Source organism: Pinus tabuliformis, chromosome 3_2, assembly GCF_031772625.1.
Source record: "Pinus tabuliformis cultivar Carrire ecotype Pingquan chromosome 3_2, CPIR1, whole genome shotgun sequence".
Lineage (NCBI taxonomy): Eukaryota > Viridiplantae > Streptophyta > Pinopsida > Pinales > Pinaceae > Pinus > Pinus tabuliformis.
Genome location: NC_142302.1, coordinates 59106498 through 59178586, shown reverse-complemented (window position 1 = coordinate 59178586; position 72089 = coordinate 59106498). Strand labels below are relative to the sequence as shown.

Genomic DNA, 72089 nt, shown 5'->3' with positions numbered 1-72089 from the left:
GTAGCCCCAAAAACATTTTATGGTGCTTTATTTTAGATAAAGGATCACCATTGAGGGATTCTTATTTGTGAGCCTGAACATACAACCAACATAAACTATGTAGTCTTCCATGATTAAGGCCTTCAACTGAATAACAAAGAATCCAAATGGAGCAATTTCATTATTGTCAAACTGTAAAATAAAATCTTACCCTCTTAAGGTATTTCTCAAAGTTCCACCAATGCCCTATGTTGAAGACTAGAATATCTGTATCCTTTGAATACTGAGATGTCTAGTCAACCAAATCCAATTTTAGTGTAATTCTAACTTCAGGGGGAAAGATTTAGGAGGACAAACTTGCAGAACCCAAAATTATGCCCTATAATATTCCATAGTGCAATTGAACTCCTTGAATTTAAAGGAAAAAATTCCCTTGTGCTTTGAAATGGGGCTTCCATTGACCTCATGTATTTGGAGTTCGTTTGGAACTGCCTCTACTAGAATGCAAATGAGTGATTCCCATTGTTTCTTTTGATTGAATCACCAACAAAGATTGCTTGATAGTTTCGTATCCTTTTTAGCATGTTGTTTGCATTGAATTGGATATCACATAAAAGGAAATTAGCTCAAACACAAAATATAAATTTGCCCACAAAGGTTACCAAACTATGCTCAATTCTCTTTAAAATTATAATGGTGCTCAATCTGAAACTTTGTTAAAATTCTGACATCAAAGGGAAAAACATTAGTAAAAGAATACCAATCAAATTAAACAAACAATGTGAGTATAAGAATGCCATTGGTCTCGGTCTTAACTTTCTTGAATCACATAACATCAACATAAAATAAGACTACCATTGGTCTCTTTTTTTCCTTCTTGAATAGAACAACACAAGGAATAGAATATTGTCATGCAACTCTTTCATATTATTCATGATATGAATATTAATTTTGATTTTAATTGGGAAAACTGAGGGCACTACATTATTATTAGGCAACCATGTTCCTACTATAGCTTGAAATGCAACTCCAAACTAATTGAAATTCTAGATCAATCTCAAGTCATCTATTTCTCCAAACTAATATTAACATTAGGGAAGAGATCTATTGATGAGGGAATATTGCAGCCCAAAGGTTTCCACTGCCATTTCATGTAAAATGTATCTAGCCTCGTGTTCTCTTGGCATCGAAACCAAGGACCAATAAAAGGGAATCGGGGCCCGGTAAAGGGGATATGATTCATCCCAAACTCAGAATCCCCGAGGCCTATTCCATAGCAGAAGAATTTTCTGCAAAAAGATTGTGTTTCCTTTCCTCTTTGTGAATCCTAAAGCCTACAGATATTTCCTTGATGTCGATGTACATGAAGCAGAAGAAAAAGACAATGGGGAAAGACAAGCCAAATACATTCACATTGAAAAATTGTGGGTATATTTAGAGTTGCAATATAACCATTTGAATCTCTACAGAGAGCTAAAATATGGTTCCATGGATCAACAATGCAATCCCTTACAGGGTTCCCTCTACACTATATTTATACTACTACTTTTCCTCAATGCCAGGACTATTTTCCACAAAATATGCATTAGGAAGGAATCCATTATGTAGGGCTAAACACTTGATTATTTCTTAAGCCATGGTCCAGAAACAAACACTAACAAAAGGGACAATGTCGTTTTCTTCTCAATTCAATTCCAAGACATGCTAAAATTACATTTATTTACATTTGTCTACATTATAGAATACATGAGGTTGTTGAATAATAAACATGTTTACATTTATTTTGATCCTTGTTGGCCAAACTAAAATAATGTACTATAAGAGTAAAAGATGAGTAGTAGAACAAATTAGTGGCAGGTGCTTCACACAGAAAAAATAAGAGTCTCCATAAAAATTGAGGAAAGAATCGAAATTGAAGCAAATACTTCGATGCTAGTGCACTGTATTGATTGAATTTTAAGTCTCATATGAGAGAATTGTTTGGGAGATCCTGAAGGCTCCTAGCCGTGAAGAATTCTGAGAAGAGATCTAGCTTTCGCTTTTTTTCTAGGAGTACCAAATGTAAGAAGATTATACAGAGAATGCATCAAAGATGGCAATCTCGAAAAGTTTATTACAATTTTGTCTCTTCCATTGCAACGCAAGGATAGAAAAATAGTAACACAATTCTCCTTGCATTTAGGTGAAGTAGAAATCAATCTTCGAAGGCTGGGAATTAGAGGGATTACAGAGGTTTCACAAATTGCAGGAAATCCCTCTAGTTGATTCGCAATCACAATAAGAACATAAATTGCATTGTCTATAAAACCCGATATGTCATCTTCCAATGCGTTAATTAATAGAGGAACTGCCCCAAATTCTATTACCTGTGAAACATTTCCAAGAAAAACTAAAATATTAAACAAGGTAGTAGTTGCATCCCTCTTGCCTCTGACCGTTCCATCCTGGAGAAGATTTATCAAGGTTGAAATGGCTTTTGGCCTCTCTCCAATTAATTTATTATATTTGTCAAAAGAGGAAAGGCTAAAGACCATTGTAGCATAATTCTCCCTCACTTCCTTACTTCATCCATTACTGAGAATGTTGATGATCAATAGTAAAGCACCAAATTGCATTATTTTAGCTATGTTCCTCTCATTAATAGATAAATTTAGGTGTGAAATTACCACATTTTCTTGAGCTTTGGGATCTTGGGAAGATAGCAGAAATACAAGCAAAGGTATGGCTCTTCTTGCCTCTTGCAATGAAATTCTTATAACCCATGTTGCATTTAGCAAGAAATCTTATTTCATAAGCAACCTGCCTCTTCGATTCAAAAGATCCTATAGAAATATTTTATACAATGAACACTCTAATCATCTTTGCAACTTCTATAGGTGCAATATCGAATTGAGGAAGAATTGTGTTGCAATGCTCTTAAGACTTTATACAAGGAATGTTGCAGTCATCTTTGCAGCTTCTATAGATGGCTTAGCACTCATAGTGCTTTCCATTAACGAACTTTTCTTATTGTTTCCTTGTTTTTAAAAAGGGATGTTATGTGCATCACAATACTGAATAATAAGGCTGCGGAGATCATGATTTGGAATACGATTTGTGTCAAAAAGTTTATTTCCATTCTTCAGACAAGTAAAGTGTCCTTCCTCTATCCATTTGGTAATGGAAGCTAGTTCATACATTTTCCCAGTAGAAACAATGACTGGTTCTCTCATCAAATCATGTGAGATTAAACATCTGAAATCATTTGGAATAACAGGGACATCCTTGGAGTCTCCTTTGGAAACTCTATGTTCACTTGATGGTTGTCATTTTGCATCAAATTCCATCTATGTAACCCAAAATAGAACACACTTGCAATAGTGCATGAAACCAATCAAGCTTTGAATCATTGAAAATTTTTGGTCCGCACCTACCTTATTTTGATTTCTCATCTCTTCCTTCAACAATTATGTCTCTCTTAAATAATCCCTTGCACTCTTAAAATGGAGACGGTTAAGAATTTTTCTGAGTTTAGATTTCTTCGAGGTCACCACCTTCTCGAACTGATCAAGAACAACAAGCATATGTCTGCAGAGTTGTTCTTCAGCCATATCAATGAAAATATTAGCTCTTCTAGCCTCACTGTGAACCCGTACCTAGTTCTTGGCTTGGACTCTTCAAGATCATATGATTTTGGAAGAAAGTGAGTCTTCAGGGCTCAACTCGACATAGGTCTTCCTTCCATCTAGAGAAGTTGTCCTTTCGGCGACAGAATAGGTTCCTTACGGAGAACTTCAGTGGAGAAAAACTCACCTAAAATCTTCCCTTCACTAATCTCAATGGATGGACCATAATTGTTGGAATTTCCAAAATCATCCTCTCATCTGCCCCAATAACTGTAGATCTAGACAATACTATGACATTGTTGGAAATCTCCTTGATATTACTAGATTTAACTGAGTCCAGTGTTGATTCATATGATGGTTCATATATATCCTATCAAGATACAAAACCATGTGCTAAATCATCCTTTTTACCTTCAGTGGTTTCAAAATCACTTCTAGTTCCTTCATCTTCATGTCCTTCTTCAAGCAAACTTTCCTTTGGAAATAACAAAGAAGCATTTTGTTGCTCTCATTGATGTCTCCTACAAAATCCTAGCCAAAGCATCGGTCAAGATCCTAGGTTGTTGGTTTCCATGATAATTAGAAAGGAGTAAATTGCAATGCTTAAATGAAGATTAATTCCATATGATCTTATAATTGAATTAGCTTAGGTGACTAGCCAAATTTCTCCTTTACTGGAAATTGATTTTGAAAAGGCTTTTGATAGGATTGAGTGGAACTTCATACAAACATGTGCTATGGCTTGTTCTATCGAAGATTAGTGGATTTTTTTTCTTTTTTTTGTGAACCTCAAGAAGAATAAGCCTGAATATCATACTTTCAAACCCTATTTTTCTAAAACAACACTTATAAAACTTAAGGATATCATATAATATTTGGGCATTCCCTTTGATATGAAGTTCTCTATTACTAGTCAATCCAAGAGGATAGTGGTCAAATTCGAAAGAAAATCTCAAGCATGGAGTAATCTTGATCTTTCTGTTACTAGGAAGGTTATAGTTCTTGATTGAATTCTCATAGAAATAAACATTTATTACTCTTGCCTCTTCTCCTCTCAACTATGGTTGTTGGTAAAATATTGGACAAAAAAGAACTTTTATATTGGAGTTCTTTGTAGAGCCATGAACACAAACAATGGCATACTTGGCATGATGTTAACCAAGCTCAAGAGTAAAAAGTCATTCCTAAGTTGTCTTTCTTATGATGGAACTCCATGGGTTATGTCCTACCGAGAGGAATTGTACGTGGAGTAGTGGGAAGGAGATTTATGGCCTTCAAAGTTTCTCTATGCTTGAACAAAATAGCGGGGTGAAGGATATTGAAGAACAAAGCACAAGGAGGTGCCAATATATTTGGAAATCTCAATATTTTCTGAAGAAAAATGTGTTGGTGTGAGTCTAACAAGGCTTGGTTTTTGAGACTAGGCTCAAAGATTTGATAAACAAATGGTGCACACACACTTTCTGGTAGGAATAAAATGGTCGAGCATTTCTTTTTGAGTTGCCAATCTATTTAGAAATCTTAATTTTTTTCAAGAACAAGATGGGGGTGACTCCAACAAGGCTTGGTTGTCAAGACTAGACTTCACAGAGTTGGTGTTACAAATGATGCATGCATGTTTTCTGGTACGAATGAAAAAGTTGAGCGTGTATTCTGCAAGTGGATGTCTACCATGATTTCCATTACTACCATCAGACTACCTTTTTTTGCACGATCAAGAGAGAAGGACTGACAACCTTTCGTTGCACCCTCCAGGTGGTCACGGTTATAGAAATTAAAATTTTGAGGGCGTGTTTTTAAATCCAAACTCAGAATTCAAATTCAAATAGGTATTCCAATTAAATGATTACATTTCATATCTTGTATCATATATGCCATCATTTCTATGGTTTGGTGGTGGAAGTGGTGATCAAGGTGGAAGATGCACAAAATTCCTAGAGTTGTTGCATTGTAGGAATCTTACGTCTGTCCATGTATGTATGCAATTCTGTATTGGCAAGAGGGTATCGAACATCTAAGAGAACAACCACGGTTATCCATTCAAGCTCTTAGAGTGCATTAAATATCGTATAGCGTTGGAAATATTTTTTTTCCATTTAAATATGCAAGTCTTGTGAGTTGGTCACATTGAATTATTATCATTATTGATATGTTCTTATAATATGATAACTTGAGGAACATATTGCATGATAGTTCTATCTATTCAGCAAATGTTTTGATCAACCTCTTTTCATATAACATTAGCTTCATCCCAAAAAGCATGAAGAATTTATGTTTTTCTTCGTTCTTCTAGAGTCTCACAAGTTTTCCTAACTCCACTTTTCACAAATGACAACAACACTGATTATAATCATTATTGATCTAATTTTTTTGTTGGTGCTCCCATCTCTGGGGTGTTGAACCTTTTGATCCTACCATATCTACTACTATTGCTATTCTTGCTACCATCGTTATTGAGGAATAAGTAGTGGAAATATAAAAGTATGAGTGTGGATGTTAGGATAGAAATTATTATTTCTCTATTTCAGCTCCCTATTTACTAGCAACAATGGTATAAACGGTTGCAATGCAAATGATGGGATTAGAATGTTTAATGGACCTAATGAAGGGAGTAGTAAAAAAAGATTAAGATCAACAATAAGTGTAATAAGAATTGTTATCATTATTGATAATGGGATAAGAAAAGTAAGGAAAATTACAATGGAGTTATCATGTGTTAAAATGGACTTGATTACATACAAATATCATGGAAAAATATATGGGTCACGGAAACCTCAAGCCTCTAAACTGTCAAAGGGTGATGACCATACCAAATTGAATCCATGACCAAGGATAACAATATTTTTATGACCGCCGATAATTATATTCTAAAATGTGACATGTTGAGTTCATAATGGGTATTTCTTGTAATGGCCCCAAGCCTAATTGTGTGAACAATACCTAGAAACATATATATTCCTTGTATGGGATATGCAAAGAGAGACAGATAATTGATATAAAAATTATTTTAATTAAGGCGGATTTTTGTTATATGTGATATTTTTATGATGTCTTTTTTATATGTAAGGTTTTTAAATCATAGTCAATCTTTACTAATAATGAATAGTAAATATGCTAATAGTTTTTAATACAGTCTTGTTAAAATATACTTTTACAATTTAGTTTTTTTTATTATTGAAAATATATATTTTATGAATTTGTTAATCATAATTTTATGTGTTGAGAAGATATATTGATTGAAGATAAAAATATTACATTTAAAGTTAAAAATATTATGCTTATATTTAAATTTCATTTAAATTGCTAAAACTTTAATCATCTAACTCATTAAAATTATGTTGATTTTGTTATAAAATATAAAAATAAAATTTTAAATAATCTTTTGTATTTATCAAATTTAAATTAAATCAATTTTTTTGAAAAAATCATTGTTTTGAAAATTATAAATATTTATCTAATTTTTTTTACCATAAATTAAAGTTGAATCTTACATCATACCCAAAGATTAAAGTTAAAACTTAAAACATAAATTTAAAAACAAAAAATGGAAGGAAAAACACTCAAGCATAAACTTGCTCACACATGTTGGAAGTGTTTGGACTAAATAGATCCGAATTGTAGCTCGTAAATTCCTGAACATGGCAGAATGTTTCACTGCACAAAATCAACATTCAGAAATGGAAGCAGTAGAGATATGATGATTGAATATGCAGACCATACCATACCCTGTTAATTTGTTTTGTATACAAAGTTTTTTTCATGTTACAGTTCAAAGTTATATGAAATATTTTTCCCAAATGGAATCTTTTTTAAAACAATCTCCCAAGAAAAAACACATTGAAATCGCGGCACTGAATTGCAAATTGGAAAAACAATTGCGTTAAAATAATATTTTATTTAGTTATACTAATGATTTTGGAAGAAGGATTTGTTCAATAGTGGGATGTTATGACCCAAATTGTGCAAAATTTTGGCGGTTTAATAGTGAAATGGTATGACTGAGACTGTGACAAAGTCAGTTGAACTTGTTATTTTAATCTCAAGTTAATTCGTAATATATCTGAATAACTTGAGCCGCGCTCATGGTCCAATTTAGCTACTATCACCATAAGAATATATCCAACCACCTTTAAATTAATATTTAAACTAAACGGATTTATTTTACATCTAAACTGAATTTAGATTTGTGGATTTGGACTTTGGTTTCTGGCAGAGCATTATCTCTGGAGTCAACATTATTTTTGCAAAATGATTTGCCAATTAAGTATTTCATTACGGTAGAAGATAGTTGTTCCACCTTTCCATCGTTAAAAACAGGAAAACGATTGGAAACTGGATTTTTATAAACAATAAATATATTGTACTACAATTGCGAATATATACACAAATTGTCTGGTAGTGGCCACATATTTTGTAAAAATCTGCCTTGCTTCGAGTTATTTACAAAGATAAAACCATATAAACACAAATTGTCTGGTAGTGGTAGTGGCCACATATTCTGTACAAATCTGCCTTTGCTTCGAGTTATTTACAAAACTAAAACCATAAGATCAGGATTCAATAAAAATGTAAAACTCTCTTAGTGCATTCTTTCCATTTTTTACCATCCATGACCTCCAGGTTACTTATATTATCAAAAAAACCCAGACTGAAGGTCAACAAGGAACTCCTCGTTGGTGAGAGTGCATATCTCCGCAATTGTGTCCAGCCGCTTTCCGCTCAGAGAGTTCTGCGGAGTCTGTGAAGATAATAGTATTCCCTCCGGAGAAACATAATATTATCCTCTCCGGAGAAATTTCCATCCACCGCATGCTCACAGCTGCCTTCTCCGCCATTGATTTATCCAATAAAATTGCTCTTTGAATTACAACAAATTCTTTTAAACTCTGTAAATAAATAAATGATAGACCCGCAACACAAAATAACAAATTGTCTGTAACTCTAACCTGTAAACACGGGCACTTCACAACACACTGCTAGCCTCCCACACTTCACAACACAATGCTAGCATCCCACACTGTAGCCGTGAGCGCAATGCCTGAGAAGTCCTTTGCATCTCAAAAGTAATGCTGCCACCGCGCTGAGGATTTGAGATCTTGGCATTGCCTTCGCCTCTGCCATGATCGCCACCCCACCAGACTAGACGGCCTTTCGCTGCAAGACCGGGACTGACAGCCTTTCGCTGCACCCTTTAAATTAAATTAAACTTTTGAGAGGGGATTTTCAAATTCAAAGTCAAACGAGGATGCCATTAAGTACATACGTTGTATATCTTGTATCGTATATGCCAGCACTCTGACGATCTGGTGGTGGCGGAAAGGCGACAATTAATTCCTAGAGCTAAAATGGATACGACTACAGTTTTAATGGGAAAGAATGGGAAAAGAAAGAATGGAAAAATAGAAAATGGCTAGAGTTTTGAAAAGGAAAAAATTGGAGACATGGGTCCATCATACAAATTAAATTTAATCTCAAAGTATTATAATTTGACAAAAAATTCTGCCCCTCAATATGAAAGACTACATTTAATTATGAATACTATTTCAACACTGAGATATTCCAAAATAGATATACCTATAAGTCCTTATAATTATTATTTCTATTATAAATATTTCATAAAAATAGATATGTGTGTAAGGTTCTTTGAGTATTATTTATATTATAATTATTTCATATTTATATTTTTAATTACATGTCTATTAATTAAGCTACTCTTAAGAATGTGAATCAATTTTATTTGAATTTATTTTAATGTAGTATATATATTATGATCCTTACCAATTATTTATTAATTATTATTAATCAAATTAAAATTATAGAAGTTTTATTTCAAAATAGATATATTGATATATGTTCTAAAATATTATAGTTAAGAATGTGAATCATTCTTATTTAAAGTTACTTTAATGTGATATGTATATTGTGATTTTCTCCTTAATTTTTTAATTTTTAATGTGATATGTAGAATGTGAATCATTTTTATTTATATATCGTGATTTTCTCCTCAAATTTTATTAATAAAATATAATAAAATTTGTTTTTCACATTCAAAAAATCTTTGTCGACGCCTTTCGAACCAGCTAGTGTGGTTCATCGCATTCTATTTATTTTTTCCTGATAAATATTAATAAATAAAAACTTAACTAATATTCTTTAATGGTTTATTATTAAATCAATTTTATTAAATAACCCGCCCCTCGCGCCGCCCCTTCTTCCCTCCCCCTTTCTCACTCATCCCTAATGATATAAATACTTATTTAAATAAGTTAATTTAGCAACCATAGAATAATAAATAAATAAATAAAATTATATATATATATATATATATATATATATATATATATATATATATATATATATATATATATATAAATAAAAAATAAAAAATAAAAATAAATAAATAAATAGAAATTTAACCAATATTCATCAATAGTTTAGTATTTCCCTAAATCTATCCTATCAAAAAAACCCCTTTACTTTTCCCTAGTGATTAATTAAGTTATTTTAACAACCATAAAATAATATGTAATATAAAGAAAATAGAAAAGCATTCTTGAATTAAATAAATTAATTTAATAGCCAAAGACAAACTTTCTAAAATACCCCTTTACTTATCCATAGTATATAAATCAATAAGGAATTAAATACATTATTAACCAAAGAAATTTATAGGAATGAAATGGAATCACTTTGGGATATATGTTAAAAGATAAAATAAAATAAATAAATAATTTTCACTATAATTATAATATTAATTTTTTATTACATTTTGACTAAAATAAAATAGTATTACATTCGATATATAATATATTATAATTTAATTACTATATTTATAATATTATTTTTTCACCTTTTAGCTTTTTAAATTATAATATTATCTAGCCGTTTTTCTTTATAGCCGTTGTTGGTCAACCTTGTCAACCTAACCGTTTGGAGGATCTGCTCTCCCTATTTAATATGACCAACCTTGTCAACCTAACCGTTTGGAGGATCTACTCTCCCTATTTAATATTCAGTGTCCTGACGATAAACCACACTAGCTGGTTCCAAACTTGTCCTAACGATAAACCACACTAGCTGGTTCCAAACTTGTCCTGACGATAAACCACACTACATGGTTCCACCACACTAGCTGGTTCCAAACTTGTCCTAACAATAAACCACACTAGCTGGTTCCAAACTTGTCCTGACGATAAACCACACTACATGGTTCCAAACGCGTCGACAAAGATTTTCTGAATGTGATTTATGCCGAAATTTATTCTTATAATTGTTATGGATCACAGAAACCTCAATTCAACCATGGATATTACATGTTTAGTCATTATTACTATTATTAATACCAGCATAGATTCATCTTAATCATGGATCTAACATGGGCCTAGAGGGATCAAATTTCTTTATGTGCAAGCTTATTTTAGAGTGAAAAAAATGTGTATTTTTTTATTATTTAAATTGTATTTCTTAATCATGGATCTAACATGGGCCTAGAGGGATCAAATTTCTTTATGTGCAAGCTTATTTTAGAGTGAAAAAAATGTGTATTTTTTTATTATTTAAATTGTATTTTTGAATGTTATAGAGATTACATAATATGTGTATTGAGTCATTCTAGTTTTTTTTATTAGTAATATATTTTTAAATATATGTCAATATTAATTCATATTAAAATACTTTACTCATAACTTACATTAGATACTTTATACTATATAACAATAAATGTTTTTTTTAACATTTTTTCTATATAGATATAGTGTGTTGAAATATTTTTGACAATTATATGTTTTAAACGTCTTACTCACATAATTTTTTTTACTTCTAATAATTTTTTTTACTTCTAACTACTTTAGATGAAATTATATTAGGTTATATGAAAAGCTAATTAAATTTACATGACATATATTTCTTTTCTTTTTTAGTATATCCAACATTGCTTTTCTATTTAGAGAATATTTTATTTGTATTTTAAGAGAGATAAACATCCATACACATGGCCTTCACACTGGTTTGTAAAATAAGCCACATTTTATTGATATTACAATATTAAGCTAACATTTAAATATTTAAAATCATTTAAAGGCACTCAAACTTCTTCTCCATACCTAAATGTAATTAAAACTAAGAATATGTATCTTTATTTTCCTTATTATTATTATGTATGTTTACATTTTTATTTAATATATATATATATATATATATATATATATATATTTATAGAATAGCATTTTTATCCAATAATATTGTACACACATAATTTATATATCTAAATTAAAAATCATATATTCGCTAATTATTATTATTATTATTAGTTGAAAAACATATTGTCTATAATAAATTAATATATATTAGTTAATTTTAAAATATTTAATTTATAATTATTTTATAATAAAAAATATCAATATTAAAAAAAAATTATAATTTTTTTAATATAATGGTAAATATGTTATTTAGTATATAATTCCAATATACAATAGAAAAATGCCTTTATATTTTTTATATAAAAAAGTTATAATATTTTACCTAAAAACTATTAATATATACGTTATTTATAAACGTAAATTTTACTTTTATCATCGTTCTTTCATTTTTTTGGAATGTGATTTTTTTAATATTATATAAATAAAAAAAATACAAGTGGAATGAATATATGCTATTTTTTTAATGAATATATGTTATAATTTGATGTTTAAAGTTGTTTATAGAGTTTTGGATAAATGGTGATTGAGTGAGTTGTTAAGGCACTTCTAAATGTTAAGTCATCTGTTTCTTTAATTAGATTTGTCTAATACAAATATTCTATGGACTTAATAGTCACCAATCTTATAACCCTTTCAGCAATTAATTAGATTTAGAATAGACTCTGAAAGTCACAAGTTCAAAACTGAGTGGGCAAAGATCCACATCCAATCATGTTACAAGTCAAATTTAATGTAATTTTTGATACCACTTGACAAACAAAAAATAATATTCACCAATATAATAAAAAAAATATTAAACATTTTTTTTTTCACTATTAACTCTTTCTTAAAACATAACCTTTTTCACTATTAACTCTTTCTTAAAACATAACCTTTTCATAATGTGATGAAACAATATAAAAATGTTATTTCATAATGTCTAGGAAAATATATTAACCTTATCATAAATATATATAAAAAAATTGTCATTCAAAAGAGTTTGACATTTCTTATATTTCTGTATTCAAGCTTCTGTGATCCATAATGAATTAAAAAAAATATTTGGGTAGAAATTACATAAGATAAATTTCTCTTATGTAATTTCTACACAAAAACTTTTCTTAATTTCTTATATTCTTTTTAAATAGATCTTCTTCTTCATTATAATGTTATAAACACTTTGATAAAATTAAAAATATTAAAAGTAAATATAAAAATATTTTATATCCATAAATACAAAATCAAAACAAAATACTACTTCCTAACTTCGATATATAACAAGGCCGCATAGCTAGCATTCCCTGCCACCTAGTTTAATTATTGTACTAATTAGCATATTTGAACAAGAGTTAAATTCATTAATTTGTTTAAGTATGGTTAAATTGGAGTCAAAAACACTGAAAGAAGTGAGCCAATGATTCTTATTTAACTCAAATTTAAATTTTTTTACAAAAAATATGACTATGCATTTTACAGTTTGCATATTAGAGACTAATATAATTTGCTAGGGTTCTTAAATTTTAAGATAAATTTAAATCCTTAAAATTGTTGTTAAACCATATACATATATATTAAAGAAAATGAAAAATAATGTTTCACACTAATATTAATGTTGATTTTCTTATGTTTAATTGAATATTTTATTTAGAATTATAAAAAACATGGAAAATGGAATTATAAAAATTGAAATTATTATTATTTATAGAAAAATTAAATACATTACAATTTCACATTTCTTAAACACTTATAAAAGTTTAAAATATATAGATTTTTTGATTTAGAAACAAAATGTGAAATACTTATTTTTATTAGACATATATAAACCTATTTTTTTTAGTTAAACATAATTTTTTTGTTAGTTAAACAATGTATTGTTAATTTATATTAATTTTTTAATTAATATAATTTATTTTAATTGTAGTTTATTGATAACGTTTCAGTTACACAGGTTATTATATTTTGTGATATTTTCTAATAAAAAAACATAATAATAAAAAAAACAAATAATGAAGCAGATTGTGGGGAGAGACTAAATTTCATTTATCTGATGAAGTAAGAAAAGTAATGCATGCATGGAGTAAATTGAGATATTTGATTAAACAAAAACGTGGGCAGTATGGTAATTCTACCAACAATTCTGGATAATAGAAGAACATGGGCCGCATGCAAATCATACCAACAAATTGAACATCCCTTCCTACTTAGCAAGGAGATAATTTATCTAGACTAACTATTATTGGATAACTATTATTTAGGCTAACTATTATTGGCATTGTATGAAACCCATGTAAAAAAGTATAGCCAACAGGTGGTTCCATTGGAAAGCCTGAAAACTTTAACATGTAGAACATATGAAGTGGGATCCAAGAAAGGCAGATATTAAATAATGTTTCGAAGAAAAAATTAGAGAGTTTTCTAAAACAGTAAAGAATTTAAATTCTAAAAAATTGAAAGAGCAATACTTGTACTTCAGATCTCCATGAAATTTTATTTTATGCTAACATGGCAGTGAACGATAAGACTAACCTTAGAAATTCATATGACCTAGAAATAACAAAGGCAGTCTCTGAGTCTACACTCGCGATCCTGGTGCTTGTTCCCACAATCAAAGCAGAGTATCTAATGAAATAATTATGCCATCATATTGCCAATCAGATAACTATTTTTGACAAGGAAGTTACAACATCACAACGACAGATAGATTTTGAACCAAGGGTTATGAATATTTGGAATGCATTAAACTCAACCATCGATCACTGTAAGGGTCAATGGCGATCCAACGATAAAACTAGTTAACTGTTGTATGAGTGTCATGAGTGTTTAAACAGAGTGTGGCAGAGTTAATCTGGGTAGAAATGTGAAGTCCATCATAAGAAAACAAGTGCAGAGGGATCCGTCGGATCGTTTAGATCGACGGATATAAGTGGCGGAAGAAGAATGGCAGAGGAATAAACCGCGGGGGATAGGAGTGTACAGATGCCTTGATCATGGTCGAAGGCCCGCAATCGATCTTAGTCATCAATCACAAATTCAAACTTTTGGGTTACAGTCAACTATGGGGGTTGAGCTGTTTAGTATCCCATGTGCTAGTTGAAGGGCCATAGATCGTAGGATTTGATGGCCTCCATTATCCAACGGATATCGGGCCATAAAGAGGTCAGACTTTAACTTCAAAGGCAGACGCGAATTTTTATAGACTAAGTTTTATGAACCTTATTGGCTTCGTATGACCCAGAAATAACAAAGGCAGTCTCTGAGTCTACACTCACGATACTGGTGGTTGTTCCCACAATCAAAGCAGAGTATCTAATGAAATAATTATGCCATCATATTGCCAATCAGATAACTATGTTTGATAAGGAAGTTACGGCATCACAATGACAGATAGATTTTGAACCAAGGGTTATGAATATTTGAAATGCATTAAACTCAACCATCGATCACTGTAAGGAGCAATGGCAATCCAACGATAAAACTAGTTAACTGTTGTATGAGTGTCATGAGTGTTTAAACAGAGTGTGGCAGAGTTAATCTGGGTAGAAATGTGAATTCCATCATAAGAAAACAAGTGCAGAGGGAGCCATCGGATCGTTTAGATCGACGGATATAAGTGGCGGAAGAAGAATGGTGGAGGAATAAATCGCGGGGGATAGGAGTGTACAAATTTCTTGATCATGGTTGAAGGCCCGCAATCGATCTTAGCTATCGATCACAAATTCAAACTTTTGGGTTACAGTCAACTATGGGGGTTGAGCTGTTTAGGATCCCATGTGCTAGTTGAAGGGCCACAAATCGTAGGATTTGATGGCCTCCATTATCCAACGGATATCGGGCCATAAAGAGGTCAGACTTTAACTTCAAAGGCAGACGCGAACTTTTATAGACTAAGTTTTATGAACCTTATTGGCTTCGTGAGGGCAGTTAAAAATCACGCAAGTGGTCCATGCGATATCGGATCAAGTGTGCCCTCATCAAACTGTGGAGGATTGTTGTTCGGTTTTAGTTCAATTACTGTTCAGTTTTTGTTCAGTTGCTATTCAATTGTTGTTCAATTATTGTTCAATTGTTGTTCAATTGTTGTTCAGTTGTTGTTCAGTTATTGTCTAGTTGTTGTTCAATTGTTGTTCAATTGTTGTTCAGTTGTTGTTCAATTGTTGTTCAGTTATTGTTCAATTGTTGTTAAGTTGCTGTTCAATTGTTGTTAAGTTGCTGTTCAATTGACAAATTGGAAAGGAGCGGACCTGAGAAGCATATGGACGCGAGTTTATTTTATTTGGAGTCCAGTTTTGTGCATCCAGGTGGGTTCGACGTTCACTGGAAGATTATGTGTAGAAACACTGTTTGGTGATTGGTTGGGTTATTTTTGTTTAAAATCCACCAATGTAAACGCTTCCGATTTGTATAGGTGGGTCATAACCCACAGGTTCACGGTAAGGTTCAATTGTTGTTTGACTGTTGTTCAATTGTTGTTCAATTGTTGTTTGGTTGTTGTTCAATTTATGTTCTATTGTTGTTCAGTTGTTGTTCAATTGTTGTTCGGTTGTTGTTCAATTGTTGTTCAGTTGCTATTCAATTGTTGTTTGGTTGTTGTTCAATTAGTGTTCAGTTGCTATTTAATTATTGTTCAGTTGTTGTTCAATTATTGTTCAATTGTTGTTCAATTGACGGATTGGAAAGGAGCGGACCTGAGAAGTGTATGGATGCGAGTTTATTTTATTTGGAGTCCAGTTTTGTGCACCCAGGTGGGACGGGCATTCATTGGTGGATTATGTGTAGAAACGTTGTTTGGTGATTGGTCAGGTTTTTTTTGTTTAAAAACCACCAATGTAAACACCTCTGATTTGTATAGGTGGGCCATAACCTATAGGTTCATGGTAAGGTTCAATTGTTGTTCAGTTTCTATTCAATTATTGTTCAATTGTTGTTCGATTGATGTTCAATTGTTGTTCGGTTGTTGTTTAGTTGTTGTTCAATTGTTGTTCGGTTGTTGTTCAATTGTTGTTCGGTTGTTGTTCAATTGTTGTTCAGTTGTTGTTCAATTTTTGTTCGGCTGTTGTTCAATTGTTGTTCAACTGTTGTTCAGTTGTTGTTCAATTGTTGTTTAGTTGTTGTTCAATTGACGAATTGGAAAGGAGCGGACTCAAGAAGTGTACGGACGTGAGTTTATTTTATTTGGAGTCCAGTTTTGTGCATCCAGGTGGGACTGATGTTCATTGGCGGATTATGTGTAGAAACGTTGTTTGGTGATTGGTCGGATTTTTGTGTTTAAAATCCACCAATGTAAACGCTTCCGATTTGTATAGGTGGGCCATAACCCATAGGTTCACAGTAAGGTGATTATCAAAACCAGGGAAATTGCCTTTAGGCGGGTTTTCTTACGTCAAATTGGTATTAGAGTAGGGAAAGGTTTCTTGCAAGTAGAAAGAAGATTTTGTGTGAAAAAGAAGGAGGTACAGTTATGTGAAGATTGGTGAGTTTGTGATATTTATGTTGTTATGCAGGTACCAGCATAAGAAGGTGAGAAAACTTGCAGCAGCCTAGCGCATGTAGTGCTCATATGGTTCCACAGAAGAGAGAACTAGAGAGATGTCGAAACCCTAAGCCAGGAGGGAAGCTTGGTGAGGTATCGTGTAGCAGAGAACATTGTTACCGCAGAGGTTTTGTTGCAGCTCCCAAAAAGATCATGAGAGGAGTTCCACTGATGAAGTGGGTAGAATTGCTATGAGATGAAGGAGAAGCATATGACCAGGAGGTCATAAAATCTTGTGTCTTGGGAGTCTAATGCAGGAGCATCCAACCACCCATAATCAAAAGTCAAAGTCAAATCTATGGAAGAGGAGACGTGGACAATCATGTAAACCGAGAGCAAATTTCTATTAAAATTGAGCTAATTTGATGGAATTGATAAGTCTTGAGAAGACTTAATTTAATGTAATTATCTACCATGTATGTGTGTTGAGAGATTTAGGCGATTTATGAGAGGAAATCGTGGATCGGTTGCTGTTCAATTGTTCTTCGGTTGTTGTTCAATTGTTTTTCAGTTGTTGTTCAGTTGTTGCTCAATTGTTGTTCTGTAGTTGTTCAATTGCTATTCAATTGCAGTTCAATTTTTGTTCGGTTGTTGTTCAATTGTTGTTTAGTTGTTGTTCAATTGTTGTTCAGTTGATGTTAAATTGAAAAATTGGAAAGGAGCGAACCCTAGAAGTGTATGGACACGAGTTTATTTGATTTGGAGTCTGGTTTGTGCATCCAGGAGGGATCGACGTTCGTTGGCAGATTATGTGTGGAAACGATGTTTGGTGATTGGTCGGGTTTTTTGGTTAAAATCCACCAATGTAAACGCTTCTGATTTGCATAGGTGGGCCATAACTCGCAGCTTCACGATAAGGTGATTATGAAAACCAAGGAAATTGATTTTAAGCGGTTTTTCTTACATCAAATTGGTATCAGAGCAGAGAAAGGTTTCCTGCGAGTAGAAAGAAGATTTTGTGTGCGAAAGAAGGAGGGATAGTTATGTGAAGATTGGTGAATTTGTGATCTTTATGTTGTTATGTAGGTAGCAGCAAAAGAAGGTGAGAAAACTTGTAGTAGCCTAGAGCATGGAGTGCTCATATGGTTCCACAGAAGAGAGAACCAGAGAGATGTTGAAAGACTAAGCCAGGAGGGACGCTTGGTGAGGTATCATGTAGTAGAGAAGACTGTTACTGCAAAGGTTTTGTTGCAGCTCATAGAAATATCATGAAAGTAGTTCCACTGACGAAGTGGGTTGAATTGCTATGGGATGAAGGAGAAGCATATGACCAGGAGGTCATAAAATCTTGTGTGTTGGGAGTCTAATGCAGGAGCACCCGACCACCCTTAATCAAAAGTCAAAGTCAAAGCTATGGAGGAGGAGACGTGGATAATCATGTAACCCGAGAGCAAACTTCTGTTAAAAGCGATCTAATTTGATGGAATTGATAAGTCTCTAGAAGACTTAATTTAATGTAATTATCTGCCATGTATGTGTGTTGAGAGATTTAGGCGATTTGTGAGAGGAAATCGTGGATTGGTTACTGTTAAATTGTTGTTCAGTTGTTGTTCAATTTTTGTTCGGTTGTTGTTCAATTGTTGTTCAGTTGTTCAGTTGATGTTCAATTAACAGATTGGAAAGGAGCAGACCCGAGAAATGTATGGACATGATTTTATTTGATTTGGAGTCTGGTTTTGTGCATCCAGGTGGGACTGACATTCGTTGGAAGATTATGTGTAGAAACGATGTTTGGTGATTGGTTGGGTTTTTTTGTTAAAATCCACAATTGTAAACGCTTCCGATTTGCATAGGTGGGCCATAACCCACAGCTTCATGGTAAGGTGATTATGAAAACCAGGGAAATTGCCTTTAGGCAATTTTTCTTGTGTCAAAGTGGTATCAGAGCAGGGAAAGGTTTCCTGCGAGTAGAAAGAAGATTTTGTGTGCGAAAGAAGGAGGTACAGTTATGTGAAGATTGGTGAATTAGTGATCTTTATGTTGTTATGCAGGTAGCAGCATAAGAAGGTGAGAAAACTTGCAGTAGCCTAGAGCATGGAGTGCTCATATGGTTCCATCGAAGAGAGAACCAGAGAGATGCTGAAAGACTAAGCCAAGAGGGAATCTTGGTGAGGTATCGTGTAGTAGAGAAGATTGTTACTGTAGAGGTCTTGTTGCAACTCATAGTAAGATCATGAAAGCAGTTCCACTGACGAAGTGGGTAGAATTGCTATGGGATGAAGGAGAAGCATATGACCAGGAGGTCATAAAATCTTTTGTCTCGGGAGTCTGATGCAGGAGCACCCGACCACCCTTAATCAAAAGTCAAAGTCAAAGCTATGGAGGAGGAGACGTGGATAATCATTTAAACCTGGAGCAAATTTATGTTAAAAACGATCTAATTTGATGGAATTGATAAGTCTCGAAAAGACTTAATTTAATGTAATTATTTGCCATGTATGTGTGTTGAGAGGTTTAGGCAATTTGTGAGAGGAAATCGTGGATCTGTTTTTGTTCAATTGTTTTTCAGTTGCTGTTCAGTTGTTGTTTGATTGTTGTTCGGTTGTTGTTTAATTGTTTTTCAGTTGTTGTTCGATTGTTGTTCGGTTGCTATTCAATTATTGTTCAGTTATTGTTCAATTACTATTCGGTTGTTGTTCAATTGTTTTTCAGTTGCTGTTCAATTGCTGTTCAATTGATGAATTGAAAAGGAGAGGACATGAGAAGCGTATGGACGCGAGTTTATTTTATTTGGAGTGTGGTTTTGTGCATCCAGGGTGGACTGACGTTCGTTGGTAGATTATGTGTAGAAATGTTGTTTGGTGATTGGCTGGGTTTTTTTGTTTAAAATCCACCAATGTAAACTTTTATGAAAAATATATAAACTTATCACTTAAAACTTTCTCAAATTTTTTTATTTACATTTTATATATATTCTATTATTTTATAATTTTGTTAAAATAATTTTATAATTATTTTCATTTAATTTTTTTTAAATGAATATTAAACTAATATTTATTTGATATTCTATAAATTGAATTATTACGTGATGTTCTATAAATTAAAATTCTATGATTTTTTTTTAAAGCTATGTTTATAAATTTTCTTATAATAATTAATTATATTATTTAAATATTTGTAGTTATAATTTAATTCAATTTCTTAAAATTTAAATAAACAAACAAAGTTTATTATGGCAAACTTGAATAGTTAGGAGTTTTATTTCCTATTTATTTATTAATTATTATTAATATTTAACAAAGTAATATATTTAATGTGAATAATTATTTTCTTTAATTATTTATATATTTAAGGATGCATTATCATTTAAATTCATCACTTAAATTTTAATTTTAAAAATTAAGTGTTTCATTGACAAAATATTATTTTATTAAAATTAATTTATTATAATTAAAATAAATAAAAACAAAGTCCACAGAGGTTTGATCTCATGGCTAGAGGACGATCTGCTAAGTCATCTGTGCTGCTGTGTAGGTCAGCCTCGTCTTAACCAAGGGTCATTCTTGCGGGCTGGGCGGTTCCTCCTAGAGGTTAGAGTGGCAGCTGGTGGGATTTGACCTCGTGTAACGTGAGTACGATACCACCCCCGTTGCGGATTTCGCTTGTCTCCAAAAAAAACAATAATTACTTAAAAACCCCAACGCTGGCTGTAGTTACAGGTAGTTTTATTATTTTTACAAGTAGCAAGCCTGTCTTCAATGCATGTAACACCTGGGCTCCTCAACCTCACTCATCTGCCTTGTATCTCATCAAACTAGTATAAACCGATTTTTCCATGATTTTTCCATGCTGAACGTGGCTTACTGCTCTGCTACCGGTTTCCGCCTCAACCTTAGCTCATATTACTTTTCACCTTCTTGATGCAAAACTACGTTCTCCTTATGTTAATTCATGGTGGCAACATCAATTATTCCTCTTTTAGGGTTTGGACAGATTACCGCAACAACAACAACAAAGCTTCTGGGCACAGACCCCACCATGGTCAAGGTATGGCATGGTTTCTGTCGTTTATTACCCTATGGTTCTATTTTCATGTTATTCACCCTATTAATTGCTCTCCTTGTCACGAGGCTGGCTTGCAACAACCTTTGCATTTTCCGAATGACATCGAAGGTAAGCAATTATTTATTTCCCTGGTAAATTTACATTATATTTTCAGGTCATATATATTAGTGCTAATCGATCATGTCAAAATTACCAGGAACACGAATTGGCAACATTACCAGGGACACGCATTTGGCCTCCACAGGTAGAACCGGTAGTAGTATTTGCATAGGTGAAAAATACCTAAAGCTGTATTTTGAAACAAAATCTTAATAACCCAACTCCAGGAGGAGTTTCGATGTGAATTTTTCCTATAATTTGAGATCTTGGTCGCATAGTGAAGTGCATGACAGCCATTACGGGAGCCACGTTTTGCTACCGCAGAGCTGTTGGGCAAATATACCGCCCAAGCTACGTAGAGATGATATTTCGGGAATCGAGGCAGCCGACGGTGATTGGGCCGCGTGGAAATACGTGGTTGCCTATTTTGTGGTTTGCAGAAGTTGGAGGGAAATTAAGAAGGAGACTGTCCAGACACCCCAATTCTCTGGGAAGCTCACTTTACCTATTTCTCTTATGCAGGTAAAGTTATGGCATAACGAATTCCATTTTCAACAAATCTTCTTCAATAAAACCATAAAAATTCATTGAGTTATGCAAAACGTTTATTTCATTATAGAGTTTTTGAGATTGCGCCTACGTTGGTTAATTTTAAGTTTATTATAAGTCGATTCCCTATCAACAAAGTTATATTCTATTTTGACTAGTAAGTAAAGATGTTATGAATTGAGTAAAAATAGTATGTTCATAAAAGTTTTAAAATAAAAGTAAAATTATATTAAAAAAATTACAAATTCTTTCTTCTTTTAAATTTGAACTCCCAACCTTTTATTAAAAAATATATAAACCTATCACTTAAACTTAGCCAAATATTTTTATTTAAATTTTATATATATTTTATTATTTTACAATTTTGTTGAAATAATTTTATAATTATTTTCTTTTAATTTTGTTTTAAATGAATATTAAACTAATAATTATTTGATATTCTATAAATTGATTATTACTTGATATTCTATAAATTAAAATTCTAAGCTTTTTTTTAAAGCTACGTTTATAAATTTTCTTATCATAATTAATTATATTATTTAAATATTTATTTTTATGATTTAATTAAATTTCTTAAAATTTAAATTAATTAACAAAGTTTATTATTGCAAATAAGTCACTTTAATAATTAGGAGTTTTATTTCTTATTTATTTATTAATTATTATTCCTATTTAACAAAGCAATATATTTAACCTGAACAATTATTTTCCTTAATTATTTAGATATTCAAGGATGCATTATCATTTAAATTCATCACTTAAATTTTATTTTTAAAAATTAAGTTTTTCATTGAAAAATTATTATTTTATTAAAATTAATTTAGTATAATTAAAATAAATAAAAACAATAATTACTTAAAAATCCCCGTTCGTAGTTACAGGTAGTTTTATTATTTTTACAAGTAGCAGGCCTGTTTTCAATGCATGCGACACCTGGGCTCCTCAGCCTCGCTCACCTGCCTTGGATCTCATCGAACAAAGGAAGTGGTTTTAGTAAAAACTGATTTCGCCATTTTGAACGTGACTTACAGCTCTGCTACCGGTTTCTGGGTTGAACCTTAGCTCATATTACCTTTCACCTTCTTAAGGCAAAACTATGTTCGCCTTATGTTAATTCATGGCGGATTATTCCTCTTTCAGGGTTTGGACGGATTACGGCAACAACAACAAAGCTTCTGCACACAGACGGTCGACGTATGGCATGATTTCTGTCATTTATTACCCTATGGTTCTGTTTTCACATTATTCGCCCTGTTAATTGCTCTCCTTGTCATGGAGGCTGGCTTGCAACAACCTCTGCGTTTTCCAAATGACATCGAAGGTAAGTAATTATGTAAAGGCCCTTTGCCGCCTTCCCTTCCACCTCTATTTGCCTCATATCTCTCTCATTGAATGTTTGCGAGTATTTGGAGTTTTGGTATAGAGTTAGCTTGGAGATTTGTCAAGTTAGAAAAGGAAGAAGAAAGGAGTTAGCATTCTCAATTTAGAAGGAACAGGCTCGTGAAGTTTGTTTCCCAAGCAGGTGGGAATTGTTTCCGTCAAATTGTTTAGCGCTAACACAATAAACTGTAAGTTGGGGAGGGCATAGAATTCTGAGGGAATGTTTCCTATCTGTTAAGGTTCATAGTCATGTTAGTTAAACTGTGACAGCCACCGAGAGTGGGCGGAGGGAGGCTGGAACAGGACAACTGGCATATGGCCTTCGTGGTGACGTGGTTGGCCACACCTTAAACCAAAAATTTGGTATAAAAAATGTTAAACATAAAGTTAATATTGTGGAAACTATAAAATTTTAGCCAATATTATTTATATTGCGTAATCTGAAATAATGATTTTCTAAATAAAAATCTCTCTCTTTTACACCAATCAAAAATTAAATAAATATAAATTCATAATTTTAAAAAATAAACTATTTACAAGTTCTGATGTCCACTTTATAATTTATTCACAAATTTATGGTGGAAAGATGAACGTATTTTTTAATACGTTATACCTAGCCTGCGGCGGAAAATAAGACAATTTCATTATTTTTACGTTTCTTTCCACCATACATAGTGGCCTCAACCGGTCAACATCCCTAGTGTAACGATGCACGATTCATATTAATTAAAAACTAAATACAATTATTTCTTCAAAATTCTCGTTAAATAAATAAATAAAGACACATGTGCTCATCCAATATTAATAAAAATATGCCCATATACTATACTATACCAAAACTATCACATTTGGAGACGAGCGTAATCAGATATCAAAGAAAAGTAAAACGTGTGGAAATACCCAGTAATGGTGGTCGCCCTACGGTGTGGACTGTAATATTTCAGAAGATTTCACAACAGCACAAGTCGAAGTTTTATCGCGGGCAATCGCGTGCATGGGTTTATGAGAATGGTAGGTCTGATTCTGCTTATTCATTCAATATGAGCGCACCAATAGTAATTCTGAAGGTGTCCACGAATGCTAACTCTCACCGCGATCATTGACCCTACTTCTCTATTTCATCTCGATTCTATCTCCACAATCTTTCAGAAAGAAAAACCATTAAAAACTGCAAGCAGCAGCTGAATTCTAACTGTACACTCCGACATACGATGGTTCGATTCTCATTTCCCCTTTATACAAACCATTTGTGGGCTTCAGTCCCTCTGCCCCACCAATATGTAAAGGAGATGGCCATCAGCCCGCACAGACAGGGCAACCGCAAGTTGCTTATTTGTGGCGAGATATCGATTAGTTTGCATATTCAATGTTCCCTTTTTCTCTACCTCGCCTCCATTAGGTTTTATGTGCGACAAGATCTACTTTATAACAGGCGCGTTGTGTTAATTTTTGCCAGTCAAGAAAAATTCTCTTGTTAGGTAAAAAATTCAGCCTCTGACGTATCTTAAAAAAAAACGGTTTCCTTTGCTAATAACATCACTGAGTCTGTGTACAGTGATGTGTGGTTTGACGGTAAGACACATGGGCGAAGCCCGGGAGGTCTGAAGTTGTGGTGGCGGCTAGAGGGGCGGACCCCCCTCCCGTGGGTGTGCTCTTGCTAAAATCATAGGATCTTAGTATACCCGACTTGCAGGTGGTTGGATATGCTCTTGGTGTTATAGTGGTAGCAATGAGGTTTGATCCTGGGTCTCCCGTGGATTAAACTTGATAGTTACCGATTCACCATGTGTTAAAAAAAAAAAAAAAAAAAAAAAACATCACTGAGTCTGAGCATTTAAGTAGCACGAAACTTATGGTTGGGACTGCTAAGTTGGCCTATTCGCCCAATAATTTAAAACAATATCAATATTATGCTCAAATAACACTTCTAGTGATTGGAAAATATAATAAGAGCAAAATGTCTTTCTTGAACATTGTGTCAAAGAATATTTTCTTTTATTTATCTAACTGTATGGAAAATGATAACAAATTAATTATTTTGCTTTAGAAAATTTATTTTTATGTATATTGGAGAGAAGTTTTTTTAATTTTTGTACTTTTACATTATTATTTTTTGAAATGACTATCCCATTTATAATGACTACCTCATTTATATTTAGTGGTTTTCTATATCTCATGATTAAATGGCTCTTTTATATCTCAAGATTAAATGGCTCTTTTATATCTCAAGATTAAAGTTACCTTTTAGGACATTTCCTTTCTAACATTTGGTGCATTTATATTTAGTGGTTTTCTATATCTCATGATTAAATGGCTCTTTTATATCTCAAGATTAAAGTTATGCTTTAGGACATTTCCTTTCTAACATTTGGTGCAATTGCCAGTTTAATAATTTTAATAATTAAACCATAGTTACCAAATTTAAATTTAAATTCGAATTTGAATAAAAATTCATCTATATAAAATTCAATATACATCTTAATATGATTAACATATTATTTCTTTTTTCTTTTCAAAATTTTTAAAAATTGAATTGAATAATGCTTATATTACAATTTTCAAAAAAAAATCATTAAATATCTCTCTTACATCCACTTTGCAACATAAGTAAAATCCAATAATATAAATAAGAAAACCCGAAATATGAAGTTCAACATAGAGAATAAGACATTGGAAAGTAAGTTTAAAGTGATCTCCACATACCAAGAAATTTATGCCTCAATTACTATTCCTATAAGATCTAAATTTATTTAACAATAAGTGTGTGCATATTATCTTCTATAAGGACAACAAAAAATGAACCTCTAATTGAATTCCACACTACTTAATTTTTTTACAGTGAACGTAACAACTGTGATAATCCCTATCTTCAAAAAAATTGGAAAAATAAAAAAATGAATTTTAAAATTTTATATTTTAAAAACCTAAAATAAAATAAAATTTTATTTTATTTTTTAAAATATAAATTTTATTTTTTTCTACATTATTTTAATAAAAAATTTATATTTTTCTAATAAATAACTTTCCAATAATTAACTACAATTTTACCTTTTCACAGATTTTGTAAAAAGCTTCAGATTTTCTAATGATCCATGCGTGTAGTAAAGATAATCTAATATTACTATGAAAATATAAGTTTTTGTGTAAACGACTCTGCAGGTAGTGAACTCTGGCTCAAGATGATCCATGTGTGTCATAAATATCATCTAATATTACTGCGGAAATATAATTTTTTGTGTAAACTACTCGGCGGGTAGTGAACTCTCGCTCGAGCTCTGCAGGTCACTCTTTTTCAACCCTCTGTTCAACCAATCTTAGCCGTTATCATTGGTATTTTAGGAAAGCACTCCACTCTATAATTAAGCAAGGTTGCTCTTGGATGTCTACACAAGATGAAACAACCAGGATGTGAGTTAAACATCCTAGAGCACCTTTTAGACTCCATTCATTTTCAATTCAGCTACCTCAGAGCCGCTGCCACCTTCTGTTATTACTCACTGTTATATTATTTGTTCCTTTATACTCACACTGAAGAATTCCAATGCCTTCACTTGGATGTGTTTGCCCATGATAAGGAAAGAAATTTTGTCTTCGACTGAAATGTTTATGTAAGGAAAAGGCGAGGCTTGGGAGGCTATTCTCAATTCCTTTCATCCTTCAAGCCAGGTTTGGGAGGCTATTCTCAATTCTTTTCATCCTTCATGGTTATCACCTACCGATTCATTCACGAAATCTCCTCCCCCACCAAAAAAAAAAAAAGAAAAAAAATTCCTGAGCGAAAAGAGCTCCTCCATCTTTGTGAGAAAATTTCCGTTGGGGACTCGTACCTTTATGACGATTACATAGTGATCCGAGTGTACGGGTGCGAGCTTCCCCCTTATCATTTGCAAGTGTTCCTACCAATGAGAGTGTTTTCTCTCGAGTTCCGAAAGAAAATCCTCCATGTTGATATGCTCCACTTTGTACCGGCTAAGAAAGATTACATCTTTAAAATGGGACAGCTAGTAGGCCGTTTTGCGATAAGCACCATGCAAGCCTTTAAAACAATTGAAACTATGCTCGATGCCATGGAATTCGAGAAAGGTAAAATTTGGCATTATGATCCCCGAGGTCTCCTTGCTCGAAGAAGGGAAAATATTAAAGCCTCAACGTATGTGCATGATCCAAAGCCCAAGGTTGAATGGAAAGCTAACTTTGATTCCTAGCCTCTTAATACAGGCGTGGAGATCAAATCCTCAGTGAGCATGGAGAAGACACAAAAGAGGGTTGTTGACACCTTAGGGACGACTGACATGGAAGAAGGACCAACTCATAAAAGAGCCAAAATTCAAGTGCAAGGATAGGAACAAGAACATGAATAGGAGCAAGAGGAGGAACTACTAAGAATCTAGCTCCAAGGAAAAGTGATTGAGAACCCAAGATTTGAAGTAAATTTGGAGATACCTTTTGAGGTTTCAACAACATCCTTGACTGAGGTAGCCATCCCAGAGTCTAAGGGAAGTCTTTATGCAAGAGGAACAGGCTCGGCACAGGGTAGAAGCATACATGTGAGAAACAGAAGGGAAAAGTATAAGATACATCAAGACATGACTTCACATGTCACCTCTCGACACACTTGTCTATTAGTTGCAACAGATCTAGAGAAAGACGAGATGAAAATCAGGTTGAAGCACCCATCTATCCAAGCCTTACCTTCAGGTTCCAAGTTTCAGGACCTTGATGTGACTCTCGACTTGACTAGCATCCCTCTGGTGGAGAAGGTTAATCTACATAGGCAAGTGGGGGAAATTTTGTATAGTGATATCAATAGGAATCAAATGACTATTGATCAAGCCCAAGATTACATAGATAAGCTTGTCAAGAATGTAAAAGTTGAGAAGGTCAAGTATCGTGCTCTCTTCCAACAAAAGGAGTATTATAAAGAGTTGATCTTGAAAATGGGACTGGATCCAACAGATGAAGCAGCAGTGGCAGCAGTTCAGAAGGAATCCAAGGTGGAGAACTTGATCTTGAGAAGGCAACTAAAGATGACCGGAGGTGAGCATGTCCAAACCCCTGAGCTAATACAAAGCGAGAAGGAAAAGGAGGCGTTAACCAGGGAACTGAATGCAAGAAGAGAAAGAGTCGAGGCCCTACAATAGAGGTTGGATGTTTTACAGAGCCGGGTCGACTCTCATGTCTGTACTGTGCTGGTCCAAGATGATCCCCAAAACCCCACTGATCACCTTACCAAGGCGTTAACATAACTAAAGCTTTCAGGAGATGAGCTGGAGAGATTTAAGAGGGAGTTAGATGCAGCCAAGGCCCAGGTGACTCTGAAATAGAGACAACTCTAATCAACAAAATATAACATCGATAAGCTCACCCAAGAGTCACATAGTGCAACTCAGGAGATCAAGGAGTTGAAGGCCAAGATGAAAGGAAATATGGCACTCACAGAAGCCAGGCAAGGGGTGTGGGACAAGATTATCCAGGGAGTTGATCAATGCTGGGAGAAATTGGTTCTGATACATGACAAAAGGAAGCTCTGCAAGGAATATTCCCCAGCTCTTCAAAGCAATAAGCAGACCAATATTAACAACTCCCAATATGCCAGGAAGTACATTCAGTTTCTGACAAAAAGAATGACACAGGAGCTCAGGTCTCTCGATATACCAGATAGGGTGGAAGTAGTGGTCAGGATTTATAAAGTTATCTCCAAAGAAGAAGCCAGGTCAAAGGCGGAGCAAAGTCTGACTAAGCTACAGAAAGAGATGTCAAGATTTGATGTCACGTTTAATCAGCTCCTTGAGGCTGGGTTACCTAACTGTTGGGGAGAAGATGGAGAACTTCTCTCACAGGAGTTGTACAATAAAAAACTAATAGAGATTAAGTGTAGGATAGGTGCAGCTCCCGAAAGAACGACCATCCTTAAGGGATCAACCATTACCAACTTCTTGGAAAAGGAATTTGATCTTCTCGGGATGGTTAAAAGTCTTTCTCAACGCAAACTAGATTATGTCGGGGTGGTCAATCTATGAATCCTCTACCGACATTTCAGTTCTATTCCACCTCCTCCTCTAGCTATGTGGCAACAATGGAAGCAGTTTGCTAACCCTCCTATGCTTCAAATGGTTCATCCACGGGGTTCTACAACTTCTCACCAAGAATCCACGTCTTCTTGTCGACAATGATTATCTTGTTTATTTTTCCAGTAATGGATTTGGTTTTTTACTTTTTAGTTATGTTTACTCTAAGTTTGTTATGATTTTTGTAAAACTTTCTGTTATGGGAGCGATGCCTTCGCACATGCTCGATTTTGATTCATAATTTTTGTAATGATCTAAGAGATCAAGAAAGATTATCTTATTAAAATCCTAGGCTTTAGAGGTTGTTTCGGGTATATATACTTTCAGAGAAAAGGAAAAGAGGATCAGAATTAACAAGAAGAGCTCTATGTTATTTTAGAGACTGTATGACTTTAAGATATGCATCCTTCAAAATATTAATGAAATGACGGTGATTCATCATTCGAGTGCTATAGTATGTTGCCTCTCTATTTAAATTCCATTATGTTCATGTTTCCTCTCTGATTTCATGTTATTGTAGCTGCCATAATTTTTTTTCCAGTTCTCACAGATTCATTTGTATTAACTTGTTAATACCAATGCCTGTATGAATCTTTGAAATTATATCTTTAAATTGTGCTCCATGAATCATCGCACTCATTCCTCATTCATTCATTAGGTCTATCTTTAACTCAGATATATGTAGAATTCTTGATTTTTTCAAGCTCTATAGGATGAGTTATTCTATCTCTTTATCTCCTTCCATTACTCTGTTAAAACTGATTAAAATGTAGGTCCTTGAACTACTCGGCCTACACGATTTTATATGTATATTTCTGTACATTATATATGTGCAAAGAAGTACTACGCGATACATGGCTTATGTCCTTTGATGAATTAACCAACCCATGTTGTTTATTAGATATTCATGTATACAAGTGTACAAAATTGTATGTGATGTCTTCCTCCAACCGAGAACCATACGACAAAATCTAGATGCTCTAAGCATTGGTCTTGTAAGCAATCTGAGGTTGTCTGTGGAAGCGACAATAGTTGAAATCAATTATGGTGGTGAAAAATTCCACCCCAGCTAGTAAAGAGGAAGAACCACTCTTCTTTAGTGGAGCTCAACGAGAATTTTGCGTAACTAATAAAATGATGAAGTAACTTACATTGCACACGAGGGAGTTCATCCACAAAAGGATTTTGAGGAAGTTCATCCACATAAAGCTTTGAGGAAGATCAGGTATCTCCAACTTATCCATTTTCAAGTTATTTTCAAACGATTTTTATGTAATTCCTTACTAGTAATAATAAATAAATAACTATTGTTTTTGTAGTGAAATTTTCCTATTGGTTTTAATTATTCTAAATTTTCTACAAGAATTTTTATACACATTTTATAAAGAACCTCAATCAATTATTTTTGAGCAATTAAATAAAATAGAGTTATCACACAAACTTATGCTACTCTAGTCAATCTAGTAAGCTTATGCCAATGTGGTAAATCTAGTAAAATTCGGTCAACTTAGTAAACCTCGAACCTAATAAAGTTAGGTCAACCTAGTTAAACTAGTAAACCTAGGTCAACCCATGGGGGCTTCATTGTGGGAGCAATACCATACCACATGCATTCATATTGGGGATATATATTGAGGAAAAGATTAAATAATATATTAGGGGATATGTAGGGGGTAAAGGGTTTTTATACTGGCAGGTATAAAAAATGGAGCTCGAAGTTAATGAAAAATGCATTCATATTGGGGGATATATACTGAGTGAGGAAAAAATGAAATAATATATTTGGGGGATATGTAGGGGGTAAAGGGTTTTTATATTGGCAAGTATAAAAATGGAGCTCGAAGTTAATGAAAATATAGAGGGGTATAAAATTGTTAATGAAAAAAGGGGTACCTACAATATCTAGTGAAAGTAGGGGTTTTTCTAAAATTGGGAAGGTGTGTTGTGTTAGTATTGGTAGGGGGTTAAATAATGTGATTTTTATAAATATCTTTGAATATGTAGTCAAATCAGAGGTATTGTTTAGTATACCATGCAATATTTCAGAGGTTCGAGAATGAAGTCCCTCTCGGTCAACCTAATCTACTATCGTTGACCATGGTTGACCTAGTAATCCCAAGTAAATTACAAGGGAACATAGATGACATGTGTTACTATATAGCAATATGTTATCAATATGTTTATGTGTAGATTTATGAATTATTAATATCTTGGAAGTGTGTTAATTTGTAAATTAATATATTATTAATATAAATGATTATTGACTTTTCCGCATTTTAAGAATATGTTTAATAAAAAAGTCCATCATTATGCATCTAAGGATTTCCTTTTGCTATATTCTGGATTAAAAACTATTTGCTTTCTTTAATATTATCTATTCCATGTCCTTTTAACAATATACCTTTACATAAAAATTAATTCATTATTTAACTTTTGAATATTTAGATAACTTCAATGCTCCTTAAAACTAAATATTATTAATTTATACTTATTATAATCATTATACTCCCTCTAAAAAAACTTATATCTACCCCTTATAACAATGTGCCTCTTAACTCTTCACTGATAGCTACTTACTATAATTATTAGATTATATATTAAAATCATAAGTCATATAATTAAAGTAGCTATTAATGTTATAGTTATTATTTAAATGGTTAATATTATCTAAATAATTTTGTTGTATTATTGGTTTATTTATTTTAATTTATTTGTAATCATTTATTAAATGATAACCCAAATTAGTTATAAATTGAGTATTATTACTTCGTATTTATTATAACTATTAGTCACAGGCTTCCCCTATATTGACCCCACGTGGATGTATCGGGGTTGACTTTATTTTTTTTAATATATCGATAACTGCTAATGACTCTGAAGCGAATATGCTGCTTCATTTAAGTCTCAAGGGACGTAGGAGATTTCACCCTCGCTCATCTTCAGAGAAAAACGAAATGAGTATGTTGTCTAATATATTGCAGTTGCAGAAAAGATATGGCAATGCAATACTTGATAAATATTTTAAAGTTATAAAACACAGTCTATGCTTTTCATCCAAATACCAGCAAAGTGAAGAAATCCAGTTCTGTCAATTATCTTCAGGCGTAAGATCGAAATTGCGGAGAAGCTGCGGAGAAATTGCGGAGCCATTCAACACCAAAAGCTGACGAATCTTTAAATCATAGTCTTTAAATCATTTAAGTTAGGAGAAATCCCGCAAAGTGAAGAAATCCCGGAGAAGCTGCAGTCTCCTTTTCACACGTGAAGAAATCCCGGAGAAGCTGAAGTTATAAAACACAGTCTATGCTTTTCAGGCGTAAGATCGAAATCCCGGAGAAGCTGCAGTCTCCTCTTCAAAACAACGAAAAAAGAGGCAAGCAAACAAAATTCAAAACAACGAAAAAAACTATTTTCAAAATATATAGAATTAAGGAAAAAAAAAAAAGCGCGTCGAGAGGGGTCAATCTGAGCGGAGTGTGTGTCAAGATTTAAGGAAATCACTTTTTACACAGACAAGCATGCCCTCGCTGACTTAAAAACCCTAAAAATTTGTAAATATAAATTGCATACAACACCATTTTGGAATTTCCTTTCACTTTAATCGAACCAAAATTTAAATAGTAACTTTAATATTAATATTAAAGTTAATATTGAATTTAACTTTAATATTAAAGTTTATCATTAAATTTAATATTAATGTTAAAGTTTAATATTAATAAATTTATTAAAGTTAAACGTTAAATATTAAATATTGAAATTAAAATTAATAAATATTAAAGTTAAGCATTAAATATTAAATTTAATATTAATATTAGTATTAATATAAATCTTTAATATTAATATTATTAGTGACATTAATGTTTTTAATATAGATAAGATTAATACTTATATTAATATTGATATTAAATTATGTTGATTGGCCTCATTTGTAAGAGTTGAATGACATATAAATGAGAGAAAATGATGCCTTTAGTGTGTATCAACCATGGTTAATCATGGTGAACCATACAAAGAATTTGTCAATATCAAAAGTGTGTCAATATCAAAGGTATTCATCCTAGGGTGTATTATTTATCTTAGGGTGTAATGTTTATAATATTATCCTAGGGTGTAATATTATCCATAGTGTTTATAATATAAATCCTTGGGTTTAATATGAATCCCTATAATTTATAATTATGGTCGACCATGGTCCAATGTCACATTATGACAAAAAAATTCTCAATATGGCACCACATTCCAACGTCAAAATGTGGCAAAGATTATCTCAATATGAAATTAAATCATGATTAACCATGGTCCAATGTCTCTTTGTGGCAAAGGTTGTCTCAATATCAAAATGAACCATGGTCAACCACGGTTAGCCATGTCTATTTTTGGGTTTATAATATTTATCTTAAGTTTTATATACCTTACATTTGTAATGTTAATCCCTTGGGTTTAATATTATTCCTTTAGGTTTATAATAACTTGGGGTTGTAAAATAATCCCTTGGGTTTATTATTTGCTTCGGTTTATAATATCAATCCCTTGGGTTTATTAATCTAAGGGTCCATATTCCTAGGGTTTAATATAAAAACCTTGGGTTTATAATCATGGTCAACCATGGTCCAATGTCACATTGTGAAAAATATTATATCAATATGAAAATAAATCATGGTCCAATGTTGCATTATGACAAGGATTGTCTTAATATGAAAATAAACCATGGTCAACCACGTTCCAACGTGGAATTTTGACAAAGATTGTCTCAAAATGAAAATCAACCATTGTAAGTCATGGTCAACCATGGTCAATAGCCATGGTCACATTGTGGCAAAGGTTGTCTCTTGGTCCAACATCACATTGTGACAAACATGGTCATCCATGGTCAACCATGGTCTAATGTCACATTGTGACCAATATTGTCTCAACATGAAAATCAACCATGGTCAACCATTGTCCAACGTCACATTGTGAAAAATATTGTCGCAATATAAAAATCAATCATGGTCAACCATAGTCCAACGTCACATTGTAAGAAAGATTGTGTCAATATGAAAATCAACTATGGTTAAGCATGTTTATTTTAGGGTTTATATACCTTGGGTTTATAATAAAAAAATTCCTTGGCTTTAATATTATTCCCTTGGGTTTAATGTTATTCCCTTGGGTTTATAATCCTTTCGGTTTTTAGTATTAATCCCTTGTCTTATTAGTCCCTTGGTTTTATCAATCTAAGAGTTCATATTGCTAGGGTATAATATTATTCATAAAATTTATAATATTAATCCTAGGGTTTAATATAAATCCCTTGGGTTTATAATCATGGGCAAGCATGGTCCAATTGCACATTGTGAAAAAATGTCTCGATATGAAAATCAACCATGGTAAACCATAGTCAAATGTCGCATTGTCACAAATATTGTCTCAATATGAAAATAAAACATGGTCAAACATGGTCAACCATGTTTATTTTAGGGTTTATAGTATTTATCTTACGGTTTATATACCTAGGGTTTGCAATATTAATCGCTTTGGTTTAATATTACTCCCTTGGGTTTTTAGTATTAATTGCTTGGGTTTATTATTCCCTTGGGTTTATAATATTAATATGTTGGGTTTATTAATCTAAGGGTTCATTTTCCTAGGGTGTAATATTATTCATAAGGTTTATAATATAAATCCTTGGGTTTAATATAAATCCCTTGGGATTATAATCATGGTCAATCATGGTCCAATCTCACATTCTCACAAAAAAATTCTCAATATGAAAATAAAACATGGTCCAATGTTGCAATGTGACAAAGATTGTCGCGATATGAAAATCAATTATGCTTAATCATGATAAACCATGGTCCAACATCGCTTTGTGACAAAGATTGTCTCAAAATGAAAATGAACCATGGTCAACCACAATCGACAATGTTTATTTTAGGGTTTACAATATTTATCTTATGGTTTATATAACTTGCATTTATAATATTAATCACTTGGGTTTAATATTATTCCCTTAAGTTTGTAATACCTTGGGGATTTAGAATTAATGCGTGGGGTCCATAATATCAATCTCTTCGGTTTATTAATAGAAGGGTTCATATTCCTAGGGCCTAATATTATTCATAATGTTCATAATATTAATCCTATGATTTAATATAAATCCCTTGGGTTTACAATCATCAGCGGGCATGGTCAACCATGGTTTAATGTCACATTGTGCCAAATATTGTCTCAATATGAAAATCAACCATGGTCAACTATGGTCAACCATGGTCCAATGTCGCATTATGACAAAGATTGTCTCAGTATGAAAATCAACGTTGTTAAACCATGGTCAACGATGCTTATTGTAGGCTTTATAATATTCATCTTAGTGTTTTAATACCTTGGGTTTATAATATTTATCCCTTGAGTTTAATATTATTCCCTTACTCGGATGCGGGTGACAACCGAGGTAATTAATGGGGACTCGACTGTTAGGCAGCGTTCGGGTAGGCCAAATGGTAGCCAGCACACCATCCCATGCCCATCTGGAACAAATTCAGGCGTGCATGCATGCAACATTTAATGGCTGCTTAGGCCAGGACCTGGACATCTTATGACTAGATATGGAGCCTCCTAGCCACTCTGTTCTCTGTCCTTCCCACTGTATCTACCTGCCCCATGCTGGTAATCTCTGCAGTTGAACTGTAATCGGGAGTCGTTGCTGGCTGTTGTGTTGTATCGACCTTGGAAATGGGCATCACTATTCCCATTCCAGACTTTGCCCTCTGAATTCAGCCCAGACGACCTCTGTCAATCCTTTGCTTTTTTTCTCTGCCTTCTCTCCTGCTGACTTCTCGTCCCACCATTTTGACATGGTTCATCACCGCATGAGGAGTCACAAGGGTGGTACTTGTGGTGGAAGCACTCGCCCACCGGTAGCGCAGAGCCCTGAGCATGCCTCCCCTTCTCTTCCCCATGATAATTCTCTCCTTCATAGCTCGATTTACATGCGATATCCTAACACTCGCAGTGGACGAGGTCGTGCGCAGGATTCTGATGCTGAATATAGCGATTTCTGGCTTCATACTGCCCCAGCCCCTTTACTCTCTCTTCTGGCCCCTCACACGACCTAGTTCAAGTTTCGTAGCAACCTAAACAGGCCTATAATCACTGCCAATATAACCATTTTCTTCTCTGAAGAAAGTGAGCTGCAAGACGCTCCTTTGAGAAGCTCTGAAGTGCAACTTTAAGAGGATAGTAGACAAGGAAATGGCCGAGACTCAGGGAAGCTACCGGTGGAAGAGGGAAGGGGAATTTGAAGTAGCAGTCTGCATGCAGAGGGTGGACATTCTGAAGACACTTAGCCACCAGGTGGCATGGCAGTAGACGAAGAAAATTGGTATCAGTATGCTTGTCAAATTGAAGAGGAGACTCCAGCCCCAGAGGAAGAAGGAAGAGGAATTTGGGGTGGCGGTCCGCAGCCAGAGGGTGGACATTCTGAAGACTCTCGGCGACCAGGTGGTAGCTTGGTTGAAGTGTTTGGTTTGATGGATATGGTTGGCAGCACGAGTGGCACTTTTCATGCATGGGGTCCACAAGGTGGCGTTGCAGAGAAGGAAGAAGATTGGTATCAGTATGCATGTCGTATTGAAGAGGAGACTCTAGCCCAAGATGAGCTCAAATGATTTCTCATGTCAACCACTACCACCCTTATGCCAGCTAAGGTCTCAACTTCTGACTGGTTTAGTTAAGTCAACTGTTATGTTAGGCTTTTGTCTGGACGAAGAGCTGTTCTGTCACAGCTTTTTTTTGTGTTATTTTGTGTTGTGTCAAGATCTTATGTATGGTCTCTTTTGCTATGGCAAACTGGTTTCCCCAAATATGGGGCAGTTTAGATACTCTTGATGAACAATGGCTATAACGGTTGAGGCTAGGGCCTCATTGTAATTTTACTTTTGTATCTTTTTTAATAGAATTAGCCTTACTTAGAAACAAAAATATTATTCCCTTGGGTTTTTAGTATTAATCCATTGGGTTTATTATTTCATTGGGTTTATATTATCAATCCCTTGGGTTTATTAATCTAAGGGTTCATATTCCTAGGGGATAATGTTATTCATAAGTTTTATAATATTAATCTTTGGGTTTAATATTAATCCATTAGGTTTATAATCATGGTCAACCATGGGCCAATGTCACATTTGGACAAATATTTTCTCAATATGAAAATCAACTAATGTCGCATTATGACAAGGGTTGTCTCAATATAAAAATATTGGCTCAATATTAAAATCGATCATGGTCAACCATAGTCCAACATTGCATTGTGACAAAGATTGTGTCAATATGAAAATCAACCGTGGTCAACTATGGTTAGCCATGTTTATTTTGGGGTTTATTATATTTAACCATGTTGATTTTAGGGTTTAACAAGAAAATCAATGATTGTCAACCATGGTACAATGTTGCATTATGAGAAAGATTTTCTCAATATGGAAATCAACCATAATCAAACATGGTCTAACGTCGCATTGTAATAAAGATTGTCTCGACATTACAATCAATCATCGTCAACCATAGTCAATCATGGTCAACCATGGTCAATAACCATGGTCACATTGTGACAAAGGATTGTCTCTTTGTCCAATGCTACATTGTGACAAAGATTGTCTCAATATGAAAATCAACCATGGCCAACCAGTGTCCAACGTCGCATTGTGCAAAAAGCTCTCTCAATATGAAAGTCAATCATGGTCAACCATAGTCCAACGTCGCATTGTGACAAAGATTTTGTCAATATGAAATTCATCCATGGCCAAACATGGTCAACTGTGTTTATTTTAGGGTTTTTAATATTTATCTTAGGATTTATATACCTTGGGTTTATAATATTTATCCCTTGGGTTTATAATCACTTGGGTTTTTAATATTAATCCCTTGGGTTTACAATATTTATCTTAGGGTTTATACATCTTGGGCTTACAATATGGATCCCTTGGGTTTAATATTATTCTGTACATCGTGACAACCATGGTCATGTATGGTCAAACGTCGCATTGTGACAAAGTTTGTCTCAATATGAAAATCAATGATGGTAAACCATGACGAACCATTGTGCAACATTGCATTGTGCCAAAGGTTGTCTCAAAATGAAAATCAATCATGGTCAACCATAGTCCAATATCGCATTATGGAAAATATTGTGTCAATATGAAAATCATCGGTGGTCAACCATGTTTATTTTAGGGTTTATAATATTTATCTTAGGGTTTATATACCTTGGGTATATAAGAGACTTTTCTCAATGTCAAAATCAATCATGGTCAACCATGGTCCAATGTCGCATTGTGATAAATATTGTCTCCATATGAAAGTCAACCATGATGACAAAGATTGTCTCGACATTACAATCAATCATGGTCAACTATGGCCACATTGTGACAAAGATTGTCTATTAGTCAAATGTCAGATTGTGACAACCATGGTCAACCATGCTCCAATGCTACATTGTGACGAAGTTTGTCTCAATATGAAAATCACCGATGGTGAACCATGACCAACCATTGTGCAACATCGCATTATGCCAAGGTTGTCTCAAAATGAAAATCAATCATGGTCAACCATAGTCCAATGTCGCATTGTGGCAAAGATTGTGTCAATATGAAAATCATTTGTGGTCAGCCATGGTCAACCATGTTTATTTTAGGGTTTATAATATTTATCTTAGGGTTTACATACCTTGGGTTTATAAGAGACTTTTCTCAATATGAAAATCAATCATGGCCAACCATGGTCCAATGTCGCATTGTGATAAATATTGTCTCCATATGAAAATAAACCATGATCAAGCATGGTCCAACGTCGAATTGTGAGAAATATTGTCTCGACATTACAATCAATCATGGTCAACTATGGTCACATTGTGACAAAGATTGTCTCTTGGTCCAATGTCACATTGTGACAACCATGGTCAACTGTGCTCCAACACCGCATTGTGACAAAGATTGTCTCAATATGAAAATCAACCATGGTTAGCCATTTAAAATATTGTGGCAAAGTTTGTTTCAATATGAAAACCAATCATGGTCAACCATAGTCTAACGTCTCATTCTGACAAAGATTGTGCCAATATCAAAATCACTTGTGGTCAGCCATTGTCAACCATGTATATTTTAGGGTTTATATTTTTTATCCTAGGGTTTAGTCTTTACCCTAGGGTGTAATATTATTCATAGGGTTTATAATATAAATCCTTGGGTTTAGTATAAATCCGTTGCGTTTATAATCATAATCAACCATTATGACAAAGATGTTCTCAATATGGCACCATAGTCCAACATCACAATTTGGTCTATATATGAAAATTAATTATTAATTATTATTATTATTAAATAAATATTGTTTAATAAATATATATTTATAGCTAATATTTATTAATAACAATGATTAATAATTATTATCAACATTATTAATAATTTAATAATCAATTATTTTTAATTATTAAATAATTATAGTGGTTAATCATTAATTAATTAATACCAATAATAATTAATTATTAATTAATTAATAAAAATTATTAAAATAATAATATTTAATATTTATTTATTAATAAAGAATAAATATTTATTATTAATAATAAATAAATAGTTAATTATTATTATTATTATTATTATTTTAACAATATTTTTATTATTATATATTTATCATGGTTTGTGTGTGGTAGATACACATAAGACTTTCACGTCTATCAACCACATTTAATTAACTAAATGTGGTTGTGTTAATTATAACTTTTTTTAAATTAAAAGTATTTTTATTCTTTTATAACATTTAAGTCTTCATTAATAACTATTAAATTATATATTTAAGTTATATTATTAAAGTAGGTTATTCATATTACATAGTTATTATTAAATTGTCATTATTATATAAATACTTTTATTATATTATGATTATTATATAAATTACATAAATAATTTTATTAAATAAAATGTTTAAAATTTAATTATTATTTTTATGTTTATTAGCTTAAAGAATTTGTCAAGTAGAAAACAGTTTATAAAATATTGATAACTATGTCATAATTATATGATATACAACATTATACATATTAATGTTTTTTACAATTTAATCCATCATATTATAGAGTTTGACAATTACATTGAAAATGAGTATTTCAAAGAAGAAACAATTTTGCCCAGAAATAATGGAAATTGCCTTGTAGAAAGTTCTTGAAATATAGTTATGGTTGTGAAGCTTTGGAATATTGGGTAATAATGAGTGGTTAATGATACTAAATCAATTTCCATTATCAGAAAAACTATTCAAGTACTTTATTCTAGTGAGAATTTGATGATGCTAAATCAATTCCCTGTAATATCCCTAAAACTTTATAATAATATTTACCATTTATATAAGTAAAAATATTATTGTTTTCACATGTATACATTCAATTACTCCATTATTAAGTTCTGGTTAGAATCAAGAAGCAATTAAAAATTCTTGGCGAAGAATGTGGTAAGCTCTCTTGTATCAAGAATCAGTGGTAAGATACACTACTACATGTAGGGGGGTTTTAAGACAATACTTGAGTCAATTGTCTTAACTTAAGACAAAAAGAAACTTGTTTATTGTTTTAAATATTGTCTCTAAGCGGGTGCCTAAAAATATAATGTCTCAAAAACTTGTCTCTATAAAGACAATATAGAACACATATTACACATATTATTATTGTCTCTATGAAGACAAGAATTATTGTCTATTAAGAGATAATTTGATTTGTCTTCCTAGAGAAAATTTCATTTGTCTCTCTAGAGATAGCTTCATTTGTGTCTCTTTAGAGACAATTACATTTTTGTCTTTTTAGAGACAATAGCTGAGATTAAAAACATATTGTCTCAATAGAGACAATACGTCCATAATTCAAACTATTGTCTCTCTAGAGACAATATAAAAAATTATTTAAAAAAATAAATGTCCATAATTCAAACTATTGTCTCTCTAGAGACAATATAAAAAATTATTTAAAAATAAATAAATGTCCATAATTCAAACTATTGTCTCTCTAGAGACAATATAAAAAATTATTTAAAAAAAATAAATGTCCATAATTCAAACTATTGTCTTTCTAGAGACAATATAAAAAATTATTTAAAAAAAAAAAAAAATCATTTTGAATGTTCTTTCAAAGTAGTTTCACATTCAAAGTTCACAAATAGTACTCGTGTATGAGAGAAACCACCACAGAAATTCTTGTCTGATAGAAACCAGCGCATATGGGTTATTAATATTACCTTTGTTTAGCAAGAGGGGATTCAATTCATTACTAAATTTATGCCCAAGTTTTACTTTGTGTTCCAACAAAACCTGGCACCCCTGTAAATCTGTAGGTTTACTCTGCCAATTAAATAATAACAAGCTGTGTGTGTGGAGCGCTCAGTCCAGCATTCACATTTCCACACCAGTAATTACTAACATAACAATGCAGCATTCCATGCCTGACGTGGTTTTCTTCCAACAGACATGAAGACAAGTAGCACTTCAGAAAATATTGCTCGAGCATTAAACATGTGAGACCAACAGCAGATAAAATGTGATGCTTAAGCAATAAAACGGAATAGAACTATTTCCTTCAAAGCCAAAGTTACCCAGCATTGGCATGAATATAAGTGATAAATATATCAAAGTGAGCACTGAAAATTGATGTTGGAACACTCCTATAAAATATAAATCATGCTAGCATTAATACAGAGCAGAAAATGCTTTCCTCCAAGACCACGTGAGCTTAACATGGCCACCCATATATAAATGCAATGTCCAGCCAACATATTTAATTACTGTCTACTTTTCAACAGTGTGCCATCTTATAAAGCTTTAATATATACTTCAAATGGGAGTCAGAAGTAGATATTAAAGCTTTATAAAGATATTGTGCACAATAAAGATTTATACTCGTATGCTCTTTTTCTATATAAAGATTTATACTCATCTTCTCTTTTGTGTCCGATTACAGTATATAAAATAATGGAATGAAATAGATTATGAATGTTACAATGCTTCATGAGTACCTTATAGCTTGAAGTATGTAGTGCAGATGTTCTGAACAGTAATTTATACACCATGTATCATTCAGTGCTTCATCAAGTGATGGATCAGAGTTTTCCACAGGGAAATCATTCACTCCTGCAACCAAATTTTAGCGTTATGTCTCCATCTATTGAAATAAAAAATGAAATGAAAATCGGTAATGTGATTTACTTACCATTTTCTGTTATAAATATAGGTGGATTGTTATACCGTTGTTTTATGTAGATTAGCAAATCCCTTAGCCCTGGTGCATACACATAAAGCCAAAAGGATGCATGTGCAAATGTTACAGATATATATCAACATTTGTGGCTTTAGCTTTTAAATTAAAATACATAATTTGAGCTCAATTTTAAGCTTGAATATCAATATTTGTGTGTAAGTTTTGTTCTAAATATTTTAGAATACCTTGACTCCTATTGGCACCCCATTGTGCTTTGCTGTAGAAATCAAGTCAAATGCAAATCAAATGTTAGTAAGTAGCAAGAACTTCCTAGATATACTACTGGCTTTGATCCTTAGTTTGTTACATAGGAACAAAATGATAGTAAATGACGAGGCCTTATAGATGAAATTGGCTCTGTTGTCCTTGTTCCAGCTAGAGTTCACCTTGGTCAGGTCCAAACAATTAATTGCGTATTGACTTGTATAATAATTCATTCCAAGGAAGTCGAAGGATCCTTTTAACTGTTTAGATTCTTACTCAGTGAACTTTAGCAAACAATCACTGAGTCTATCTCTCATTGTAAATGGGTAGTCCCCTGATGTTACTGGATCGATAAACCTGCCATACAAAAAGTCATAGTGGAACAGAGTACTGTAAGAAAATAAGCAAATATGATGATAGAAAATTTATGCACCTAACAAAAGCCATAAAAGCAACTGACCACAAAAGAATCTTATATTAAATTGTAAGGATCCAAAACCAGAGACAAATAATACCAGCCAAGCATGAAATCAATCGCTCGCTACGCTGCATTTTGGTCATCCTAAGATGACGAATAAGGATAAGTCTAGTTACAGACTAATGTAAGCCCTATACAACCCTTTTTCTCGACCTGCAAATATTTTCACAACACAAATCTCTCTTTTTGAGTGCAGCGAAAACATAGCTAAACTGAGAAGCTAGTAACGAAAACTTAATGAACTTTTTAAATGCACATTGCACAGCCATTTCAAGTATAGTTAGAACACTTCTAAGTAAAAAATACTTGCTTAGATTTATACCAACTTTGGAGCTATCCAATGTTGAGAAGGATCAAAAGCCATTTTGTAACTGTTTTAGTTGATAGTGTGAATATCTCAATCTTCCAATAATACAGCTTGTATGGGGATGCCTAAGGGGCAGGGCTACTTAACAGATGCCAGGTTTATTGGTCTCTGTATGCATTTCTCTTTTAGGCCCAGTATAGATGTACAAGTTTAGTGACAGCTAAGACAATGAGAATGCTCAAGTGGCCTAATTATCATCATTCACAACTATCATGAAGGAGTAGGATGATAGGTTTTTATTTCATATATCAGATAAAAATTCAACCATCAAATTGAGAAGATCTTACAGAAGGAGTAGGATAAGGGATTTTTGTGAAAATTGGGTAAACATTCCATTTGCATCATGAAATAACACATATCAAATTCACATGGTAAAGCATAATACCAATATAGTAGCATTTTCAAAATTTCTATATTCATATTATCAGAATCTACCATTGCAATAAATTTCAGCATAGATTAGATAACAGGATTCCAATGAAAACAAATTGGGAAAGAGGCTAATCATTATATTCTTCTAGTTATCTTATTCTATAAGGTTCATGGTGAAATCACAATTTTCTCTTGTTTAAATTGTATTTTTGAATGCAGATATGGATTCAGCACATTGGAAAACCCCAAGGTTTTCCCAAGGTATATGAATTGTGGTACTCAATAACTTTAAATTGAAATTTTCCTAATATTTCAACAGATTTTGAGCAAAATCAACCAGAAAAGCTGTCCAAAACAGGGCCAAAAGTTCGCCCCGTTAGACTACTGCGATGGGCAATTGGAAAATCATCATCAGTAAGCTGAGGTTCTAGTTAATTGGGTATCCTATTGCCTCATAAGTGAGGGCCTAATGGATCCCATATATAGTAGCCTTTTATGCAGTACGCCTAGTAACTGCATCCTCTGTTGCATCTCTTACCATGAATGTATGTCAACCAACTATATATTTGAAGATCAAACCCTAAAACGGAGTACTTCCCATTGCCATAATGTTTATAGCTTAACCACTGCAAATCCATTTGTACATAAATCAACATTTTTATGTGCTCTGGGGTCTTTTGACATAAATCTACATGCTGACCAATTGAAAAACAATCATGAAAGCTGATGTTAGCTTCAATTCTCTTAGGCTTTTGTGTGTAGAATAAATACTCTACCTTGTATTTTCTCCTATATACTTCCACAGCAGCTGCATGTGCGAGAAGCATGTAATGATCCGCTATGTACATTTCATATGCATCAGGTCTCTAAAAACCACAGAGGCCAGGAGCAATAATTCTGACATCATATCCTAGGGTACAATATATAAAAGGTTCGTTGAATGTTATCCACTATTTAACCCGATCACCAAATAATCGGAAACATGCTTCTGCATAGGTAGTGAAATCAATCCTGCATCATGATATCATTAAAACATAAATAGCAATTGTCCCAAAAGGTACAAAGAGAGGCCGATAGGATTATTAAATTGAATTTGTTGAATTTTTCTAGAAGAGTTAATTGGTTTGTGGAAAACCTTGTTTTCTTGGACTGGATCATTGTGCAAATACTTTTCTTTAGATGTTTTGTTTATATCTATATTGCAAGGAACACATTGAAAAATCAAGAGGTTTAGTCAATTTGCCAAAATCAAGAAACCTCTATAGATGGCCATTATAAGTGGATTTATGGTGTCAGTGGCTTTCACAAGCTCAAATTCAAACATCCGCCACATATTCAAATGTCCTAAGCATTGACACATGCCACTTGATTCTCGTAATTTAATTATAAAATCACGTCAAAACGTATGGGGGTATTAAGTCTGCGGAGATACAGCTAAAGAGTTGGCCGCAGGTAGTTTTAATTGGTGTATGGGGTATATAATTTAATACTAATTAGTGCTTGCCAAAGGCCAGGGAAGAAGAACAGTGCTTACCAAAAGCCAAGGAAGAAGAACAACAACAACAATTGGCAGACCAAAGAAACGATCAACTCTGAGGCCAAGAGTGACATAAAATAATGGGAAAAAGCAGTTAAAATATATTTAAGAGTGACATAAAAGAATGGGAAAAAGTAGTAAAAATATCTTGCCATGCCACAGAGCACACAGTAGAACTCAGAGGTGAAAAGAAGGCAACTCAACCGATATTTGGAAACATGATCGTCCAGTGATCTGCAACTTGTACGGAAATGATAGAACAGTCTCAGATAGTTTCATAGGAGAGATTCCTACAATATCTCATAACAAAATATTCCTAAAACTCAAATTGTTCTTGACCTTCATTTATGTGATGTTTCCTCTTGGATTTCTTCCAACATATGGAAATACACACCATTAATGTTAAAGCGATCATCAGAGATCATCAAAGCTCCGGGTATCGTTATTCCAAGAACAATTTTCACTTTGGCATTTTTAGATTTTGATTGAACGGTACATTCCCATTTATGCATGGAGAGGTAGTGATTACCAAAGAATCTGCAACACATTGAAATAAAAGTATTTTCAATGAGCCTAAGATTATATGGCCCTTCAACTATTTAGGTATTAGCATTGTCTTTGGAATACATTGCACTAGTTGGAAACAAAATACAATGAAAATTGCTGATGAATACCGAAATGAAATATCAGATTACATGAGTTTCAACGAAGGCTTGCGAAGAAGTTGTATTGGAATTTTTGTTTTCTATATATCTGCACCATAAAGCTAAACACGATTGTTATACAATTTTGGTAATTGAAATCCATTTTATTTGAATAATTGTCACAAAAAGTGCAAAAAGCGACATACAACTCTTTAAGGTTTTTTTTAGTTCTGATAGCCAATCTGGAACTATGCCATTCACGTTGTTGTTTTGTATATGTCTACACAACCAGCGAACAAATAATCACAAATTTCTTTGTAATATTCGTGCTCTTTTTCCAAATATACATAATTGGCTAAAGATCAAATGACCTAGAAAGTGGAGGTTTATGTTTAAAGAAAATACTTACATTCTCTCCAGTATGGTTAAATTGGAAAGGTCCAATCAGATGGTTATTGTCAGGTGACCTGCTAATTTCAAAACAGTAAAATATTCAAATGGAAGCGGCACAATCAGATTTTATTTTAACAACCAAATAATTTTAACCCAAAATTAAGAATCCTAATCAACACAATTTCTATTTTATTTTAACCCAAAATTAATACCATTGCTATGAATTTTTAGTTTGTACACACAACCCTCCAGCCAAAAGTTGGATGTAGGCTAGTATATATGTATATCATAGGCTGTATGTTGGTAATATTATCTGTAGTTTCACCATGCATCAATATGGAATAATATATGCAAATTTAATAAACTCCACCGCGACACTTTATACTTGCAGTGTTGTTGGTGTTTTTAAAATATGAACTTTTCAGAAAGCATTCTAACAGGTAAACAATAATAAAACATGTTACATGCCTAAGCACTCCCTTCCCTGTGACAAATCTAAAGGTGACATTTAAATAGTTGGTCCATTATTTCATAACAACAAAAGCTTATTTTCCTTTTCCAATGTTTGGCATAAAGTTATTATAAGCCCAAAATAAAACAAACATATCAATGGGTCATCAATCAAAGGAACAATAGGAAAGAAAACTACATGAGCATTGAGAATCATTAAGCAATTGTAGATAAGCATTAAAAAATTATTAGAAAAAACATTCTTAATGTTACCTGCCCATAACTCGCACATCAAGAGATTTTTTCATCGATCTTTCTCTGATGATACAATTGGTTTTATTTGATCCTCATTGCTCTCAGAAATTTACAAGTTATAAACAAAGGAAGATCGCAGAAGATCTGTTACTGCACTATTAGCAGCCACCCCACGCGAGGACACACCTTCTAGAAGTGGATGTAGCTGCCCCTCCCAAAGCTCTCTACTCAGAAAAGACAGTGTGGAATTAGGTGGAAACCCACCTCTGCGAAATCTCCTCCTACGCTGCATGTATCTAGTAATTAAAGGGAACAAATTGACACCCTTCACAACCATTTCATTCAAGAACTATAATTTCAATGGATAGAATACTAAGGTCGACAAGCACTGACAAACATAATCTACATTTTTAACAGACAGAAAACCCAAGGAAGTCAGAACACAGCTCTGCTGATACAATGGAGTAGCATTTGAAATATTGAAAGTAAATATAAATTCTTCTCTGCCCAAGCATTTCAAACATATATTCCACTATATCTTTTCATGTCATAGTCAAAGTAGAGGATATTTTGAACAATTGACCATGTTGAAGAGTTATATACCCAACCATATCCTTCCCAACTTTAGCTGCGCACACAGGGCATAGCTGCAAAGAAATACACAAAATTTTCAGGAAAGCATTACACATGAGACCTCATCTAACAGCCCGACATCATAAAATTAAAGACCCACAAAAGTTTCCTATTACTTGAAACAGTAAGTTTATTATCTTATAGGAAGTCAAACTATACATCTAAAAACTTGAGGAAACAATAATGTTTAGACAGAAATAGCTAATAAGTATTCCATAGCTTATTGCAAATAGTCAGCATGAAAGCAAATGTGTCATAAGAAGAATAAAAAGATCAAACAATCAAATGGCTATTTCATCCAGCAACAGGAATGGTTTTCCTATGTATATTACCGTTTACATATCGAATTAAAAAGTTTAAAACGACTTATCAAAATAGATTTTTTACGTTCTTCAATGCATCTCCTAGGCTTAGACCATCTCAATAAAAGATACTTGCATATTCACTATCATCTCGTCCTAGGAGTGACTCTTAAATATACTAAAAAATACTAAAAGTTGTTTAAACGAACATGGATGTAAATTCTCACACATTGAGACTTGAAAAAAGAAACTTTTGAACAATGTCAACATGGATTGTTCCATGTCCACTAACATAGATGACAAATTCTATCTATCTCAAAAAGGCACACCCCACATACAGGCATTTTCTTGTTGGAAAATTCTCAAACAAGTAATATATCTTTATTAAAATTGGGAAGACTTCCACTAACCCATGTTATATTGGTCAGTGTCAATCAACTGTTTGATTTTAGTACTCAGAAATCTCAAGCAGAGAATTACTTAACCAATTGGCTAGTGGATGTCATTTGCCAAAAAAATACCCTTGGGTTCAATGCGATTGGACTGAGTAACTGATTATATAATATGGGCCCCATTGTCTATGGCACAGATGGTATTCGCTTGCAACTGTTCTATGCAATATTTTCCTAAAATGGCTCTTGTAAAGTCTTGAATCTGTTCCTCAATCTTACAACCATAGTTACAAGATCAAAATAAACTGATATGCCAACCCAGAACTGATGAATACACTCTTAAAATGTGTAATATAAAAGATGCAGGAAAAATGTTGGCAAACAGTAATTGCAGCTGAAAAGCGACCCAAAAAATAATCTAAAAGTAAGGACAGAATTTCCACACACCGCATTTTTTGTGTCGATGCAATGTTCACCCTCAAGATGGCAGCAGAGCAATGAGATATCAAAATCCTCAAAACAAAATGGGCAAGTGAAATCCGCCCGTATGTCATCATCGCCCTCCAATTCATCAAATTTAAACTGCCGATCTGTATGGACAGAAAAACAACCTACTCAGAGCTTCAAATGATCCCAAACAAAAACACAATTTACAAAATTGAAAACCCCCAAAAGGCAATTAGCCCGAAGCAAGTAAAATTAATAGGCTTGTAGTTTGAACCCAGACAAAACAGAGGGGTCTTCTAACAGGGAATACTGATGCATTTATGGAATTGACCCCAGAAGTAGATAGATAAAAAAATGAACTTTACAGCACAACAAGACCAACTTCGAGCCATTGCTATTAATATGTAGTGATAACTCCACAAGGGTCGCCTTCAAAGTACTGCAAATACCACATGAGTTCATTCATATGAAGGTACTTAATTTTCTCAAAATAAGTGCCATAATTCCTAAAAATTAGTCCAACAAAAGCAAATGGTCTGAACATTATAACAAAATGACCCAGCGGATAGGGTAGATTTCAACCATCTACAGCCTTGAGAAACCAACACATAAAACTCAAAATCCCTCCAGATTTTAGGTCCCTATGAACACTTCGAAATTAAAAATAGGGCAAAAGTAAGAAACCTATATGATGATGATAATGATGAACTGCGTGATGGCGCTTTGCTGCCATGATATGAGCCGCCCATAATTCAGCGTCCATGGTGTCTGGAGCTTAAAAATTTATCGCCTGACATAAGACCAAACCCTGGCTTCTCTTAAACCCTTTGCAATTGATATGGGAAAAAGTAGTAAAAATATCTTCAAGAGTGACATAAAAGAATGGGAAAAAGCAAAAAAACATTTTTTTGTCGATGCAATGTTCATCCTCAAGATGGCAGCAGAGAAATGCGATATCAAAATCCTCAAAACAAAATGGGCAAGTGAAATCCGCCTGTATTTTATCATCGCCCTATAATTCATCAAAGTTAAACTACCGATCTGTACAGACAGAAAAACAACCTACTCAGAACTTCAAATGATCCCAAACAAAAACATAGTTTACAAAATTGAAAACCCCCAAAGGCAATTAGCCCGAAGGAGGTCAAATTAATAGGCTCATAGGTTGAACCCAGAAAAAACAAAGGGGGTTCCTAATGGGCAATACCGATGCATTTACGGAATTGACCCCAAAAGTAGATAGATAAAAAAATGAACTTTAAAACACAACAAGACCAACTTTGAGCCACTGCAGTTAATATGTAGTGATAACTGCACAAGGGTCGCCTTCAAAGTACTGCAAATACTACATGAGTTCATTCATATGAAGGTACTTAATTTTCTCAAAATAAGTGCCATAATTCCTAAAAATTAGTCCAACAAAAGCAAATGGTCTGAACATTATAACAAGATGACCCAGCGGATAAGGTAGATCTCAACCATCTACAGCCTTGAGAAACCAACACATAAAACTCGAAAACCCTTAAGATTTTAGGTCCCTGTGAACACTTTGAAATTAAAAACAGGGCGAAAGTAAGAAACATGTATGATAATGATAAGAGATGAACTGCGTGATGGTGCTTTGCTGCTGTGACACAAGCCACCCATAATTCAACGTCCATGGCGTCTAGAGCTTAACAATTTCTCTTTTAACACAAGACCAAACCCTGAATTTTCTCAAACCCTTTGAAATTGATATCCAGGAACATGTATTAAGTATAGTATAGAACTGGCTCACCAAGTTTTAAGGAATGAGAAGGAATTTATATAATGTGGATTTAGTCATTTAATAAATTAAATAATAGAGCTTAAATTTGTTTAATTATTATTAAAGTATTATGTTGAAATGAGTAATAAAAATTGAATTTTTTTATTTAATATTAAAAAATTATGTTGAAATTGGTAAGTTGTTATTTTACTTTATTATTTATTGGAAGTGTGAATATTTATATTATTATTATTTTTAATATATTGTGTGTGTAGTATTTTGAGTTAATAAGAAATATAAGTGTAAATTGATTATCGATAAAGAATTAATTGTCAAACATATTAGGCATACCAAATCATTCATGGATGGTAATGGTGGTAGTGGTTCCAAGCATTTCAAAATATAAACTAAAGATTTAACGAGTGAAAATTAAGGTGGAAGAATCCCTAGTCTAACTTGAAGATGGATGAATCTATGATAAAAGATATCAAGTGGGAACTTGATGAGATAAGACACGATTCACAATGAAAATCATGCAAGTGATGGATAAATCACTAGGGGACAACAAGCACATCATTTCAATTGTGGGGAATTGAACCCAAGCTGCTCTAGTAAGAGCCAAGTATCTTGACCTACTGGGCTGCAATGGAAGCATAAGAATGGATTAAGCCTTCAGGCAGGTGGATTAAGCATAACCTAAGACTTAAATAAGGATGACCTCATGTATGTGTTCCATTTGGATAAGCACAATATGTATAGTGATCATGGAATTTTAACATGATATTGATGATTTAAATGATTGTACAAACGATAATATCTTAACATTGAATTTGACTCAAATGTCCTTGGGGAAGGAAGAATATTCAGCAAGAGGTTAAGGCTCAAGATGATGAGACTCATTTGAAATTTAATGATGTACTTAGATGAGTATACCTATGATGTAATGGTTAACTTCCTAATAGAAAGAACAAGAAATGTATATTGAAAAAGTAATTGGTACCTTGATGAAAACATGACACTAATAGTACTCATGGGATAACATAATCCTATTCAGGGTTGGACCACATCCTCACATTGATCCTAGAGGGATGTTGAACTGTTTATACAAGTAAATGAAATTAATTCATGATAAGAATGCTTATAGTGTACTGTTGTTCTATATTTGATAAGTATTGAGATGATTCTCATATTAACGATGTTTTGTGATATGATGGTATGTGGTAAATGTATATAGTTCTAATGAGAGGTTAGCGATGTATATGTGGTGCTTATTCAATTATTTGTTATGATAATGATTTTGAATTCTCATGATGGATATGATATGCATAGGGATCATGATGTAAATTGACATGTGGTTCATTTATTATGAGATGTCATGATATATCCTTGATGCTGATATGTTGATGTTATAACTTATGAGAGTATTTTATGATATGAAACATGGGGTAATTGCATGCAAATTTTATGAAATTCAAGAGTATGCAGATCTTTACTATTCAAAATGTTTTGATAACAACCACTTTATGTTATCAAGATGAAATGAAAGTGTTGGCATCTGGACTATTTCTCTGATACTATTGAGATGTGGCGATTGACAGGAAATCCACGAATGGGATGAAAGGGCCGATTTATTTGATGATATCGTGGGCGCCCATACCTGCGAGGGAGAATATGTAACACCATATGAACCGAGGACAACCAAAATCAACACTACATATGGTAGTGGTTCTTTTGTATTGTATAGCTCTTGATGGATAGCTCTTGAGGGGCTATGGGGGAATTAGTGGCGGATATCGACACTAATTGTCATTCCTTCTCATATGAAAATTCATGAGCCCAGTCAATCTTGATCTGAGGCCAGTCTTATTTTGATAGGAAGAGCTCTAAGGTAAGGCTATGAGCTATGACCTACAAGCTTTGTCGGTACCCCCAAGGGTAATCAAAGTACCCAGTAACAAGGCTCCTCAAGTCAAGTCCACTAGCCTGGGGTTGATATATTATTATAGAACAGGCCTATAAGGTTTGTTCAAGTCAGCCTAGATCCTCTCCTAGGCATCTTCTTCTATCTGACACAAAATTATATCTATGCACTTGTCCCTTCAATATATCCATAAGACGCCTTGTAAAATACCTTACGGTGGACTGTTATTTCCTTTCTGATGATGATGATACCTTATCTTACAAGCTTAATACTTACTACAATATTTTCTGTAGTAGAAGCTTCCAAGGTGCTAAGTCAAGAATCTTTACTCAAGGTGATAGACTGATCCTCTTCTTGAGTTCAGGTCATAGTTATGTAGTTTCTCAACACTTACATATAATTTCTCCTCTTGCAACCTTTAACAATAGGTCTAGTCCCTTGAAATATTTGTAGAATTCTATTGCAAGTTTGTCCCTTTAGGGCTTTCAATAGTCCCAAAAGGATGCGAAATTGATCTTCCTTCAATGTGTCACAATTTTATGGAGTGAGAGGTTTATATTTGGCAAGACTTGTATAAATATAATAATTTTTGAAGATAATTGTGTTCCTTTAGGGTGTTTGATCTTTGCATCAAACCTTCTAAATAATCCTACTATGCCCCTATATAGTTTGTTCCTAGTATTTTTTAAAATTAGTTTCCTTGCTACCTATTAGGACTATCTATAGTCCAAAAAAGATTAGTTTAACTAGTAACTTGATCACCTTCACAAAATTTCACAAAACCTTATGATTTTCACAAATTTTTAATTTGTTACAAGACCTATGAATTTGAGCACATGTCTTAGATCTTTCTCCTAGAATTCTCAACCTCGCGATGATTCAAACTCTTTAGGTTTGAATTTCTTATAAGTTGTATTGAGTTCCTTTTTGAATTTGAAGATGACAAAAATCTTGTGTGTCTATTAAAACAATCAAGCCATCTAGTCTGCTTAATGAAATATCTATGTCTCATTAGTTCAATCTCATTTCTAAGCTAAGTAGCCTATGATTGCAACTCTGTGGTCTTGATCTCAGACAAACATGTCTTTATTCTCCAATCTTGCATATGTTTTTCCAAAGAAAATAATAAAAAAAGGCCATTATTGTGAAACTATTTTTGATCTGGTATCCTCTTACCAATTAAAGGCATTCAAAAAGTAGTGGTTGGGAGGAGTTCATTGTCAAAAACATCCAAGGGTTTCCAAGCTAGAGAAACAAGGGCATGTGTTTGATTTATGGGCTAACATTTGAAAATTTTCTATGAGAAGAGGAGTTGGTGGGAGTCCTTATGGCAAGGGCTTGCACCTCTTCCTTTATTTCTTAAAGTAGGCTTGAAATAAGTGATTATAGATATATGATACATATAATATGCAAAGCTCTCACAACACAATAATATTGAACATTTTCATGAGACATACCTTAATTTATTTTCAATATATTTTTGCTTTAAAAAAGGCAATATATGCTACCATGATTCAATATAGTGATTCACCAACATTGGGCACCAAACAAATGAATTGGACCATGGATGTTACGTATGATCATAATCATCCACGATAAACTATGATTATTAGCCACTCTGCAATCAAAGGCACAATGCAGGGACAACATGTATCCATCTTGGAGGACAGTGGGGAATCCCAAAATTTTATTGATGCATAGTTGGTGGAGTGTAGAGGAATTCATAGATTGATATATATGCTAAACAACATGGGCGAGAGAGGATGCCCATGCTTCACCTCAGTTGTCTTCTTGATTGTTGGTTAGATATGTTGAGGATATGGTTGATGGGTTGATATTGAAGTCAAAATCCTCCCTTAACCCTTTAGCCAAAAATATGTCTCCTCAAGTATCTCCAATAATAGCATATGAAGAGTCATAATATTTAACTTGGAATTATGGCCCACCATGATCATCTAATAATTAATTGAAATAGCAGTAGACCCCAATTTAGGGATTGGGTGGATCATATGGTGGGACTGTGCTAGTGGGAACCCTAAATAAATGACTTGAAACCCCCTTGATTTTCTACCTTGATGGCATTCATCTCCCAAATTTCTTGTTGGATACACAAGTCCTGAAACATGACAGGGAAGATGAGAGGAAGTTGACAAGGACATTAGGTTGTCGTAGAACATCATAAAGTGCGTCCACATGGACAAACACGTAATGGGAATTAAGGTCATAAAGTCATAAAGGTCACAAAGGTGCATCAAAATTTTTTTGGAGTGTCCCAAAGGTAAATATACAATTCTTGTCTCGTATAAAATAAAATATACATTTATTGTGGTGATAGTATCCACAAGATTCTTAGAACTAGTGGTATAGTGTTTGGCAATTAATGAATAAGAAAGAAAAGGGGGAAAGTATCTAACAAATATGGTTAGAGTATGCATCAAATTCCCCATCCTTGAATGAAATGGTGGTTTACATAGGGCTCATCAGAGAATATGGGATGGAGGGTAGATTGGCATGGTCAAAAAATGAGAGAAAGGTTTTATCTACTAAAGGAATATGGGATGGAGGTTATGTCTAAGTTCAGGGAGGCTTTTAGCTTTTTTGACAAGGATGGAGGTGGATGTATCACAACAAAGGAGCTCAAGACAATAATGCATTCTTTGGGTCAAAACCCCAATGTATATTGGAAGTGGTCCAAATGTTTTATATTCAATAATCCAGTATCGAATACAATCAACCACAAAAGAGTAGTTATAATCTGCGTGTAAATGTATCGACCCTTCACGAGGCCCTCCACAATGTAAAGGGTTTGTATACATGTACACATAACTTTGATATATTATGCTAGTTTACACATCTATTTGCATTTCTTATTATTAAAGGCATGTTTTCCACCATGAAACTGTTAATTACATTATGTGAGTTGTGTGGAGGTCAAGCCACCTTCCTTATGTTGTTTTTTAATCATGATGGTCCATATGTTTTAGGACTAAGATCGAAAATCGAGGTGACCTACAGTTAGTTTTTAGTAACTACTTGCGGTCTCCCATCGTTAAAATTCTCATTTGCTCCCTCGTGGCTTGAGATAGATACCCGCGACTTAGAAATTTCTAGATTCCATCACTATAACACCTCTTTTTCCATCAAAGGGTCAAATCCTAGAATTTTGATGGTTTTGGGATATAATAGTGCCCAACGAAACTATGGTTGAGGCTGCATGAATACTTTATTCTTCAAGTTAGCTTATTGTTACTCTTTTGAGAGGTTGGTAATGGATATTGAAGATAATGTGTTAATGGCTACATACCCCTTTACAATTTTTTTTCATGACAACTCTGCGGAAGTTACATTTTAGCTCAATAATTACTTTTTATTTTATGACCTTTGCCTAGGCGAACACTATGATAGATGTATCTCTTGTCAGATTGAGTTATTTCTCAAACAAACAACCAAAAGTGGCCACAATTATGTGCACAAACAATAATTTTGCCAAGAAAATGCTAGAACAAATTCCTTATAAATTTATACCTTCGAACCTCTATCAATTTTTGACGTTCAGCATGGTTATGGTGTCCCTCTCCATGGGACATAATTGTTTTCATTTAATTGCTTCCTTTTTTTTAATTTAAACTCTGGGTCTCTTTTTGAGAATTTTAATTTGTCTCTTAACCTTTAGGTCACAAGTATGCCCTATCAAGACTAAATACCCTTGGTATAGCTGACTTTTATACTAGGATTTTTCTATGGCTCTGTCTCTTGGCTTACGGCTTACCAAGGTTCTTACATATCTTCTATTCTTCTCCAGGTATTTGACCATGGTGGAAAAAAAAACCTACCATTGTTCTTTTAATGTTTTAGGTTTGATAACCAAAAGAGAAATAATTGTTCACTAAAACTCTTTATTCTTTCAAAACCTTCTAGGGAGTTTACATATGTATAAATATATTCTATCTTGTATGTTTAATGTATAGGCCAGTTTTTCCCTAGAAGTTAAAGTTCCTCCAATAACAATTGAATTTATTTTTAATATGGAGGGATTTTCTTTCGGCTTCCTTGTTAGATATAGTATGGATTTTTCTTTCATTTTCAAGAATTGGGTTCGACCTTGAATAACCAGACCACACTAGCATACTCATGTTAATGTTGTTTAGTATTGCTACCTGTTGCAACAACCAGACTATCACACGAATTTGGTAGAGAACACAACAAATTGATGTACTTATATTCATCTGAGATTTTAATATCAATAGATAACAACTGGATTATCACAATATTGAAGGCGTTCATATGATCTTTCATTGAGTCTCCATCCTTCATCCTCAGGCTATACAACTTTTTCCATAGGAAACATTTATTCATCATAGACTTAGATTGGTACAAAGTCCCTAATTTGTCCCGCAAATCCTTCATCAAAGCTTCCCGTGATATACTCAATGATACTCAATATGAGATACACAATCTCATTGTGCTCTTTGATTTCTAATCCAACTTTTCCCAATCTTCAACTGACATTGTCGTTGGTTTAGTACCTGAATCTACTGTGGTATACTGATATTTATCAACTACTCACCATCTACTTTCACCACAAGTATCAATCTCATAGATATCCCAATGAACAAGGTCTACCACAGGGCCGAGTAAAACCCCTCAGCATCAAATGAGTCCCCTTGAAGTTGAAATAGCTCTGATACCAATGTAGGTTTTAACCATGTACAAAAATTACCTGCAAACGAATTCTTAAAAATAGAAGATATACAATGGTGAGAAACATAAAACAAATACATAGAGATTTTCCCCAGGATCCCAAAACTGGGACTACCAGATTGATTTTTCATTAATCTTCCTTTCTATGTTACAATGCATATATATACATGCCAAAGAATCCATAAAACCCAATCCATTAACCTTTGATTAGAACATAACCATAGTTCCCTTTGCCCGGATCTACAAAATACCATGGGAAAAAAACCATCATGCCCAAAACCATATGCAAAATCCATGCACAAAACCATATGTAGGTCCACCTACCTAATATAGGGTCCAAAAAAAGTTTCTCGGGGCTAGCTGTGGAAAGAATATAACACACACCCAAGACCAACCTCCTAGCTCAAGATAAGGAAGTGGGTACTACAACTAAGCACTGATTGAAAACTCACAACATTCGATAAGGCTACAAGGATATTTAGGGGCCAAAGAGCCACCCCACATGATCAAACCCTGATATGGGCTCCCTTTCACACAAATTAACCCCTAATCGCATGCATGACAAGGCCTCCATGCAATTGAAGGCCTCCAACCACACTCATAAGCCTGCCTGCGTGTAATTGTGACCCAATTTGTCTAGTTCAGAGGGTGCAGTCCCAAGATATGAGCTTAAATTCCATGTCAACCTCTAGACCATTGCCCAAAACTTCCTAAAACATCTTAGAATCATTAATGACATGAACATAATGCTAAACATACAAACTTGAAGGCATAACTTGGCATAGACTACCTAGAACATAGCATAAATTTCGTCAAACACATGGAAAACATGTAAGTTATAGGTCATGAATGCATATATGATCATAAAAGTCTCTGATTCATCTGAGAATCACCGAGAAGGCCCTATGCCCTCTCCACATTGTTGCAACAACACTTATTATTCCATACATTCATCAATTGATCAATAACTAAACCATTCATGACAAGAGCCATAAATGATACACATCATGTAACCAACATATTACCAAAACATAACCAACATAGAAATCATGGAAACTTATCCATAATATCACCAACATAATTGATATAAATATACATGAATCATAATAGAATAATAACTCTTATTAACATATGAAAATACCAACCAAGTCAGGGACTTCCATGTATGACCCGACCATATATATGGCTAAACAAAATCTCTCTTTCAGCTAATCACCCCCACGCCATATTCGAAGCATGAATGTGGGATCTCATGGAACAAACCAAGGCAAACCAAACTAGGGATTCTATATGCCAAACCACCTCAACCCTCAATTAGTGATTCCACCTCAAGGTCTTACATCACTAACACCAATGAGATCAGTATCTACCCAAGCTATACAGGGCTCCAGGAACTATTAACTCAACCCACAACCTTCCAAGGCTCTAAATCGTTTGTCCAACCCGGATCTGGGGACTAGAAATTCAACCCACCAAGGGCTCCAGATAATTTGTCCCAACTTAGGCTCTAGGACTAGTAACCCAACCCAAGTTATTCCAAGGCTTCCAGAGCATTTGTTCCAATTCACAGGAACATGAGTACCAATTAGAAAAACAACACGTGGAAATAAAAAAATGCCAACACCATGGCTATCCAGGAAATGGCAAGGATAGGATAAAACTACTGTTAATCTAGAAAATACTCTGTGCCAATGATAACACATAACCAGATAATCACATGCATATACCATGCATCCATAAACCAACAAGGAAATCATACATGTAGCTTGTTACCTGCAAAGAAATCAAGTTGTAGACGTTGATCCAACTATTACCTTGCACTTTCCTACTTTCCTTTGCCTTCTTTCTCCAAACCCAGCGTATGCCAAAGTGCTCCAACAATGCTCCAAGAAGACTCTAAGTTTGCAGGAGTATGAGAGAGTGAGAGAATAGAAGATAGATCTAAGCTAAAACTATCAAAAGGCTAACTAGCCAAAAGCTATGAATTGATCCTCAAAAGCCTTTTTATTATTGAGGTCTCTATTTTCTTCATTTTCCTTCGTTTTTCGTCTCATGCAATTGTGTGACCACTCATCTCCATTTTCTCCTATTTTCCTTTATTTCATAAATAAACTGCCAATTATTGCCACTTTTCCTTTTCCAGTGCCTTTTCCAATTTCCATGGCCATAAATTAATCACTAGTTATCCCATTACTATGTTTTTCCTAGCAATCATCTTGGAATATGTGTCCCATGACCTTCGCATTATTTTATTTACTTGAAAATCAACCAGTGGTTGTTATAGGAGATAAGTTGTGTGAGGGGTCTCCATCAAAGGACACCCTCCTTAGTTCATTGGAATAAGTAGTAGAATGCTTACAGAAGGTGAATCAGGCACATTCCCAATTAATGCAAGAAACTCATGTTCCAATGGTAACTCACTTGGCATAACACAGGTTGCTAAAACATTAAGATAAGGAGGTGGGACTTGATGTTTCACATTTTATAAGTGAGTTTCTAAAGGTTACAACACCAAAAACATCAAATAAGGATGATAAAATGTGGGAGGTCTTCCCTGAGATCGTCAAATTGTTTTGCAGGCTAAGTGAAATCATAGGTCCTTCATTCAGTAAGACGATTATGGACTTAGATCCAATGGTAAAGGTAGAATCATGTATTTTCATGCTTTATTTAGGATATGATGATCTTATTATGTAAATGTTTCAGCATTTCCTTGATACTATTAGTGAAGGCCATGACATTTTCATATTGGACATTGTCATATAGGATTACATAAAAGATGTCATTTATTAATGAGAGTGATAAGGTTTCCTATCCCATTGTGTCCTTATTTATTTTTGTACTAAAACAAAAATAGGTTATTTCTATAGCGACTTACAAATTTGTACGCAGTATTGTCAGACAATGTGAAGAAAAGTTGAAACTTCACTTGTTTGATGATGAAATGGTGGAATAAGAGGAAAAGGATGAAGATATTTGTATGGATGTCATCACAATTGAAGATGATAGTACTATTTCACACATTTATCCTCCATAACTTCTAAGGGACAAACATACTTAGAAAGAAGTAAGAGAAGGCCTTTCAACAATAAATGAGAGAACAAAGGTACTAAAAGACTCACTTCTACAACAAGATAATGTGTTCAAGTTCTTGGGAGTTATTAGTGTTAGGAAAATTGCCAATGTTATCTGAATTTGGGGGAAGTTAGAGTTGATTATGGGGTTGTAATATAACTTCATTCCTAAATTATGGAGTAACCCTCCTCAAACATACATAGACCAGTTATGCAGTAGCAGGGGTCCACCTGAGAAGATTCTCAGGCCACACATAGATGATTTCAGAAGTGGATGGATGGATGGTATCAAACTTACAAATTGTTTCTATAGGAAGACACGCATATTGGAATATAGGCAGTGTTTTCGCATTTTAGCATCTAAATGTAACCAATGTAGCGCAGCTTCAGCATGGTAGAAATTTTTAGAAGTTTGCCAAGTATTAGTTGTAAAGGAGTTTTTGGGAAGTTCATGGACTCCAGAGCTAATCTTGCTACCATTGACACATTCTGTGATAGAATCCTAAGGAAGTTTGACTCGTGAGAGCTTATGAGCTAGTACATAGTTATCCGGTGGGGAATTTATTAGAAAACCCTCTTCGCCAAGATTGCATCATAACAAGAGAATTTTGGTGTGGGGATGACAAATTCCTTGATTTTTAGTTGGATCCATGTAGGTCATCCCATTGTATGGAATAATTTGATCAACCTATTTGGTAGTGGGATCTAGGAATATCACCCCACCATATGACAGATAATGACTAGGATGTGCTAAATTTAGCTGCACTAAGATGGTACAAGAAATATGTGTTTAAGCCTTCAACATACTTGTTTGGGATCCAAGATTTTTTTGTTTGGATGTATTTCTTCACTATGGATTTGAAGTAGTAGTATTTATAGGTTTCCCACATGTCCGTTTGATGCAATAGAAGTTGAAAATGCCTTCATCGGAGTTGGATGGATCCAAGAATTGTACTTGGAATTCATACAACTCATCAGGAATCTAGAGTTAAAAAGTAGAGTTTCTTGGGGACAAGAAATTTCTGGAAGAGAGGATTGTAATGTCCCTTCTTGAGAATAGAATACTAGCTAACCAGTTTAATTATTTAATTTCATCTTTGAGGTGATATTGAGTAATTAAATTAATTAAAATGATTACTAAGTGACTTAAAATTTAATTAAATGATAAACCTTATACAAAACTCACTTTACTAAAAGAATGAAAAAGACCCATGGTTTTTAGAAGACCCATGGTATTTTGATAACCATAATAATAATAAAAAGAAGGTAGGGGGTCATTTGAATACATGAAGATTTAGTTTATCATGAGTTGGATTTGGGAGCTCTAGTAACTTATAGTGTGAGGGGAAATTTTGGGAGCTATAGTAACTTATCGTGTGAGGGGAAAACCCTTGTACAGTTCTAGTTTTAGTGTTGAGAGAGACACCCTAGTTGGTGGAAATTAGTTCCAACGGTGAAAGATTTCACCCTAGCTAGGCAAGAGCATGAACAACTCCAATATATTCAATGGAGCTCAATGATATTTTGGAGTAGATATTAGAAGGATGAGGCAACTTACTTTGTAGTTGAGGGTGTTCATCCACAAAAGGATTTTGAGGAAGATCAGGTTTATCCAGCTTATCCATTTTCAAGTTCCTTTTCAGATGAATTTGGTGTAATTCCCTACTAATAATAAATAAATAACTATGGTTTTTGGAGCGTAATTTTTCTATTGGTTTTAATTGTGCTAAATTCTCTGCAAGAATTATTATGGAAATTTTATAAAGAACTTCAATGAATTATTTTTTAGGAATCAAATAAAATTTAAGTTAAGAGCTATTACATAAACCTATGTCACCTTGGTCAATCTCGATAAATTAGGTCAATGTGGTAAATCTAGTAAACTCAAGTCAACTTAGTAAACCTCACAAGCTTAATAAAGTTAGGTGAACCTAGTTAACCTAGCAAACCTAGGTCAACCTGAAAACTTAGGTCAATGTGGTAAATCTAGTAAGCTTAGGCCAACTTAGTAAACCTCACAAGCTTAATAAAATTAGGTTAACCTCGTTAACCTAGTAAACCTAGGTCAACCTAATCAAGTCTGGTTGACCATGGTTGACCCAGTAATCCCAAGTAAATTACGAGAAAACATAGGTGACATGTTAATGTATAGTAATATGTTATCAATGTGTTTATGTGTAAATTTATGCATTATTAATGCCTTGAAAGTGTGTTAATGTGTAAATTAATATATTATTAATATCATTGATTATTAAATTTTCCACATTTTAAGATCTTGTTTGATAAAAAGATGCATTTATATGCATCTAACCATTTCCTTTTGCTATTATTCTAGATTGAAAACTATTTACTTTCCTTTATGTTATCTATTGCATATCTTTTTAGCAATATATATTTGCGTAAAGATTGATTATTTAAATGAAACATTTTTCTATTGTTTTTATCTTTGAAAATCAACCTAACGAAAAAATAAATTCTTTTATACCTATTATTACTTTATACATATTGTAATCATTATAATCTAAAAAAAAAATATTTAAATGAAACATTTTTCTATATTTAGATAACTTCAATAGTCCTATAGTGTTTTTATCTTTGAAAATCTCCCTAACAGAAATCAGATTCTCTTATAACTATATTAATTACTTTATACCTATTGTAATCATTATAATTAAAAGAAAAAATTACGCTACACCTTATACCAATGTGCCTGTTAACTCTTCATTCATAGATATTTTCTATTTTTTTTTCTCTGTAAAGACTAATTCTATTAAAAGGAAATAAAAATAAGGTTACAAAGAGGTAGAAGCCTCAGACGAGAGCATAAGAATGCTTTCAGGAGAATAGAGTTGTCCCACATTTGAGCAATACCAGTTACAGTGATGCAAAAACCATACATAGAAGCCTGTAAATTGCTAGCAAGCCATAGTGCGGATTTGGGATAACCCCTTTGGAACAGTGGAAAAAAACACTAGTAGAATGCAAGACTGTACATGTCATCTTGAAAACCACATACTGCCGAGCCAGAGAGACATAGAACCAGACTGCCAAGCCATAGGAACAGAACCAGAACAATAGACTTCTGAGCCACAGAGATAAGGTACCAAAATGCTGAATTGCCGAAACAGAGACATAACAAAAAAACCAGAAGAGACCAAACCTATCCAGTGACCAAGGAGAAAACTCTGAGAAGGAAGCATCACATGTGGACATCTTGTTCCAGCGGCTCCTCGATGATCGGGAAGGCATTGCCATACCAGAAATACCCATCACGATCCACACCACCCTCTCCACTGCCACCTGGAGGAACCAACACAGGACGAGCGCTACTAGAGCTACCAGCTATGACAAGCGAGATAGTGGCATCATGTGAGCAGCCACCTGGTGGCCGAGAAGCGTAAGGATTGACCTCCTCACCATGCATATCGCCACGCTTATCCTCCTTACCCTCATCTGCTTGAGGCTGCCCAGTACCAAGGTTGCCTGTAGTTCTGAGAATGCCCGGAGGATGCTCTGCCACAGACTTTGCAGGGGCTTGACTCTGAGCTTCTTCTTCAGAGAAAATTATGGTAATGTTAGCTGTGATGATGGGCTTATTCAAGCTACTCTGAAATTTAAAGTGAGTCTTTTGGAAAGCATTATGCGAGAAAGGTCTGCGAGTAGGGCTGAGCGGAGGATAATTTGCTTGGGATGAAGACGGAGAGACAGGGGACAAAGGCTGATCCACAGAATGAGCAGTTTGAGGTCGTGTGTGACCACCTCGGCTCTCGCCATGGCGGCTTCGCATACGATGACGGACCATGGCTAAGTGGCCAGGGGACAATACAGAAGCACAGGAAACTTTAGGGGAGAGCCCCGACTGCACCGAAGGAACCTGGGGAGGGCTCCGAGAGCATGAAAGATAATGAGATAAGGACAACCTAGAATTAGATATAAGAGCAACCAGGAGCCGACAGTGGACACCTGAGACCAAACTACTACATAGGAATCCCGCATTCGACGGGCAGAGGTTACAGGACGAGAAGCAAACAATGGGCTTGAAGGCCGAATACTCCATGATAAAACCAACACCTTCTTTGTCTCGGCCGATGTGTGCATTAAAAACAACTTGCAGATGGACTTGCTCCCACCCTATGTGAGCCTTCAGGATCCATGTGAAGACTTGGAGAATAGCGTTGGCCAACAGGTGGCAAGGCCAGGCGTTGTCACTCATAAATGGCACCATTAATGCAAATGAAAATCACCCGCATCCGGGTCATGGATATTTTCTATAATCGTTAATAATTATTGAATTATATATTTAATTTATAACTTGAATTATATTATTAAAGTAATTCAGTGATGTTATATAGTTATTATTTAAACTATTATTATTATCTAAATACTTTTGTTGTATTCAAAAGGTTTAAAATTAAATACTTATTTTTAAAAGTAGTGTATATTTGTAATTTATTTGAAATAATTTATTAAATGATAACCAAAGTTTATAATAAATTGAATATTATTATTTGATATTTATTATAATTTTTGTTAAAGTATTTTTATTTTTGAGCCTTATCATATTTAAGTCTTTATTTGTAATCATTATTAAATTACATATTTAAATTATTGTTGATGGTTTCTTATTTCAACTTAAGATGGATAAGGATTCGTTTACTTTGAAAAAAAATTGGTGGATTCGATTGATTCTCAAGGAAATATGCTTAGCACATGCTTATTCTTAATGGTTATCAATGGGTGTAGTGTGTTACCCTCCCCCACCAATTGTTTAGGGATTTGAGATTTTTGGAATTCTAATAAGTTCTTTATCATAAGTTCCTCATTATTATTTATCATATTCATTTATATATAAGAAAATTTTATTTAGCAATATGGTCCATTATTTTTAATAAAAAATATTTTGAAGACTTAGATTGATTAACAAGGAAATATGCTCAGCACATGCTTGGTCTTAATGCTTATCAATAGGTGTAGTGTGTTACCGTTGCCCACCAATTGTTTAGGGATTTGAGATTTTTGGAATTCTAATAAGTTGCTTTATGATAATTTCCTCATTATTATTTATAATATATGCTCAGCACATGCTTAGTCTTAATGCTTATCAATAGGAGTAGTGTGTTACCCTCCCCATCAATTGCTTAGGGATTTGAAATTTTTGGAATTCTAATAAGTTGCTTTATGATAAGTTCCTCATTATTATTTATAATATTCATTTATATAGAAGAAAATTTTATTTAGAAAAATGGTCCATTATTTTTAATAAATTTTAAAAATTAGATTTGTGCCAAGTGGTTCCTTGCCCACTGATTTCCTAGGGATTTGAGATTTATTCCAATTCTAATAAGTTCCTCCATGAGAAGCTCATCATTATTATTTATAAGGTTAATTTATATATAAGCAAATTTTACTTATCAAAATGGTCCATTTTACAATAAGGTGTGTAATTCTTTTTTTTAGCTATTATATTATAACGATTAGATTTGACTAAATAAATAATACTTTAATATAAAGAAATAATTGTTATAATATAATTGTAATATTAAATTAAGGAAAATAATTAGTCAAAAAGAAAATTTTATTTAACAAAATGGTCCATTTTACGATAAGATGGGTAATTCCTTTTTTTAGCTATTCTATTATAAGAATTAGATTTGACTAGATAAATAATATTTTCATATAAAGAAATCTATTAGATTTATCTAAATAAATAATACTTAAAAAAAATTATTATAATATAATTGTTAATATTAAATTGAAGAAAATAATTAATAAAATAAATAAATGAAATAAATATCTATAAATAGAAATAAAAATAATATTTAGATCAAACCTAAATAATAATAAAAAACAATTAATAGAATTAATATAATAAAATAAAATAATATTTAGTAATCCGAATAATTAATTTTAAAATTTTAAAAATAAACAAAAATAATAAATAACCAAACTTAAAAAAAAAATATTTAAATCAAATCTAAATAATCAAACACTAAAATAAAAATAATATTTAAATCAAACTTAAATAATCAAAACAATTAATTAATTAATTCTATAAATAAATTGTAATAATTATATGAATTATATAAATATTTTTATTATATAAAATATTTAAAATTGAATACTTATTTTCATATTTATGGGTTAAAGACTCTTCCACCGTAAAACAATTTAGAAAATATTATTAACTATGTCATAATTATTATCTGATATATATTCCATCATTACACGTATTAATGTCTTTTACAATTTAACAGACTACTATTATGTCATATACATTCCATCATTACACGTATTCTGATGACGTAATAATTTTGCCAGCAAAATATGGAAGTAAGATTTTGAAATTTTTTTTGGCAGAAAGTTTTGGAAATTTGGGTTTGTTTTTCTGTTTTTATGGGTTTTGGAAATTTTTATTTTTCTGTTTTTATGGGTTTTGGAAATTTTTAATTTCAAGATTTTTAGTTTTTATCTTTATTGTCAATATAATTATTTAAATATTTTTGGATTTTAATGATGTTAAATTTATTTTCATCATTATTCTGAAATAAACTGTTTGGGCAAAAAAATAGTAGAAAGTTATGCTCGGTTGGCTCGAACCACTTACTAGGTATAGAAATGAACTGTTAGCAAAAAAATAGTAGAAAGTTATGCTCGGTTGGCTCGAACCACTTACTAGGTATAGAAATGAACTGTTAGCAAAAAAATAGTAGAAAATTAAAAACTTGGTATAGAAATGAACTGTTGGGCAAAAAATAGTAGAAAATAGAAATTAAAACTTTGTATAGAAATGAACTGTTGGGCAAAAAATAGTAGAAAATTATGCTCGTTGGCTCGAACCACTTACTAGGTCCACGCAGTAATACTTGGGAAGAAACACAGGAATCGTATGATTCATTCAGGCTTCTCATAATTTCCCGGAGGATAGTCCAATTTCACACCCCTGATCCTTTTGAATTTAATGTTTGAGTTTGAATATGTATTATTAAAAATGGTAAGACCTAGTTTTAATAGATAAAGGATTTCCTTCGAAACCAGTTTTATTATAATACTATAGTTTATTAATATTATATGTTCAAAAAAATCACATTGCATTTTATAATCATACTATTTTTTATATGTTTTGTTTTGATTTAATTTTATAATTTTTTATTTTTAATAATAATAAATCAATAATAATGGTTTTTGCAATTTTATTATTTTTACTATGTTAAATTTTATATAGAATTTCAATGAATTATTTTTTAGGAATTAAATAAAAATTAAGTTAAGGGTTATCATACAAACTTATGTCACTCTCGTCAATTTAATAAATTTAGGTCAATGTTGTAAATATAGTAAACCTCTAACTTAATAAAGTTAGATTAACCTAGTTAAACTAGTAAGCCAAGGTCAACCCACTCCGGTGTCATTGGGGAGCAATACCATACCCAGTGCATTCATATTGGGGGATATATATTGAGGAAAAAATAACGTAATATATTGAGGGATATATAAGGGGGTGAAAGGTTTTCATATTGGTAAGTATAAACATTCGAGCAACAAGAAGCTCCCTCACATACTTGGAGCAACACCTAGACTTCCCTCACCACCTTCCCCCTCTACTAGGGATTGGACTAGATAATCCAACTTCTACCACTTACAATGACTAAGTATCTCCACTGGTGTTTTATGAGTTTATTGTCATTTTTGGCCTCTAGGGTTATGGTGGGCTAGCTTATGTAATTTTTGGAATGTTTGTCATGGTCAGATAGTGCTAGTCAAGAGAGAAAGCCAATAAATTTTGCAATTTTGCTAAACCAACTTTGTAAATATTAACATTAACAATTAACAAAAAAATTCTAATTTACAAAAAATATATATACAACAAAAAATATACCTTTATAATATTTTATAAAAAATATTAATATATTTTCTACCTTTATAATTTTTTATAAAAAATATTAATATTATAATAAATATGTTATTTATAAACATAAATTTTATTTTTCAATTATTCTTTCATTCTTGAGAATGTTCTATTTAAAAAAAAACATATATTTTTAATAAATACAATAAATAAAGTTAGGTATTAAATTAATATATGATTTTTTTTTAAAACGATATTATATAAATAAATAAAACTACACATTTTGAAGTCTTATTATCATAATTAGTTGGGGATGGGCCTCGTCAGCAAAGCCACCCACAATCAAGTCTCACAAGGTTGTTGTGCCCTGTGCTAGGAGGAGGAGACATGCTAAAAAATCCAGTCACCTAAGGTCTTTTTGGCCCAATCTTGATGTGATGCGCGGGTGACTTTGACGACTTAGATGCCCCTAAGTCGTGGCTCCTCAAACCACAGTTCATTAAAAAATATTATATAAATGATAATTTGATGCTCAAAAGTTAAAAAAAATTATATATTTTATATTTATAATACCATAGAGAAAAAGCTCAATAAATAATAAAAATAATGTGAGTGATAGAAAATTGAGAAATTAAAAATTCAAATCTATTACCTATAATTTGAACATATAAAAATATTATACATAAAAATTTATTAAATAATTAAATAATTAAATTTAATAAATATTTATAAAAAATATATATTTTATATTTTTTAATTATTGAAATAATATTAATTGAACATTTTTTCATAACTTCCTTACATCATTATACTTTGATATTAAAAATATAAATATTATAATAAATATATTCTTGACATTTTAAACCAGTAAGAGATATTGTTTTAGATACTATTTCATACCTCTATTATTTTACATACTATTTCATAATGTTAATAACATTATGAGAATATTACTTCGATTCAAAATATTGATTATGATTCAAAATATCCTATAGAAGTAGTTTATACAAGGAACACTACAATCGTCTTTGCAACTTCTATAGATGCAGTATCGAAGTGAGGGAGAATTATGCTGCAACGCTCTTAAGTCTTTATACAAGGAATGTTGCAATCATCTTTGCAACTTCTATAGATGGCTTAGCACTCACAGTGCTTTCCATTAACGAACTTTTCTTGTTGTTTCCTTGTTTTTAAAAAGGTATGTCATGTGCATCACAATACTGAATAATAAGGCTACGGAGAGCATGATTTGGAATAAGATTTGTGTGAAAAAGTCTCTGTCCATTCTTCGGATAGGTAAAGTGTCCTTCCTCTATCCATTTGGTAATGGAAGCTAATGGAAGCTAGTTCATACATTTTCTAAGTAGAAACAATGATTGGTTCTCTCATCAAATCATGTGAGATCAGACATTTGAAATTATTTGGAATAACAGGGACATCCTTGGACTCTCCTCTGGAAACTCTATGTTCACTTGATGGTTGTCATTTTTCATCAAATTCCATCTATGTAACCCAAAATAAGACACACTTGCAATAGTGCATGAAACCAATCAAGCTTTGAATCATTGAAATTTTTTTATCTACACCTACCTTATTTTGATTTCTCATCTCTTCTTTCAACAATTATGTCTCTCTTAAATAATCCTTGCATTATTCAAATGGAGACAGTTAAGAAATTTTCTGAGTTTAGATTTCTTCGGGGTCACCACCTTCTCGAGCTGATCAAGAACAACAAGAATATATCTGCAGAGTTGTTCTTCATCCATATCAATGAAGATATTAGCTCTTCTACCCTCACTGTGAACCAGTACCTAGTTCTTGGCTTGGACTCTTCAGGATCATATGATTTTGGAAGAAAGTGAGTCTTCAGGGCTCAACTCGAGACAGGTCTTCCTTCCATCTAGATAAGTTGTCCTTTCAGTGACAGAAGAGGTTCCTTACAGAGAACTTCAGTGGAAAAAAACTCACCTAAAATCTCCCCTTCACTAATCTCAATGGATGGACCATCATTGCTGGAATTTCCAAAATCATCCTCTCATCTGCTCCAATCACTGTAAATCCAAACAATACTATGACATTGTTGGAAATCTCCTCGATATTACTAGATTTAACTGAGTCCAGTGTTGATTCATATGATGGTTCATATATATCCTATGAAGATACAAAACCATGCACTAAATCATCGTTTTTATCTTCAGTGATTTCAAAATCACTTCTAGTTCCTTCATCTTCATGTCCTTCTTCAAGCAAACTTTCCTTTGGAAATAAAAAAGAAGCATTTTGTTGCTCTCCTTGATGTATCCTGCAAAATCCTAGCGAAATCATCGGTCAAGATCCTAGGTTGTTGGTTTCCATGACAATTAGAAAGGAGTAAATTGCAATGCTTAAAGGAAGATTAATTCCATATGATCTTATAATTGAATTAGCTCAGGTCACTAGTCAAATTTCTCCTTTACTGAAAACTGATTTTGAAAAGGCTTTTGATAGGATTGAATAGAACTTCATACTTAACATGTGCTATGGCTTGTTCTATCGAAGATTAGTGGATTTTTTTTTTTTTGTGAGCCTCAAGAAGAATAAGCCTGAATATCATACTTTCAAACCCTATTTTTCTAAAACAATATTTATAAAACTTAGGGATATCATATAATATTTGGGCATTCCCTTTGATATGAAGCTCTCTATTACTAGTCAATCCAAGAGGGTACTGGTTAAGTTCGAAAGAAAATCTCAAGCATGGAATTATCTTGATCTTTCGATTACTAGGAAGGTTACAATTGTTGATCGAATTCTCATAGAAATGCCAATTCATTACTCTTGTCTCTTCTCCTCTCAATTATGGTTGTTGGTAAAATATTGGCCAAAAAAGAACTTTTATATTGGAGTTCTTTGTAGAACCATGAACACAAACAATGGCATACTTGGCATGATCTTAACCAAGCCCAAGAGTCAAAAGTCCTTCCTAAGTTGTCTTTTTTATGATGAACCATGGAACTCCATGGGTTATGTCCTACCGAGAGGAATTGTATGTGGAGTAGTGGGAAGGAGATTTATGACCTTCAAAGTTTCTCTATGCTTGAACAAAAGAGGGGGGTGAAAGATACTGAAGAACGGAGGCCAAGGAGGTGCCAATATATTTGGAAATCTTAATTTTTTTCAAGAACAAGATGGGGGTGACTCCAACAAGGCTTGGTTGTCAAGACTAGACTTCACAGAGTTGGTGTTACAAATGATGCATGCATGTTTTCTGGTACGAATGAAAATGTTGAGCATGTATTTTGGAGGTGCATGTCCACCATGATTGCCATCACCACCACTAGACTGCCTTTCGTTGCATTGTCAAGAGAGTAGAACTAATAGCCTTTCGTTGCACCCTCTAGGTGGTCACAGTTATAGAAATTAAAATTTTGAGGGCGGGTTTTTAAATTTAAACTCAGAATTCAAATTCAAACAGGTATGCCAATTAAATGATTACATTGCATATCTTGTATCATATATGCCATCATTTCAACGGTCTCGTGGTGGAAGTGGCGATCAAGGTGGAAGCTGCACAAAATTCCTAGGGTTTTTGCGTCGTAGGAATCTTACGTATGTCCATGTACGTATGCAATTTTGTATTGGCGAGAGGGTATCTGACATCTAATAGAAAAACGAGGGTTAT

At 33.1% G+C, this 72089-nt stretch overlaps 1 pseudogene; it reads right to left on the bottom strand.

Moving 5' to 3' along the window:
* Positions 1 to 43141: 43141 nt before the first annotated feature.
* On the bottom strand, positions 43142 to 49902 carry LOC149179818 (protein DEHYDRATION-INDUCED 19-like; annotated as a pseudogene).
* Positions 49903 to 72089: the final 22187 nt, after the last annotated feature.